The following is a 72,089-nucleotide window of genomic DNA, read 5'->3' as shown; positions in this document are numbered from 1 at the left end:
TCGAATCCGTTCCGACTAAAGTGGGAGAGACAGACACCCGCTAGCCACCTTATGCAACTAGTGCATGTTAGTCGGTGGAACCTGTCTCACGTAAGCGTACGTGTAAGGTCGGTCCGGGTCGCTTCATCCCACAATGCCGCCGAAACAAGATAAGACTAGTAGCGGCAAGAAGAATTGACAACATCGACGCCCACAACTACTTTGTGTTCTACTCGTGCATAGAAACTACGCATAGACCTAGCTCATCATGCCACTGTTGGGGAACGTAGCAGAAATTCAAAATTTTCTACGCATCACCAAGATCAATCTATGGAGTAATCTAGCAACGAGGGGAAGGGGAGTGCATCTACATACCATTGTAGATCGCGATGCGGAAGCGTTGCAAGAACGCGGATGAGGGAGTCGTACTCGTAGCGATTCAGATCGCGGTTGATTCCGATCTAAGCACCGAAGAACGGTGCCTCCGCGTTCAACACACGTGCAGCCTGGTGACGTCTCCCATGCCTTGATCCAGCAAGGAGAGAGGGAGAGGTTGGGGAAGACTCCATCCAGCAGCAGCACGACGGCGTGGTGGTGGTGGAGGAGCGTGGCAATCCCGCAGGGCTTCGCCAAGCACCGCGGGAGAGGAGGAGGAGGGAGAGGGGTAGGGCTGCACCGAAAGAGAGACGTTCTCGTGTATCTTGGGCAGCCCAAACCTCAACTATATATAGGGGGGGAGGGGGCTGCGCCCCCCTTAGGGTTTCCACCCCCAAGAGGAGGCGGCCAGCCCTAGATCCCATCAAGGGGGGCGGCCAAGGGGAGGAGAGGGGGGGGGGCGCCCCACTAGATGGGCCCTAAGGCCCATCTGGACCTAGGGTTTGCCCCCTCCCACTCTCCCATGCGCCTTGGGCCTTGGTGGGGGGGGCGCACCAGCCCACCTGGGGCTGGTCCCCTCCCACACTTGGCCCACGCAGCCTTCTGGGGCTGGTGGCCCCACTTGGTGGACCCCCGGGACCCTCCCGGTGGTCCGGGTACATTACCGATTTCACCCGAAACATTTCCGGTGACCAAAACAGGACTTCCCATATATAAATCTTTACATCCGGACCATTCCGGAACTCCTCGTGACATGCGGGATCTCATCCGGGACTCCGAACAACATTCGGTAACCACGTACATGCTTTCCCTATAACCGTAGCGTCATCGAACCTTAAGCGTGTAGACCCTACGGGTTCGGGAACCATGCAGATATGACCGAGATGTTCTCCGGTCAATAACCAACAGCGGGATCTGGATACCCATGTTGGCTCCCACATGTTCCACGATGATCTCATCGGATGAACCACGATGTCGGGGATTCAATCAATCCCGTATGCAATTCCCTTTGTCTATCGGTATGTTACTTGCCCGAGATTCGATCGTCGGTATCCCGATACCTTGTTCAATCTCGTTACCGGCAAGTCTCTTTACTCGTTCCGTAACTCACATCATCCCGTGATCAACTCCTTGGTCACATTGTGCACATTATGATGATGTCCTACCGAGTGGGCCCAGAGATACCTCTCCGTTTACACGGAGTGACAAATCCTAGTCTCGATTCGTGCCAACCCAACAGACACTTTCGGAGATACCCGTAGTGCACCTTTATAGCCACCCAGTTACGTTGTGACGTTTGGCACACCCAAAGCATTCCTACGGTATCCGGGAGTTGCACAATCTCATGGTCTAAGGAAATGATACTTGACATTAGAAAAGCTCTGAGCAAACAAACTACACGATCCTGTGCTAGGCTTAGGATTGGGTCTTGTCCATCACATCATTCTCCTAATGATGTGATCCCGTTATCAACGACATCCAATGTCCAGGGTCCGGAAACCGTAACCATCTATTGATCAACGAGCTAGTCAACTAGAGGCTTACTAGGGACATGGTGTTGTCTATGTATCCACACATGTATCTGAGTTTCCTATCAATACAATTCTAGCATGGATAATAAACGATTATCATGAACAAGGAAATATAATAATAACCAATTTATTATTGCCTCTAGGGCATATTTCTAACAGCCCTAACGCGGCAGTAGGTGGTACCGACGAAGGGGGGGGAACCTCCGGGAAAGTATTCCCGATGTTTCGCATTTTCGGACAGATGAAACGGAGGGGGAAAGTTGCGAGTTCGATATGTTAGGGATGTGTGGCGGACGAACGGGCTGCGTATCCGGATTCGTCTCGTCGTTCTGAGCAACTTTCATGTAGAAAGTATTTTCATCCGAGTTACAGATTATTTTATATGATTTTCTAAAGATTTAATCATTTTCTAAATTTTAATTAATTATTTAATTCAACTTTATCCAAAACAGTGTTGCGATGACATCAGCATGACATCATGCTGATGTTGGGAATCGTAGCATAATTTTAAAATTTTCCTACGTTCACCAAGATGCATCTATGGAGTATACTAGCAACGAGGGGAATGGAGTGCATCTACATACCCTTGTAGATCGCGAGCGGAAGCGTTCCAATGAACGTGGATGACGGAGTCGTACTCGCCGTGATCCAAATCACCGATGACCGAGTGCCGAACGGACGGCACCTCCGCGTTCAACACACGTACGGTGCAGCGACGTCTCCTCCTTCTTGATCCAGCAAGGGGGAAGGAGAGGTTGATGGAGATCCAGCAGCACGACGGCGTGGTGGTGGATGCAGCGGGTCTCCGGCAGGGCTTCGCCGAGCTTCTGCGAGAGAGAGAGAGGTGTAGCAGGGAGGAGGGAGGCGCCCAAGGCTGTGTGTTGCTGCCCTCCCTCCCCCCCCCTTTATATAGGCCCCTTGGGAGGGGGGGCCGGCCAAAACCCATCTAGGGTTGGGGGGCGGCGGCCAAGGGGGTGCCTTGCCCCCCAAGGCAAGTGGGAAGCCCCCCCACCCTAGGGTTCCCAACCCTAGGCGCATGGGGGGACGCCCATGGGGGGCGCCCAGCCCACTAGGGGCTGGTTCCCTTCCACTTTCATCCCATGGGGCCCTCCGGGATAGGTGGCCCCACCCGGTGGACCCCCGGGACCCTTCCGGTGGTCCCGGTACAATACCGGTAACCCCCGAAACTTTCCCGGTGGCCGAAACTGGACTTCCTATATATAATTCTTCACCTCCGTACCATTCCGGAACCTCACGTGACGTCCAGGATCTCATCCGGGACTCCGAACAACTTTCGGGTTTCCGCATACACATATCTCTACAACCCTAGCGTCACCGAACCTTAAGTGTGTAGACCCTACGGGTTCGGGAGACATGCAGACATGACCGAGACGCCTCTCCGGTCAATAACCAACAGCGAGATCTGGATACCCATGTTGGCTCCCACATGTTCCACGATGATCTCATCGGATGAACCACGGTGTCGAGGATTCAATCAATCCCGTATGCAATTCCCTTTGTCAATCGGTATGTTACTTGCCCGAGATTCGATCGTCGGTATCCCAATACCTTGTTCAATCTCGTTATCGGCAAGTCTCTTTACTCGTACCGCAATGCATGATCCCGTGGCTAACGCCTTAGTCACATTGAGCTCATTATGATGATGCATTACCGAGTGGGCCCAGAGATACCTCTCCGTCACACGGAGTGACAAATCCCAGTCTCGATCCGTGCCAACCCAACAGACACTTTCGGAGATACCCGTAGTGCACCTTTATAGTCACCCAGTTACGTTGTGACGTTTGGCACACCCAAAGCACTCCTACGGTATCCGGGAGTTGCACGATCTCATGGTCTAAGGAAAAGATACTTGACATTGGAAAAGCTCTAGCAAACGAAACTATACGATCTTTTATGCTATGCTTAGGATTGGGTCTTGTCCATCACATCATTCTCCTAATGATGTGATCCCGTTATCAATGACATCCAATGTCCATAGTCAGGAAACCATGACTATCTGTTGATCAACGAGCTAGTCGACTAGAGGCTTACTAGGGACACGTTGTGGTCTATGTATTCACACATGTATTACGATTTACGGACAATACAATTATAGCATGAATAATAGACTATTATCATGAACAAAGAAATATAATAATAACTATTTATTATTGCCTCTAGGGCATATTTCCAACAGTCTCCCACTTGCACTAGAGTCAATAATCTAGTTACATTGTGATGAATCGAACACCCATTGCGTCCTGGTGTTGATCATGTTTTGCCCTAGCGAGAGGTTTAGTCAACGGATCTGCTACATTCAGGTCCGTGTGTACTTTACAAATATCTATGTCTCCATTTTGAACACTTTCACGAATGGAGTTGAAGCGACGCTTGATATGCCTGGTCTTCCTGTGAAACCTGGGCTCCTTCGCAAGGGCAATAGCTCCAGTGTTGTCACAGAAGAGAGTCATCGGGCCCGACGCATTGGGAATCACCCCTAGGTCGGTAATGAACTCCTTCATCCAGACTGCTTCCTGTGCTGCCTCCGAGGCTGCCATGTACTCCGCTTCACATGTAGATCCCGCCACGACCCTTTGCTTGCAACTGCACCAGCTTACTGCTCCTCCATTCAAAATATACACGTATCCGGCCTGTGACTTCGAGTCATCCAGATCTGTGTCGAAGCTAGCGTCGACGTAACCCTTTACGACGAGCTCTTTGTCACCTCCATAAACGAGAAACATATCCTTAGTCCTCTTCAGGTACTTTAGGATATTCTTGACCGCTGTCCAGTGTTCCTTGCCGGGATTACTTTGGTACCTTCCTACCAAACTTACAGCAAGGTTTACATCAGGTCTGGTACACAGCATGGCATACATAATAGACCCTATGGCCGAGGCATAGGGGATGACACTCATCTCTTCTATATCTTCTGCCGTGGTCGGGCATTGAGCCGTGCTCAATTGCACACCTTGCAATACAGGCAAGAACCCCTTCTTGGACTGATGCATACTGAACTTCTTCAATATCTTGTCAAGGTATGTACTCTGTGAAAGACCAATGAGGCGTCTTGATCTATCTCTATAGATCTTGATGCCTAATATATAAGCAGCTTCTCCAAGGTCCTTCATTGAAAAACACTTATTCAAATAGGCCTTAATACTTTCCAAGAATTCTATATCATTTCCCATCAATAGTATGTCATCCACATATAATATGAGAAATGCTACAGAGCTCCCACTCACTTTCTTGTAAACACAGGCTTCTCCATAAGTCTGTGTAAACCCAAACGCTTTGATCATCTCATCAAAGCGAATGTTCCAACTCCCAGATGCTTGCACCAGCCCATAGATTGAGCTGTCGGGTGGTTGGTGCGACATATGCCAAGGGATGGCTTATCATTGTGGGAGCCAATAAGACGTCGCCGGTGCCTGGAAACGGGATGAGGTGAAGACATGCACGCCGGCGAATCTTACCCAGGTTCGGGGCTCTCCGAGGAGATAACACCCCTAGTCCTGCTCTGCGGGGTCTCCGCATGATCACTAGATCGATAAGGGGTAGCTACAATCGCTCCTAGAGCTGTTGGGATCAAGGGAGAAGAGGAACAGGGCTAGCTCTTGCTTCTCTCTATCTATGGTGTGTATGTGTGTGCTATGCTTGGAAGCCAAACACGCAGAGGTGCGAACCCTTTGCATGGGTGCTCCGGGGGGTTTATATAGGCCTACCCCCCGGGGGTGCAATGGTAATTCGACTGGGATCTGGTCCCAGCCGTCAGTGTCTACGCTCGCCGGCTTCTCCGTCGGCTGCTGGGTCCCGCTGGCTGGTGGGTCCCGCCGGCTGCCGGCTACCTGGTCGACAGGCCGGCCCCACCGCCTAGGGTTTTGTCGGCGGCTGCTTACTGTAGCCGCGCCTCTGATGATGAGGGCTTTGTCGAGGTGAGCATGGCTACAGTGGGCCGCCTCGGGGGCTATCACTGTAGCCTCACCCCGTCTTGTCTCCTTAATGGGGCTCCTGCTTCGAGGAAGGGAGTGGCCGGCTTCTGGAGGCCGGCTATACTCTTGGCCGACTAGGAAGAGCCGGGCCGCCTTCACGCCTCTCTCTGACTGAAGGGGCCCGCAGTCCTTGGGCCGTACAGGAGTGGATCGTGGATGACGTCGTAGCGGGCGTGGCTACAGTGCCGGGCCGCACGGGAGACATCCCCCCCGTACGGCCTCCTGTAGCCATGGCCGCCTCGGGCTTAGGGGGTCGTGGGCCGCACTGTGGCCATGCCCCGTGAAGTCGTCGTTATGTAGGAGTGGTTGTGATCTTGGCCGGCTTCTAGGAGTCGGCATCCTTCTTGGCCGGCTTCTTGGAGTCGGTGAGGCTGGGTCGCCTTCCGGGAGTCGGCTTTAGTGGTAGCCGGCCGGGGAAGGCGGCCCAAAGGCTTGGAGTGCTTGAAGGCCCAAAGGCCTGATAATTTTTCTGAAGAGCCACGGGTAGTCGATTAGGCTACCCGTGGTCATTTACCCCGACAGTAGTCCCCGAAGCTGATTGGGCTTCGAGGTGAAATGGGGTTCGAGAAGCTCGATCGGCTTCCTATCGTGACAAGCCGGCAGCTGGGAGCCGGCCTTGGTGCAGGCGCGCCGCCTTTAGTCGAACTCCTCTGGAGTCGGGGGGCGGGAACCCGTAGGCTCGTGCACCGGGCCGCGGGCCGGCCTCGGGCCGTGGCATGCCACGTGGCCGGAAAGCCTGCCAGCCCACGCGCGAGACGGGACGTCGCCGCAGGGAGGGGGCCCGCCACGTCCGCGCCCCGGCCCAGGCGCGGATCCTTTGTATCCCGAAAACCGCCCGCACGTTCCGTGCGGCAATTTCGGCTCGCACTTATGCGCAATAAACGCGGGGCGTGGGGAGAGTGGGCGCAGTTAATCCCACGTCTCCCCCCCACGTCCGGCCTCTTCGGCCGCGTGAGGCTATAAGTAGGGGGAGGTGGAGGGCGGCAGACCCTCGCACGCTCCTCCTACTCCCTTCGTCTTCTCGCCTTGCTCGTTCTTGCGACAGCGCCTCGCCGCCGCGCTCTTCCTCCGCACGCTCCTCCGCCGCCGTGCTAGCTTCCACTATGCCTCCCCACGTAGAGCAGCTTGGCGGGGATTGGGATGGCTCACACGTCCACAACGACCACATCGACTTCCTCCGTGACACCCGGCGTCTGCCCAGCGCGGATAAAGTGGTGGTCCGCCTTGCGCCGGAGAAGGAAATCAGGCCGGCGCCGCGGGATGGCGAGCGGGTGGTCTTCCGCTCGCACTTCCTGCGCGGTTTCGGCCTGCCAGTGAGCGCCTTCTTCCGCTCCTGGCTGGACTTCTATCAGCTCCAGCCGCACCACCTCACCCCCAACGCGGTGGTGCTGCTGTCGGCCTTCGTCACCCTGTGCGAGGGCTATCTCGGCGTCCTCCCCACCCTCGAGCTCTGGGGGGAGTTCTTCCAGTCGAAGCTGGGTACGCGCAGCAAGGGCGTGCCAGCCCACACTGGCGCCTTCATCGCGTCGCGGAGATCGGGCGCCGACAACCCCTTCCCCGTCATCACGCTGATCCAATCGGTGAAGAAGTGGCAGAAGTCATACTTCTACGTGCGGAACATCGCTCCACGGGGCGACTACATCAACCTGCCGGCTTACGTAGCCGGCCCACCGGCGGGGAGGCTGCCCCAGTGGTCCTTCCGGGCGGTGACGCTGTCACAGGGAGGAAACGCCGCCATCGCCCGTCTGCAGGTGATGGTCCAGTCGGAGGGCCTGACGGGGCCCGACCTCCTGGCCGCGTTCGTCACGCGCCGGGTCCTCCCGCTCCAGAGCCGGCCTCATCTGATCTGTCAGATGAGCGGCCAGCTCGATCCGAGCCGGATGTGCACCAAGGAGATGCCGCAGCCCGACGCCGCCGACATGGTGAACTACCTCGCCAACTGCCAGCTTTCCGACGACTGGCAATTCGGCAAGGAGCCATACAGCCGCGCCAATCCTCCGCCTACGGTACGCTCCCCTTCTCTTTTTCTCTTTCTCTCTCTCAGCTTTGTCGCCGAGTTCCTTTGGGCCGACTCTAACTCAGTCGGCTCGCTCTTTTTGACAGAATCCTCTGCTTCGGCCGGCCGGCGGAGCGGATGTGGAGCGCCGCTTCGTCCCCGACCGGACCGAGCACGACCAGGAGGACCCCGACCTGGGGGCGGTCCATATGGAGGACGCCGCCGAGCCGGCTGGCGGCCCAGCCGGCGGCGAAGCAGGCGGCTCCGGGTTTACCGCTACCTTCGAGGATTGGCCAGACGAGGACGAAGCCGAAGCCGTCCCGCCCCGCCAGCCGGCCTCCGGACGCGGCGCGGGCTCTTCCGGCGCGCAGCCTGCTCGGGGTAGAGGCCAGAAACGTCGCGCCACCCAGGGCATGTTCGGCAGCCGGACGAAGAAGCCTAGGGGTGGGGCGGCGGCCACCAGGCGGGAAGAGGCGGCCGCGAAGGCGGCTCGCTTCCGCAAAGTGGTGAAGCAGCCGCAGACGGTGTCAGCGTAAGTTCTCTCTTCGTACTGTCCTTCTTTATTTCCTTTGATGGTTCTTGAGTCTTCGTCTTCTTTTTCAATGGTCAGGGCTCCGCTATCACTTGAGAGGGCGGACGCCGGCTCCGTCATCGAGTCGCCAGGGGGCTCTGGGAGCACCACCCGCCGCGTAGATCCCCGCGCCGCCCTCCTGGAGGCGACAGAAAGGAACGCGCGGGAGGCGCGGGAGGAGCAGGAAGCGCGGGAGGCAGAGGCACGGAGGGCAGCTGCCGCCCAGGCGGCTCGGGAGGAGGAAGCGGCGAAGGCGCTCGCCGAGGCCGCAGCCAAGGCCCAGGCAGAGGCCGAGGCCGAAGCGGCGGCAGGGGAGGCCTTGATGGTCACCCCCCTGTGCACCATGGCACCCGGGGACGTGGATCCCTCGCCGGGGGGAGCCAGCGGTTCCCAGCCGGGGCTGGGAGGAAGCGGTGACGACGTCGTCATCTTGGGGGAGGCGCCGGGGCCGACTCCTCCGACTAGGACGACCCAAGGCCGCCAGCCTGAGCCTGCGCCCGCACAGTCGACGGGGGGCGAGCCGGCCGCGGGGGCTGAGGTGGCGGTCCGGGCTCCGCCAAGCCGGCGTGCGGGGAAGGCCGCGGCTGAACCGCAGAAGGCTGCGTCGGAGCCACAGCCGGCCGTGGGCTCCAGCTCGTCGGCCCAAGACGCGGAGGCGGCCAGCGCTACCTCGGGGTGGACGTCGGGTGGAGGGTCGGCCGTGGTGAACGTCGCCGCGCAAGACGTCCGGACCCGGCTGCAGAGCCAAGCCGCGGCGCTGAGGCAGTTCACCGACGAATTCCTCGCCACGCAGGCAGCCATCCGGGTTAGTATTCGTATTCTCATCTTGCTCTTTTTTGAACTTGATTTCTCTCGTGGGGGCGCGTCAGCGCACCCACTGGGTGTAGTCCCCGAGTTCCGAGTCGGCTGCTGAGCAGGCGGCTTGGAACTTCTTGGAGATTTTGTTTTTGCTGCTTTTGTTCTCACGTCGGTCTTCTGTCCGTCTTGCAGGACTACCACAATCTCCAAGCGGCCGCCTTCAACTCCCAGGCTCGGGAGTTGACTCAGAAGACCGCCGATCTCACGGAAAGCCGAGGTATGTGACTTGACCTTTTTCTCATGTGGGGGCGCGTCAGCGCACCCACTGGGTGTAGTCCGCGAGATTCGGGCTGACTGCTGAGCAGTCGGCTCGGATCTTCCTTGATCACTCCTTATTGTTCTTCTTTTTCTTCTATCTCTGCAGCGGCCAACGCCAGTCTGAGGGCGCAGCTGGGGGACTCCCAGACTGCTCTTCGTGCCAAGGACGCGGAGCTCGCCGCCTTGGCGCAGGAGCGCGACCGCCTGGTCAAGAAGCTGGCCAACCAGGAGGAAGGCCACAAGGCTGCGCTGAAAGCTGCGCAGGATCGCGAGGCCGCCCTTCAGGCCGAGTTCGAGACGGAGGCGGCCGGCTGGGCAGAGGTCAAGCAGACTCTGGTCTCTGGCTATGGCCAGATTGAGGACTTGGTTGACGGTAAGTCATCTACCACTTCGTCCTTTCTTGCCATCCGCCATTCGACTTGTTTTTCTGATTTTGGTGTTTTCTTTCCTTTTCTTCTTCGCACAGAGTACTTCCCCGGCTATTCCACTGCCGCCAACCAGGCCGTCGAAGCCCGTCGCCAGGCGAAGAGGCAAGCCGGCTTCGAGATCTCGCCAACCGCCGGCCGTTCGCTGGAGGAGCAGCTCCTGGCGATCCAGGCTCGCATCCAGCCGGCTCACAGGCTGCTCCGTCGGCTTCAGCGTGCCGGGTCGGCGGTCTTGGCCGCCCTCTGGCCCGGCCAAGTGGTCCCACGCACTCCCAGTCGGACCGCCGACTGGCTGGAGGTGGTCGTCGGCCGCTTCGAGGCTTGGAAGGCGTCAGCGGCTCGCTCCGGCGCCAGGCGGGCGCTGGAGTTCGTCAAGGCCTGGTATCCTGGCTTGAACCTGGACCAGCTGTCGACCTGGCGGCAGCAAGCCGACACGGAGCTGGAGCCGGCGCGGCCGGCCATCATTCGGCGAGCTTCGGCGATCGCCGACTACACCGACACCAACGTCTTCGCCCCCGAGGTGGACGACAATGGAGTCGCCCAGCCGGAAGATTGGTTCGGGCTGGACCCGGCGCATGGCGAGGACTCAGCGGAGGAGATCGACTCCAGCGACGAGGGCGAGGAGGAGGAGGAGGAGGAGGGTGAAGACGCCGAGCCGGCTGGTGGAGAAGCCGGCCAGCCTGACCGCGCCTCCAGCACTACGTCGCGTGCGAGTGCGTCTCCTGCCGCGGGAGGTGGTCAAGCCGGGACCAACTAGGCGGCCACTCCTTCAGCCGGTGAGCTGCCTTCACCGACCAGCTCGGCCTCCAAGTCGCGCCTTAGTCTTCTTTCTTTTGTTTTCCTGTCTTGTTGCTTTTGAACAATGTTTGGTTAAGTCTGCACAATTCCACCCACTGGGTGTATTGAAACTCAAGTCTGTTGCCAGCCTTTAGGCGGCTTTATGTATATAAGTTATGCAATCGGTTTTTCCTTGTACTTTCGCTTTTTGTCCTTCTGCTTTTTTCCTTTGCCGCCCTCCCTTGGTTGCCGCCTCCCTAGTCAAACAGTTGCTCTGCAATCTGTAGCCGGGGAGTGCCTGGCCGATTGGGGAGGGGGAAGTACTTTTAGCTCTGCTGGACTTAAGCTAAGTTTTTTAGGAAGCCGGCCAGCCGGCTGCTGTGACAGCCGGCAGGCATATATGGAAGCCGTCTTTTTGCTATATAGGTTAGTTGTTCCTTAGCCGTTTTTCGTGTGGGCGTCCTTTCTGTCTTCTCTCTTGCTAGTCGGACAGTCAGTTCTTTGAGCTGCGACTTTCAACAAGAGAGGACTTGGGAGCCGGCGCACTACTTTGCTGACTTCGGGAAGAACTTAGAATATAGCTCAAGGCGGCCAGTCCCCGGGCCGACTAGTCGGACCCGGTGCCGAACAAGAATTCAAAAATGTAATAATACATTCATGGATATGACACTCGTCATTCATAGATAAATAAAAGGCAGTCCCTGAGTACTGTTCGGTGGGCCTGTTGGTTTGTAACTTAATACAAAAGGGGTAGCGTGATACATACTGCTTTTCAGCTGTAAAATCGTCTTAGGAGATTTGCGTTCCATGGTCGCTCCGACTCCTTGCCGGAGTCGTCTCTCTTGCGTGCTCTTGGCTTTTGCGCGTCGATCAAGTAGTAGGAGTCGTTGCCGAGTGCCTTGCTGACGACGAAGGGGCCTTCCCAAGGGGCCGAGAGCTTGTGCTGGCCGGCTGTTCGCTGGATCAGCCGGAGCACAAGGTCGCCCTCTTGGAAGGATCTTGGCTTGACCTTGCGGTTGTAGTAGCGGCGCAGGCCTTGCTGGTAGATGGCGGACCGGCTGAGGGCCAACAGCCGGCCTTCTTCCAGTAGGTCGACGCCGTCTTCTCTTGCTTCTTTGGCTTCCTCCTCCGTGTACATGGTGATCCGAGGCGAGTCGAACTCGATGTATGTTGGGATGACAGCCTCGGCACCGTACACAAGGAAGAATGGAGTGAAGCCGGTTGACTTGTTGGGTGTAGTTCGCAGACTCCAGAGGACAGCCGGCAGCTCTTCGAGCCAGCAGCCGGCCGATCGCTCCAGTGGTACAACCAATCGGGGCTTGATGCCGGAGAGGATAAGTCCATTTGCTCGCTCGACCTGGCCGTTCGACTGCGGGTGGGCAACGGACGCTAAGTCCAATCGGACGCCCTGTATCGCGCAGAAACGTGCCAGTGCGCCTTTGGCGAAGTTCGTGCCGTTGTCGGTGATGATGCTGTGCGGCACGCCGTACGGAGTAGTGATGTCGGTGATGAATGTCACGGCAGTCGGCCCGTTCAGCTTCTTAATTGGCTTGGCTTCAATCCACTTTGTGAACTTGTCCACAGCAACGAGTAGATGTGTCAGGCCGCCGCGGGCTGTCTTGAAAGGGCCCACCATGTCCAGTCCCCAGAAGGCAAAAGGCCAGGTGAGGGGAATGGTCTTGAGGGCAGAAGCCGGCAGGTGTTGTTTGGAGCTGAAGACTTGACATCCTTTGCAGGTCTTGACTATTTCTTTAGCATCCTCCAAGGCAGTCGGCTAGAAGAAACCATGGCGGAAAGCCTTGGCCATGAGGGATCTTGAGGCGGCGTGATGGCCGCATTCGCCTTGGTGGATGTCTTTGAGGATTGCCACTCCTTTTTCTGGTTCGACGCAACGCTGGAAGACTCCAGTGACGCTGCGCTTCACAAGCTCCCTGTTGATTATTGTGTATGCTGCGGCTCGTCGTTGCACTAGTCTTGCTGCGATCTCGTCAGCCGGCAGCTCTCTGCTGACTAGGAACTTGAGGATGGGATGGGCCCATGAGGGAGCTGTGACTTCTTCTGCTGTTAATGTGGCCACCATGACTCGGGTGGGTGGGTTGGGTGTTGCGTTGGAGTCGGCCATCGCTTCTTGTGTCGTTGTAGTCCCCGGGCCGGCTGCTGCAGTCCCCGGGCTGGGTTCTGAAGTCACTGGGCCGGGTGCGACTACGTCAGTCCCCGGGGCAGTCGTCGAAGTCCCCGTGCCGCCTGCGCGATTTCTTGAGCCGGATCCGGCTGTTTCTGGCGCAGGCGGTACGAAGATGGAATCCGACTCTGGAGACGGCTTGATGGATGGCTTGAGGAGGCGCTGGAGGGAGACGCCAGTTGGTATGGCTTGTCGGGTGGAGCCGATCCGTGCTAGGGCATCTGCTTGGTCATTGTCGGCCCTTGGCACGTGAAGGAACTCGCACCCTTCGAAGTATCCACTCATCTGCTGGACGAGGAAACGGTAGCTTGCCATGTTTGCGTCCTTGGCGTCCCAGTCGCCAGATGATTGCTGGACCACCAAGTCCGAGTCGCCGTAGCACAGGATCCGGCGTATGCCGAGTTCTTTGGCTAGCCGGAGCCCATGTACGTGCGCCTCGTACTCGGCCACGTTGTTGGAGGCGGCGAAGTGGATCTGCAGCGTGTACTTGAGCTTGTCGCCTTTGGGAGAGGTGAGGATGATGCCGGCTCCCAAGCCGGTGCGCATCTTGGACCCGTCAAAGTGCATCCACCAATGGGTAGAGTCGGGAGCCGGCGGTAAGTACTGGGTCTCGGCCCAGTCGACGAGGAAGTCGGCCAATGCTTGCGACTTGATGGCGGTGCGGGGTTGATAGAAGATCGTGTAGGGCGCCAAGGCAATGGCCCATTTGGCCACCCGGCCGGATGCATCCCGGCTGCCTATGATCTCGGCGAGCGGGGCAGTGCACACGACCGTGATGGGGTGCTCTTGGAAGTAGGGCTTCAATTTCTTGGCAGCGAAGTACACCCCATAGCACATCTTCTGGTAGTGCGGGTAGTTTTGCTTCGAGCTAGACAGTACTTCGCTGAGATAGTAGACCGGCCTCTGGACCAGCTGGGCTCGGCCTTCCTCCGGGCGCTGGACCACAACAATAGTGCTGACGACTCGGCTTGTCGCGGCGATGTAGAGGAGCATGGGCTCCTTCTCAGTCGGCGCAGCCAGGACAGGCGGAGTGGTCAACATTTTCTTCAACTCATGGAAGGCTTGGTCGGCTTGATCATTCCACTCAAAGTGAGTGGACTTCTTCATGAGTCGGTACAGGGGGAGGGCCTTCTCTCCTAGTCGGCTGATGAAACGGTTCAGGGAGGCTAAGCAGCCAGTGAACTTCTGCACATCTCGCAGCTTGGTGGGAATCTCCATACTCTCGATGGTTTTGATCTTGACAGGGTTGCACTCAATGCCGCGCTCGGAGACCAGGAAGCCTAGCAGCTGGCCGGCTGGCACTCTGAACACGCACTTCTCGGGGTTGACCTTGATCTGGAATCGGCGCAAGTTGGCGAATGTTTCCTTCAGGTCTTCCAGCAAGGTACCGCGCTTCTCTGTCTTCACCACAATGTCGTCTACGTAGACGTGGGCATTTCTGCCGAGTTGTTTCAAGAGACATTTCTGCATGCAACGCTGAAAAGTGGCACCGGCGTTTCTCAAGCCGAATGTCATTGTCAGGTAGCAGAAAGCTCCAAAGGGTGTGATGAAGGCAGTCTTCAGGCGGTCAGCCGGGTCCAACTTGATCTGATGATATCCTGAGTATGCATCCAAAAAACATAACAGCTCGCATCCGGCTGTGGAGTCTATCACTTGGTCGATCCGTGGCAAAGCAAACGGATCCTTTGGGCAGGCCTTGTTCAAACTCGTGTAGTCTATACACATGCGCCACTTGTTATTCTTCTTCAAAACCAGAACTGGATTGGCAAGCCATTCTGGAAAGAACACTTCCATGATGAAGCCGGCTGCAAGGAGCCGGGCTATCTCTTCTCCCACGATTCTTCGCTTCTCTTCTGATAGTCGGCGGAGGGGTTGCCTGACCGGCTTCGCATCAGCTCGGACATGTAACTTGTGCTCGGCGAAATCCTTCGGGACACCCGGCATGTCCTTTGGGGACCATGCAAAGATGTCTCGATTCTCACGGAGGAAGTCGGCGAGCTCGCCTTCCTATTTGCTGTCCAAGTTCGCCCCAATCACGGCGAACCTCTCCGGGTGCTCCGGGTCTAGAGGTATCTTCTTCGTCTCTTTGGCAGGCTGGAAGGAGCCCTGCGCATCACGGTCCTTGGGTTTGGGGGACAAGGTCGGCTGCTTGCCGGCCATGGCCACAACCCGTTCCAACATCTTCTTCTCTTCTGCCACCACGAGGGACTCGGCCAGCCGGCTACTGGCCATGGCACACTCGATGGACTTCTTGTAGTCGCCGGCTACCGTGATGATCCCCTTTGAGCTTGGCATCTTCATCTTCAGGTAGGCATAGTGGGGCACAGCCATGAACTTGGCCAAAGCAGGTCGGCCAAGTAGTGCATGATAGGGGCTCTCCAAATCCACCACCTCGAACCATATTGCCTCTCGGCGAAAGTGATCTTTGTCCCCGAAGAGAACATCCATCTTGATCTTGCCGATTGGAGAGCAAGATAGGCCGGGTACGATACCATGGAAGACGGTGCGGCTCGGCATGAGCTGCTTTGCTTTGATGTTCAGCTTGTCCATGGTGTCGCGGTACAGTATGTTGATACTGCTTCCGCCGTCTATCAGGACGCGGGAAAATCTGGCGGCTCGCCTCTCCGTCGCAAGGGTGACGTCCAAGACCATAGCATAGGAGCCAGGCGAAGGCATCACCTCTGGGTGGTCGGCCTGGCTCCAGCTGATGGGCTTTTCCGACCAGTGCATGAACTCGGCGGTGCTAGAGGCGACTGCGTTTACTTCTTGGTGTTGCCGGCGTCGGCTGCGCTTGTCGTCGACTTGACTCGTGAAGACGACGTAGGCGTCGTGCGCTTCGGGGAACTCGTCTTGGATGGCGCCGACTGCCGGCCGGGCCGCCGGCCGCTGGGGAGCTGGAGGCGGCGGGCCGGGAGGCGGAGGCGGCACCATCCCTTCGCCCTTGGTGATGCGGGTGAGCCAGTGGCATTTCCGTGTTGTATGGTTGGACGGCTTCGCGCCGCTGTGGAACTTGCAGGGGGCATCGAGTGCTTGCTCGTAGGAGAAGGACGGCTGCCAGGGCGGCCGGCCTCCCTTCTTCTTGGGAGCGGGCCGCTCCTCGGGCTGCTCGTCTTCAACTGTGGCCACCTGCCGACTGGAGGAAGTCGGCCTGGGGCCCTTGCGCTTGTGGTCGTTCTGGTAGGGGCGCTGGTTTGGGTCGCCAGCCGGCGTCTTGGGAGCCGGAGCAACTACCTTCCCTGTGGCGTCCACTCGGAGCTCGGTCTTCATGGAGGAGTCGGTAGTGGCATACTTGTCGGCGGTGATCAGCAACTCATCGAGGGTAGCCGGCTCGTCGCAGAGGAGTCGGTGCTTGAGGAGGGTGCCCTCTCGGCACCCGGCAGTGAAGTACTCGATGGCCTGGACCTCGTGCACTCCCTCGCAGGAGTTGCGGAGCTCGGCCCATCGCGTGAGGTAGTCGCGGGTCGACTTGTTGGGCCCTTGGACGCAGAGGGAGAGCTGGCGAGGCTTGGGAGGCCGCTTGTAGGTGCTGGTGAAGTTGCGGACGAAAACCTCGGTGAAGTCCAGCCAGCTGTTGATGCTGTATGGCTTGAGGCTGTTGAGCCACGTGCGCGCCGTCCCTTGCAGCATCAAGGGGACGTACTTCACGGCGACGCGCCGATTGCCGTTGGCGATGCTGACGGCTGTGGAGTAGTCGATGAGCCAATCTTCCGGCTTCACCGAGCCGTTGTACTTGGGCGTGTCTTTGGGGAGCGAGAACCCTTTGGGGAAGGGCTCGTCGCGGATGCGGGGGCCAACGCATGGCGGGCCGACATCGTCTTCTTCTTCTAACGCCAAGGATCGAGCCAGGCGATCGATCCTGTGGCGGGCGTCATTCTCGCCGACTCCTTCTCGGCGGCCGAGTCGGTCGCCAAGAGTCGGATGGGCGACAGGCGGTAGAGTGAGGCGTCTTTCTCTTCGAGGCGGGGGAGGAGGCAGGTTTCCCTGGTGCTCTATCGCTCGAGGGCGGCCATCCGCGTCGCGCTCGATAGTAATGCGAGTCCGGCTGCGGCTGGCAGCCGGCTCCTTGTCTTTCTTCCGGTACGCACCGCTCGCAGTCGGCGAGCGGGACGTCGCAGCGTGCTCCCGGCGCGGGGGATGGCTATCAGCTCGGGCGCCGGCTTCACGCCGTTCTGCAGCCGCGTCGATCAGCTGCTGGATCCGTCTTGTCATGTAGGGGAGCTCATCGGCTCCCAGCCCATTGAGCTCCTCTGCAGCCGCCTGAGCGGCTCGCAGATTCTCGAGCGGGGTGGCGTAGACGGGGCGATCTGCGCCCAGCATGCTGGCAACGGCTGCGCCGCGCTTCTGGACGAAGCCGGCTCGGCTCGGGCCGCTAGGCGGCGGCGTCCCGAAGGCGGCGCGGTCGACTTCGCGCTGGTGGGCCTCGGTGAGGCGTCTCATCGAGGCTATCTTCTTGCTCTCCGCGATGAGGGCAAGGCGGCGTGCCTCTAGGGTCTCGGCGTCGGCGTCGGCCGGGAGGGGGACGGAGAGGTCGTGCATCGCCGCTTGCTGAGCGTCGCGGGCGTCCTCGCCCGAGTTGGAGACGTGGCTGATGACCAGCACTTCGGTGACAGCGCTGCTGCCGCTGTCAGCTCGAGGGAGGGGGTCGGAGGGGTAAGCGTCGAGCGACGCGGTGTCGGAGTCGATGAGCATCGGGTCGGTGGAGCCGACCGACTCCACATCCGCAGCAGGCTCGCTGGAGACGTGAAGTTGGTCGAGGAGGCTGACGAGGCGGCTCTCGGGGTAGTCGGTGCCTGCGTCGGACGCAGGCTCATCGGAGATGCGAGTCTCGCCGAGCAGATCGGCGAGGCGGCTCGCTGCACAGACGTCGTCGACGCCTTGCAGCGCGTCGGGGCAAACGCCATCGGGCGCAGCAGGCTGGCTGCGCTCGCGGGGAAAGAAGAGGGTTCCCGTCCAGAACAGGTCTCCGGACGACGGTGCACCTGGCCCCACGGTGGGCGCCAAATGTCGGGTGGTTGGTGCGACATATGCCAAGGGATGGCTTATCATTGTGGGAGCCAATAAGACGTCGCCGGTGCCTGGAAACGGGATGAGGCGAAGACATGCACGCCGGCGAATCTTACCCAGGTTCGGGGCTCTCCGAGGAGATAACACCCCTAGTCCTGCTCTGCGGGGTCTCCGCATGATCACTAGATCGATAAGGGGTAGCTACAATCGCTCCTAGAGCTGTTGGGATCAAGGGAGAAGAGGAACAGGCTAGCTCTTGCTTCTCTCTATCTATGGTGTGTATGTGTGTGCTATGCTTGGAAGCCAAACACGCAGAGGTGCGAACCCTTTGCATGGGTGCTCCGGGGGGTTTATATAGGCCTACCCCCCAGGGGTGCAATGGTAATCCGACTGGGATCTGGTCCCAGCCGTCAGTGTCTACGCTCGCCGGCTTCTCCGTCGGCTGCTGGGTCCCGCTGGCTGGTGGGTCCCGCCGGCTGCCGGCTACCTGGTCGACAGGCCGGCCCCACCGCCTAGGGTTTTGTCGGCGGCTGCTTACTGTAGCCGCGCCTCTGATGATGAGGGCTTTGTCGAGGTGAGCATGGCTACAGTGGGCCGCCTCGGGGGCTATCACTGTAGCCTCACCCCGTCTTGTCTCCTTAATGGGGCTCCTGCTTCGAGGAAGGGAGTGGCCGGCTTCTGGAGGCCGGCTATACTCTTGGCCGACTAGGAAGAGCCAGGCCGCCTTCACGCCTCTCTCTGACTGAAGGGGCCCGCAGTCCTTGGGCCGTACAGGAGTGGATCGTGGATGACGTCGTAGCGGGCGTGGCTACAGTGCCGGGCCGCACGGGAGACATCCCCCCCATACGGCCTCCTGTAGCCATGCCCGCCTCGGGCTTAGGGGGTCGTGGGCCGCACTGTGGCCATGCCCCGTCAAGTCGTCATTATGTAGGAGTGGTTGTGATCTTGGCCGGCTTCTAGGAGTCGGCATCCTTCTTGGCCGGCTTCTTGGAGTCGGTGAGGCTGGGTCGCCTTCCGGGAGTCGGCTTTAGTGGTAGCCGGCCGGGGAAGGCGGCCCAAAGGCTTGGAGTGCTTGAAGGCCCAAAGGCCTGATAATTTTTCTGAAGAGCCACGGGTAGTCGATTAGGCTACCCGTGGTCATTTACCCCGACATGAGCGCTGGAGCTTGCATACTTTGTTAGCATTCTTAGGATCGACAAAACCTTCCGGCTGCATCATATACAACTCTTCCTTAAGGAAGCCATTAAGGAATGCCGTTTTGACGTCCATTTGCCATATCTCATAATCATAGTATGCGGCAATTGCTAACATGATTCGGACAGACTTCAGCTTCGCTACGGGTGAGAAAGTCTCATCGTAGTCAACCCCTTGAACTTGTCGATAACCCTTAGCGACAAGTCGAGCCTTATAGATGGTCACATTACCATCCGCGTTTGTCTTCTTCTTAAAGATCCATTTGTTTTCTATGGCTCGCCGATCATCGGGCAAGTCAGTCAAAGTCCATACTTTGTTTTCATACATGGATTCTATCTCGGATTTCATGGCTTCTAGCCATTTGTCGGAATCCGGGCCCGCCATCACTTCTTCATAGTTCGAAGGTTCACCGTTGTCTAACAACATGATTTCCAGGACAGGGTTGCCGTACCACTCTGGTGCGGAACGTGTCCTTGTGGACCTACGAAGTTCAGTAACTTGATCTGAAGCTTCATGATCATCATCATTAACTTCCTCCCCAGTCGGTGTAGGCACCACAGGAATATTTTCCCGCGCTGCGCTACTTTCCGGTTTGGAAGGGGTGACTATCACCTCATCAAGTTCCACTTTCCTCCCACTCAATTCTTTCGAGAGAAACTCCTTCTCCAGAAAGGACCTGTTCTTGGCAACGAAGATCTTGCCTTCGGATCTGAGGTAGAAGGTATACCCAATAGTTTCCTTAGGGTATCCTATGAAGACGCATTTTTCCGACTTGGGTTTGAGCTTTTCAGGTTGAAGTTTCTTGACATAAGCATCGCATCCCCAAACTTTTAGAAACGACAGCTTAGGTTTCTACCCAAACCATAATTCATACGGTGTCATCTCAACGGATTTCGACGGAGCCCTATTTAAAGTGAATGCGGCAGTCTCTAAAGCATAACCCCAAAATGAGAGCGGTAAATCGGTAAGAGACATCATAGATCGCACCATATCCAATAGAGTGCGATTACGACGTTCGGACACACCATTTCTCTGAGGTGTTCCAGGCGGCGTGAGTTGTGAAACTATTCCACATTTCCTTAAGTGTGCACCAAACTCGTGACTTAAATATTCTCCACCACGATCTGATCGTAAGAATTTTATTCTCCTGTCACGTTGATTCTCAACCTCACTCTGAAATTCCTGGAACTTTTCAAAGGTTTCAGACTTGTGTTTCATTAGGTAGACATACCCATATCTACTTAAATCATCAGTGAGAGTGAGAACATAACGATATCCTCCGCGAGCCTCAACACTCATTGGACCGCACACATCGGTATGTATGATTTCCAATAAGTTGGTTGCTCGCTCCATTGTTCCGGAGAACGGAGTCTTGGTCATCTTACCCATGAGGCATGGTTCGCACGTGTCAAATGATTCGTAATCAAGAGACTCCAAAAGTCCATCTGCATGGAGCTTCTTCATGCGCTTGACACCAATGTGACTAAGGCGGCAGTGCCACAGATATGTGGGACTATCGTTATCAACTTTACATCTTTTGGTATTCACACTATGAACATGTGTAACATCACGTTCGAGATTCATCAAAAATAAACCATTGACCAGCGGGGCATGACCATAAAACATATCTCTCAAATAAATAGAACAACCATTATTCTCGGATTTAAATGAGTAGCCATCTCGAATTAAACGAGATCCAGATACAATGTTCATGCTCAAAGCTGGCACTAAATAACAATTATTGAGGTTTAAAACTAATCCCGTGGGTAGATGCAGAGGTAGCGTGCCGACGGCGATCACATCGACCTTGGAACCATTCCCGACGCGCATCGTCACCTCGTCCTTTGCCAGTCTCCGCTTATTCCGTAGTTCCTATTTTGAGTTACAAATATGAGCAACCGCACCGGTATCAAATACCCAGGAGCTACTACGAGTACTGGTAAGGTACACATCATGTATATCACATATACCTTTGGTGTTGCCTGCCTTCTTCTTGTCCGCTAAGTATTTGGGGCAGTTCCACTTCCAGTGACCACTTCCCTTGCAATAAAAGCACTCAGTTTCAGGCTTGGGTCCATTCTTCGACTTCTTCCCAGTAACTTGTTTACCGGGCGCGGCAACTCCCTTGCCGTCCTTCTTGAAGTTCTTCTTACCCTTGCCCTTCTTGAACTTAGTGGTTTTATTCACCATCAACACTTGATGTTCTTTTCTGATCTCTACCTCAGCTGATTTCAGCATTGAATATACCTCAGGAATGGTCTTTTCCATCCCCTGCATATTGAAGTTCATCACAAAGCTCTTGTAGCTTGGTGGAAGCGACTGGAGGATTCTGTCAATGACCGCGTCATCCGGGAGATTGACTCCCAGCTGAGACAAGCGGTTATGCAACCCAGACATTCTGAGTATGTGCTCACTAACAGAACTATTCTCCTCCATTTTACAGCTGAAGAACTTGTCGGAGACTTCATATCTCTCGACCCGGGCATGAGCTTGGAAAACCATTTTCAGCTCCTCGAACATCTCATATGCTCCATGTTTCTCAAAACGCTTTTGGAGACCCGGTTCTAAGCTGTAAAGCATGCCGCACTGAACGAGGGAGTAATCATCAGCACGCTGCTGCCAAGCGTTCATAACGTCTTGGTTCTCTGGGATTGGTGCTTCACCTAGCAGTGCTTCTAGGACATAATCTTTCTTGGCTGCTATGAGGATGATCCTCAGGTTCCGGACCCAGTCCGTATAGTTGCTGCCATCATCTTTCAGCTTGGTTTTCTCTAGGAACACGTTGAAATTGAGGACAACGTGGGCCATTTGATCTACAAGACATAGTGTAAAGATTTAGACTAAGTTCATGATAATTAAGTTCATCTAATCAAATTATTTAATGAACTCCCACTCGGATAGACATCCCTCTAGTCATCTAAGTGAAACATGATCCGAGTCAACTAGGCCGTGTCCGATCATCACGTGAGACGGACTAGTCAAGATCGGTGAACATCTCCATGTTGATCGTATCTTCTATACGACTCATGCTCGACCTTTCGGGCCTCCGTGTTCCGAGGCCATGTCTGTACATGCTAGGCTCGTCAAGTCAACCTAAGTGTATTGCGTGTGTTCCGAGGCCATGTCTGTACATGCTAGGCTCGTCAACACCCGTTGTATTCGAACGTTAGAATCTATCACACCCGATCATCACGTGGTGCTTCGAAACAACGAACCTTCGCAACGGTGCACAGTTAGGGTGAACACTTTCTTGAAATTATTATAAGGGATCATCTTACTTACTACCGTCGTTCTAAGCAAATAAGATGCAAAAACATGATAAACATCACATGCAATCAAATAGTGACATGATATGGCCAATATCATTATGCTCCTTTGATCTCCATCTTCGGGGCACCATGATCATCTTCGTCACCGGCATGACACCATGATCTCCATCATCATGATCTCCATCATTGTGTCTTCATGAAGTCGTCACGCCAACGATTACTCCTACTTCTATGGCTAACGCGTTTAGCAACAAAGTAAAGTAATTTACATGGCGTTATTCAATGACACGCAGGTCATACAAAATAATAAAGACAACTCCTATGGCTCCTGCCGGTTGTCATATTCATCGACATGCAAGTCGTGATTCCTATTACAAGAATATGATCAATCTCATACATCACATATATCATTCATCACATCTTCTGGCCATATCACATCACATAGCACTTGCTGCAAAAACAAGTTAGACGTCCTCTAATTGTTGTTGCAAGTTTTTACGTGGTTTGTAGGTTTCTAGCAAGAACGTTTCTTACCTACGTATGACCACAACGTGATTTGCCAATTTCTATTTACCCTTCATAAGGACCCTTTTCATCGAATCCGTTCCGACTAAAGTAGGAGAGACAGACACCCGCTAGCCACCTTATGCAACTAGTGCATGTCAGTCGGTGGAACCTGTCTCACGTATGCGTACGTGTAAGGTCGGTCCGGGCCGCTTCATCCTACAATGCCGCCGGAACAAGAAACGACTAGTAGCGGCAAGAAGAATTGGCAACATCAACGCCCACAACTTCTTTGTGTTCTACTCGTGCATAGTAACTACGCATAGGCCTGGCTCATGATGCCACTGTTGGGAATCGTAGCATAATTTTAAAATTTTCCTACATTCACCAAGATGCATCTATGGAGTATACTAGCAACGAGGGGAAGGGAGTGCATCTACATACCCTTGTAGATCGCGAGCGGAAGCGTTCCAATGAACGTGGATGACGGAGTCGTACTCGCCGTGATCCAAATCACCGATGACCGAGTGCCGAACGGACGGCACCTCCGCGTTCAACACACGTACGGTGCAGCGACGTCTCCTCCTTCTTGATCCAGCAAGGGGGAAGGAGAGGTTGATGGAGATCCAGCAGCACGACGGCGTGGTGGTGGATGCAGCAGGTCTCCGGCAGGGCTTCGCCGAGCTTCTGCGAGAGAGAGAGAGGTGTAGCAGGGAGGAGGGAGGCGCCCAAGGCTGTGTGTTGCTGCCCTCCCTCCCCCCCCTTTATATAGGCCCCCTTGGGAGGGGGGCCGGCCAAAACCCATCTAGGGTTGGGGGGCGGTGGCCAAGGGGGTGCCTTGCCCCCCAAGGCAAGTGGGAAGCCCCCCCACCCTAGGGTTCCCAACCCTAGGTGCATGGGGGGAGGCCCGTGGGGGGCGCCCAGCCCACTAGGGGCTGGTTCCCTTCCACTTTCAGCCCATGGGGCCCACCGGGATAGGTGGCCCCACCCGGTGGACCCCCGGGACCCTTCCGGTGGTCCCGGTACAATACCGGTAACCCCCGAAACTTTCCCGGTGGCCGAAACTGGACTTCCTATATATAATTCTTCACCTCCGGAACCTCTCGTGACGTCCGGGATCTCATCCGGGACTCCGAACAACTTTCTGGTTTCCGCATACATATATCTCTACAACCCTAGCGTCACCGAACCTTAAGTGTGTAGACCCTACGGGTTCGGGAGACATGCAGACATGACCGAGACGCCTCTCCGGTCAATAACCAACAGCGGGATCTGGATACCCATGTTGGCTCCCACATGTTCCACGATGATCTCATCGGATGAACCACGGTGTCGAGGATTCAATCAATCCCGTATGCAATTCCCTTTGTCAATCGGTATGTTACTTGCCCGAGGTTCGATCGTCGGTATCCCAATACCTTGTTCAATCTCGTTACCGGCAAGTCTCTTTACTCGTACCGCAATGCATGATCCCGTGACTAACGCCTTAGTCACATTGAGCTCATTATGATGATGCATTACCGAGTGGGCCCAGAGATACCTCTCCGTCACACGGAGTGACAAATCCCAGTCTCGATCCGTGCCAACCCAACAGACACTTTCGGAGATACCCGTAGTGCACCTTTATAGTCACCCAGTTACGTTGTGACGTTTGGCACACCCAAAGCACTCCTACGGTATCCGGGAGTTGCACGATCTCATGGTCTAAGGAAAAGATACTTGACATTGGAAAAGCTCTAGCAAACGAAACTATACGATCTTTTATGCTATGCTTAGGATTGGGTCTTGTCCATCACATCATTCTCCTAATGATGTGATCCCATTATCAATGACATCAAATGTCCATAGTCAGGAAACCATGACTATCTGTTGATCAACGAGCTAGTCAACTAGAGGCTTACTAGGGACACGTTGTGGTCTATGTATTCACACATGTATTACGATTTCCGGACAATACAATTATAGCATGAATAATAGACTATTATCATGAACAAAGAAATATAATAATAACTATTTATTATTGCCTCTAGGGCATATTTCCAACAGCTGACGTCAGCAGTCATCTGACACGTGGGTCCCACATGTCATAGACTGATTAGGGTAATTAGGGTTAACTAATTAATTAAATTAGATTAATCTAAATAGGGTTAATTAACTAATTAACTAACTAATTAATTAATTGTTTTTATTTTTATTTTATTTATTTATATATTATTATTCTTATTAATTCCCTTTTTTTCTTAATGAATGTTCTGGGGTGGGCCCCCCTGTCATTGGCCCTAGGGGCCAAAGCGGCGCCGGGCGTTAGCGGGCGTGACCCGAACTGGCGCATGCCCAGGTGCGAGCGGAGCCAACAGGGACTGGAGCAGGGGCGTTGGCCACGGCGAGGCCGGCCGGGATCTGCACCGGCGAGACGGCCGAGTGGCGGACAGCAGCGGAGGACGGGGGGTTCGCGCGAGGGGGCGGCCCGGGGAGCAACGCAGCAGAAGGGTGTCACGACCGGTTTTTCAATAAAATAATTATTGAGAGACCAATCCCTTTTACGGACCAGCGAGGAAGAATTCCTTCTCACTGGTAGACAATATCTTGGTCACAGAAGAAAAGTACCAGGAGTACTAAATATAATACAAGGTTGAGCAGAGACTGCCCAACAATTTATTACATGCATGCTGATAAAACAAGACGGCGGGTAGGGTGGTAAACTACTAACTCATGATGATAACGGTGGTGGAAATATCATCGCGAAGCGAGTGATATGATTCCAGAAGACTACAACTCTTCGAGCGTCGGAGTGAGGCTCGAGAAGACTTATTGCGGGTGGCGGAAGCGTATACAATACAAGTGACCAATATCCGGGATTGCGCAGGACTGACTGGGACTCCTCTAGGCATCGGACGCGCTATCAAACTCTTCATCCAAGAGATCGCCTTCGTCAACATCTAGCCAAATCAACAAGCCAGGTGAGTACTATGAAAGTACTCGCAAGACAGTTCGGACATAAGGTATAACAAATGCAAACATGAAGCACAAGAACAAGTTAACCAGTGCGATCAGACATAGAGATAATAAATACTGGGTGCCAAGCGAGGGTCTGAATGACGCCTCGAGCGGAAACTGCAGAATAGTAATACTGGTGCCAAACGAGTGTCTGAAGACTCCTCGAGCGGAAAATGCGGAATAATAATACAGGTGCCAAACGAGTGTCTGAAAGACTCCTCGAGCGGAAAAATGCGGAATAATAATGCGGGTGCCAAACGAGTGTCTGAAAGACTCCTCGAGCGGAAAAATGCGGAATAATAATGCGGGTGCCAAACGAGTGTCTGAAAGACTCCTCGAGAGGAAAATGCAGAATAATAATGCCACAGTCGGGCGTCGAGGCGACACCACATAAAGGGCTTGCAATAGAAAATAAAGACAGTGCATGCCACAGTCGGACGTCTGGGCGACATCACATAAAGGGCTTATATTTAAAGTAAGAAACAAGTACACGCCACAGTCGGACGTCTGCGCGATGTCACATAAAGGGCTTATATCACAGCTCAATAATACAATCGTTCGGGAACATAAATTATCACAAGCATGCGACAAATATAAAGTTAGTCCATCCACAGGAATAACAATAAAACTGGATTTACCACTTGAGCTTGTTCACCGGGGACAAGTTTTCCACACAGATAGATATGGATATAATGTTTACACTACTTGATCATGGATACGATGATTTGGAAAGAATTGACTCTGCAGAGTTTGTACTTAACCACAGCCAATGGATTTCAGTAGTCACGGCGACTAGTTCCGTCTACGGTGTTTTGGAAGAAACACGTCTAACCAGTACACACCCAATTCAACCATCCGAAGCCAGGGATCACCCTCGGCAACATTCAAGAAAAACCTTGAGACGGGGAGGCTACAACCTCGCGTAGCATGGGATCAAATTTCTATACGCGCGCTCTAAGGGGGTGCCCCCCCTCTCGGTCCCAACCGGAAACACCCATGCCCCCTGACCGGATGACTGGCTTTAATCCTGCGCCAAGGTACCACCATCCCGGCCTCTCTGTTTGGTGTGTACACGGAAAGAGGTTACCAACTTACTAAACCGCATCCTGGCAATGAGACATGTGGTAGCACGGAAAGGGGAAAGAACGGTAACGTGGCTCCAACCACGCTAACGTCGGAGGAAGTCGGATGACGCAAGGCTGTTATGCTACAACAGTACCACCTTGCTGCCCTTCATGTCACCACATGATTTGGCCATCTCTCATCAGAGATCATCGCAACTTTGGAACATGCGGGAAAAGAACGATAACGTGGCTCCAACCACGTTGACGTCGGAGAAAGTCGGATGACGCAAGGCTGGTATGCTACAACAGTACCACCTTGCTGCCCTTCATGTCACCACATGATTAGGCCATCTCTCATCAGAGATCATCGCGACTTTGGGACAACCGGGTCGTTGCCTTACAAGCAACGAGGTATTTACCGACACTCATATGCCACGCACAAACTCTCACGTGAACATGTAAAACACCTATCATATCAAATGTTCAAAACATGCTTGCCTGGTTCGGAGAAGTCAGAGTCTAGCTCGGCGAAGTTCGCGGCTCCTTCACCTCTTCCGGAACCTACGGCAATCACGAAACGGGTACTAACGTGAAAACCAACACTTGCACAGAAACTTTTCCAAATAATTTTCAAATAAATCTCATAAAAAACTAGACAAAATTTGAAGATTGTCAGAAAAAGAATCACTCAAAAATTCCTTTTTATTAAAAAGTTATAAAGGTTTCTGTCCAGGGACTTATCTGTAATGAAACAGAAAAGTTCCAGGGTTTTAACTGAGAAAACAGAAAACGCTTCGGTTGGGAATGCGCAAGCGCGAAGGAGAAAACGTATTTGCCCGAAGGCGCCAACAGAAAACGGTTCGGAGGAGAATAGAATAGAGGCTGACAGGCGGGGTCCACCTGTCAGGTTTAAAAAGCTCGCCGGCGCCCGAAGACTGCGGTGGACGCCGGCGTCGAACCACGGCGAGTTAGGAGAAACGGAGGGTACCAAGAGCTTCAGCGTCTTCTTCCGCGTCGGTGGGTGGTGGACTCGTCCAACGGGGAGCACCACGTCGACGGCGACACTATCTCCGGCGGACGGCGGCTCAGGTGAGGATGGGGAACTCCGGTGCAGGGCTGCAAACTACGAATTGAGGCGCGGGTCAGAACGAGGGATGCAAGGTGAAGCTACTGGCAAGAGAATGGAGGCGGAGGAGCGCACACGGGGGCGAATCGGGCTGGATCCCATGGCGGGTCGCGGCGGCCGGAGTCGAGGGAGGAGACCTCCTCGGGGCTCTACCAGTGGCTAGGCTTGCTCTAGGGGGAGTGCAGGGATGGTGGGTGCTCGAGTTGAAGCTCGGGGTCTCTATTTATAGGTAGATCGGCGGGGTGGCCGTGAACGGAGAATCTCCGGCGAGCGATTACGGCGGAGCAGTGGATTGGCAGGAGGTTTGAGTGGCCAGGTAGCATCAGTGGAGGTTACTGGAGTCGTTTCACAGCTAAACGGGGTCGGTCTTGGCGTAATGGCGTCGGTCCACGGTGAGGTGACCGCACGGGCTCAACGGCGGCAGAGAGCGCGCTCCGCGCCCTGCGGTTCACGACGAGAGCGGCAGCGCGTTCGGGGGAGTGGAAGGCCACGTGGCGAGCTCCGGTGGTTTGGGCGGCGCTGGGTGGCGTCGTCGGCGCCGTGTCTCCCGCTGGCGTCCAAAAACCCCCCGCCGCCGGTGTCGGTCACGGGGCGGCGCACCTTCTGCTGCTCGTCGCCGACGCCCGCAAGGCGCCAGGCGTTCGTGCGGTGCAGGAACAAGAGGGCGGGGACGAGGAGCAAGGCGACGCGGTGGTACTGGCGAGATCGACGTCCTTCTCTGAAGAAAACGACAGCAGGCCACTGCAGTGTTCTTTGAATTTTCTGAACTTGACATAGACAGTGCACTGCAGGTGTTCGACAGAAAGATTTTGCAATGAGGTGAATTTTTCTGGAGCTGTAACTTGGTGAGGTGACCACTCAATGCACCCAGAGGCTGCCTGATTTTACTTGGAATTTTTGGAGAAGGTTTTGAATGAATTTCACCAAATTTGACAAATCTGGTCCAAACTTGCAGCAGGTGTAGTTTGAAAATTTTGAACTGAAGACCAGTGGATCTTCATGGATCTGGGTTGAGGGTTCAAAGGACTAGGGAGGAGAGTTGGTTTGGTGGCAAAAATCAAAACAGAAAATGGAGTTCCTTTGTAACTCTCCAAGTGCTAGGAAAGAAGGCAGAAATTTATTTGAATAAGATTTAAATGGAAATAAATACATGGGGAGGTTCAACTTGCTGGATTAGGTGTAAAACATGATCCAAAGGTGAGGGAAGGGTTAGGAGAAAGGATTTGCACTAAGGCCAGGGCAAGAAGGAATTGTTGAAAGTGGCAAAGGATTATTCCAAAAGCCATAGTGCATTTGCAAAAGATTTTCAAAAGTTAATTTCCCAAGTGAAAAGTTTTTTGTCTTGAGTCCAAATGAAAAGCAAGAACCTCCAAGACCAAAGACAGATCTTGGTTGAATCCAAATAAAACTTTTGCCATAAAGGAAAATATTTGAGAGTGAGAGTTCTCTTGAAGAAAAATTTAAATCACTCCGCTCAAGTCAAATAAAATCATTTGAAAATCCAAATAAAAACTTGGGTGTCACAAAGGGGAAGACGAGTCGAGGCAGCATCAGGACGACGCCGAGGGGTGGTGCGGGCGAGCGGCGGCGTGCACGCGGTCAGGGCGGCGTCGAGCAGCAGGTGGCGGCGGCACGACGGAGCAGGGTGGTCGGGACCGTGGAGGATGCTGGCGGTGGGCGGCGCGGCGCAGCGGAGTAGCAGCGCGCGCGGTAGAGGCGGGACGCTGGTGCGCGGACGGGCGCGGTCGCTGCGCGGCGAGCGCGAGCGCGCGCGCAGAGGGGGAGTGGGGTGAGCAGCGACGGGAGCGGGGCCGCGGCGACGCACGGGGTTCCAGGGGCACGGGCTCGCGCGCCCGGGCGCGTGCATGCCGGTGGACAGAGGGGGTTAGGGAGGGGCAGCTCATGCTGTGGTGTAGGGGTCCGGGCAGCGGTGCTCGGGGTGGTGGTCGGAGACGACGACGAAGAAGGAAGCGGCCGGTGGGGATGAGGCGCCGGCGAGGTCGTGCTCCGGGCGGCGACGGACGGGGTGGCGACGGGCAAAGATGAGGTCGAGGCGGCGCGGGGCATTCCGGGCGGCGGCGACGATCAGCGTCGGGGGTCGGTGCCGATGCCCCTGATCCCGATCTGGATCGGGGGAGGAAGAGGTGACGGGGGGGAAGGGGATCGTGGGAAGTGGGGACTGGGTGGTTAGGGTTACGGGGTGTGGGAGGGTTAAGTGGTGGGGGTGGGCCGGCCCGTTCGGGCGGCTGGGGCCAGCTGGGCCACTTGGCCTAGCGCGGCGGGGAGGGGGGGTTCTTTTCCTTTTTTTGTTTGATTGTCTTCTGTTTTCTGTTTTTTTGTTTTCTTTTCTTTTATTTATTTTCCTTTACTGTTTTATTTTATTTCTTTAATAGTTATAGTTTTATAATAAGTTAAAGCCCACACCTAAATTGGAGTTGTAAAAAGTTTTTAGTTACTAAATAAACTAGTTTAATATTTGTTTATATTTAATAACACTTATATAATTGTTTTTGCTACTGTTTTATTCATCTCATAGTATTTAAATATTTTATAAAGGTGTGGTTTCTCCACCATAATTATCTGTGCAATATTTGGTTCACTCCGAACATTTTTGTTTCAATGTTTGAAAACTTTTGTTGTTTGCCATATTTTGAATTGATTTTTGAATCGGTTTTGTACTAACGAAGGATTAAAACAGTAACGGAGGTGACGTGGCATCATTAGCAGAGTTTTACTGTAGCTTGATTATCCGGGCGTCACAGTCAGTCTCCTGATTGGTTGATTGACACGGGTGCTAATGTGCATGTATGCGGTGATATTTCCATGTTTTCGTCTTATCAGACCGCAGGGACTTCAACCGTGCTGATGGGCAACGGTTCAAGTGCTTCTGTTCGTGGTGTTGGCACTGTCGATCTGAAGTTTCCTTTGGGGAAGATCGTGCAGCTGAAGAACGTGCATTATATCCCCTCCGTCAATAAAAATCTTGTTAGCGGATCTCTTCTGTGTAGAGATAGCTATAAGCTTGTCTTTGAGTCGAATAAATTTGTAATATCCAAGTATGGATCCTTTGTCGGTAAAGGCTATGAGTCAGGAGGCCTGTTTCGTTTATCCTTATCAGACGTTTGCAATAAAGTTGTTAATCATGTTTGCAACAATAGTGAATCAAATGTGTGTCATTCACGTCTTTGTCATGTTAACTTTGGTTGCATGTCGCGACTAGCAAAGTTGAACTTAATCCCTAGTTTCACCACTGTCAAGGGATCTAAGTGTCAAGTTTGTGTGCAAGCTAAGCAACCTCGTAAGTCTCACACGACTGCGGAAACGAGAAATCTTGCACCACTAGAGCTCATACATTCAGATTTATGTGAAATGAATGGTGTTTTGGATTACACAAACACATTTTTACATTATCTGAAGTTTTTTCGAAATGCATAATAATTTTTGAATGGCATAAAACATTTTTTCTGAATTACCTGATTTTTTTACATTATGTAAACATTTTAAAACTGTCATGAACATTTAGGGGCCACAATCTAGATGACTACATTAGAATGTCACATCTAGATGGGCCTACACAACAGAAAAATATAAACAGGACTTGACATGCTTACATTTTGCAAAATTTTGGAGAAAACATAACATGATAAACAACGATTGGTTACATATATTAGCCGTTCATTACCCCTTTATCCTTTTACGTGCAATAAGGTGAAGGCTCACTGAACAAACTTCCAAAGGAACAGACTTAGAAACTGGTGTACCAATATTTTGTCAAACTCGAACTGTTACCCACACATAAGACTTGAGTTGGCACAAACAGCATCCTCATGCAGAAATTCAGGCCTGAACAATAAAAGTAATTTTGCAGCACAAGAGGCAAGAGGCAGGGTGCTACTAATTAACTTACAGAGATCCTTTTGTTGGGAAACGTAGTAATAATTCAAAAATTTCCTACGTGTCACCAAGATCAATCTAGGAGATGCTAGCAACGAGAGAGATGGAGTGCATCTTCATACCCTTGAAGATCGCTAAGCGGAAGCGTTACAAGAACGCGGTTGATGGAGTCGTACTCGCGGCGATTCAAATCGCGGAAGATCCGATCTAGCGCCAAACGGACGGCGCCTCCGCGTTCAACACACGTACAGCCCGGGGACGTCTCCTCCTTCTTGATCCAGCAAGGGGAGAGGAGAAGTTGAGGGAGAACTCCGACAGCACGACGACGTGGTGATGGTGGAGCTCGTGGTTCTCCAGCAGAGCTTCGCCAAGCACTACGGAGGAGGAGGACATGTATGAGGAGGGAGGGGCTGCGCCAAGGAAGGGGGTGCGGCTGCCCTCTCTCTCCCTCACTATATATAGGAGGAAGGGGAGAGGGGGCCAGCCCCTCTAGATGGATCTAGAGGAGGGGCGGCGGCCAGGGGAAACCCTAGATGGGTTTGGGCGCCCCACCCCCTAGGAAACTTGCCCCCAAACCGAGAGGGGCGGCTGCCCTAGGGGTGGCGCCCCACCTCTCCAAGTTACGTGAGATGGGGTGGGAGGGACGCTCAGCCCCTTAGTGGGCTGATGTACTCCCTCCCCTTGGCCCATAAGGCCCCCCAACGCTTGCCGGGGCCTCCGAAACCCCTTTCGGACACGCTGGTCATCACCTGGTACCCCCGGAACAATTCCGGACTCCAATACCATTCGTCCAATATACCGATCTTCACCTCCGGACCATTCCGGAGCTCCTCGTCGTGTCCGGGATCTCATCCGAGACTCCAAACAACCTTCGGTAACCACATACTATTTCCCATAACAACTCTAGCATCACCGAACCTTAAGTGTGTAGACCCTACGGGTTCGGGAACCATGCAGACATGACCGAGACGTTCTCCGGCCAATAACCAATAGCGGTATCTGGATACCCATGTTGGCTCCCACATGTTCCACGATGATCTCATCGGATGAACCACGATGTCGGGGATTCAATCAATCCCGTATACAATTCCCTTTGTCTATCGGTATGTTACTTGCTCGAGATTCGATCGTGGTATCCCAATACCTCGTTCAATCTCGTTACCAGCAAGTCTCTTTACTCGTTCAGTAACGCATGATCCCGTGACTAACTCCTTAGTCACATTGAGCTCATTATGATGATGCATTACCAAGTGGGCCCAGAGATACCTCTCCGTCATACGGAGTGACAAATCCCAGTCTCGATTCGTGCCAACCCAATAGGCACTTTCGGAGATACCTGTAGTGTACCTTTATAGCCACCCAGTTACGTTGTGACGTTTGGTACACCCAAAGCATTCCTACGGTATCCGGGAGTTGCACAATCTCATGGTCTAAGGAAATGATACTTGACATTAGAAAAGCTCTTAGCAAACGAACTACACGATCTTGTGCTATGCTTAGGATTGGGTCTTGTCCATCACATCATTCTCCTAATGATGTGATCCCGTTATCAATGACATCCAATGTCCATGGTCAAGAAACCATAACCGTCTATTGATCAACGAGCTAGTCAACTAGAGGCTCACTAGGGACATGTTGTGCTCTATGCATTCACACATGTATTATGGTTTCCGGTCAATACAATTATAGCATGAACAATAGACAATTACCATGAACAAGGAAATATAATAATAACCATTTTATCATTGCCTCTTGGGCATATTTCCAACAGTCTCCCACTTGCACTAGAGTCAATAATCTAGTTCACATCACTATGTGATTGCAATGAATCCAACACCCATGGTGTTTTATCATATCTCGCTTGTGAGAGAGGTTATTAGTCAACGGGTCTGAACCTTTTAGATCCGTGTGTGCTTTACAAATCTCTATGTCATCTTGCAAATGCAGCTACCACGCGCTACTTGGAGCTATTCCAAATAACTGCTCTACTATACGAATCCAGTTTACTACTCAGAGTCATCCGGATTAGTGTCAAAGTTTGCATCAACGTAACCCTTTACGGCGAACTCTTTTACCACCTCCATAATCGAGAAAATTCCTTAGTCCACTAGTTACTAAGGATAAGTTCGACCGCTGTCATGTGATCCATTCCTGGATCACTCTTGTACCCCTTGACTAACTCATGGCAAGGCACACTTCAGGTGCGGCACACATCATAGCATACTGTAGAGCCTACGTCTAAAGCATAGGGGACGACCTTCGTCCTTTCTCTCTCTTCTGCCGTGGTCAGGTATTGAGTCTTACTCAATACTCACATCTTATAACACAGTCAAGAACTCCTTCTTTGCCGATCTATTTTGAACTCCTTCAAAATCTTGTCACGGTATGTATTCATTTGAAAGTATTATTAAGCGCTTTGATCTATCCTTATAGATCTTGATGCTCAATGTTCAAGTAGCTTAATGCAGGTTTTCCATTGAAAAACACTTTTCAAACAACCATATATGCTTTCCAGAAATTCTACATCATTTCCGATCAACAATATGTCAACAACATATACTCATCAGAAATTCTATAGTGCTCCCACTCACTTCTTTGAAAATACAAGTTTCTCATAAACTTTGTATAAACCCAAAATCTTTGATCATCTCATCAAAGCGCATATTCCAACTCCGAGATGCTTACTCCAGTCCTTAGAAGGATCGCTGGAGCTTTGCATACTTGTTAGCATCTTTCAGGATTGACAAAACCTTCTGGTTGTATCACATACAACCTTTCCTCAAGAAAATCGTCGAGGAAACAATGTTTTGACATCCTATCTGCAAGATTTCATAAATAATGCAGTAACTGCTAATATAATTCCAACAGACTCTTAGCATCGCTACGAGTGAGAAAGTCTCATCGTAGTCAACTCCTTGAACTTGTCGGAAAACATCTTAATGACAAGTCGAGCTTTCTTAATGGTGATACTTACCATCATTGTCCGTTTTCCCTTTTAAAATCCATCTGTACCCAACAGCCTTACGACCATCAAGTAGTTCTTCCAAAGTCTATACTCTGTTTTCATACATGGATCCTCTCGGATTTTATGGCCTCAAGCCATTCGTCGGAATCCAGGCCCACCATCGCTTCTCCATAGCTCATAGGTTCATCGTTGTCCAACAACATGACTTCCAAGACAGGATTACCGTACCACTATGAAGTAGTACGCATCCTTGTCGACCTACGAGGTTTGGTAGTGACTTGATCTAAAGTTTCATGATCACTATCATCAGCTTCCACTTCAATTGGTGTAGGCGCCACGGGAACAACTTCCTGTGCCCTGCTGCACACTAGTTGAAGTGACGGTTCAATAACCTCATCAAGTCTCCACCATCCTCCCACTCAATTCTTTCGAGAGAAACTTTTCCTCGAGAAAGGACCCGATTCTAGAAACAATCCCTTTTGCTTCCAGATCTGAGACAGGAGGCATACCCAACTGTTTTGGGTGTCCTATGAAGATGCATTTATCCGCTTTGGGTTCGAGCTTATTAGCCTGAAACCTTTTCACATAAGCATCGCAGCCCCAAACTCTTAAGAAACGACAGCTTAGGTTTCTCTAAACCATAGTTCATACGGTGTCGTCTCAAAGGAATTGTGTGGTGCCCTATTTAAAGTGAATGCGGTTGTCTCTAATGCCTAACCCATAAACGATAGTGGTAATTCGATAAGAGACATCATGGTATGCACTATATCCAATAGGGTGCAGTTATGATGTTCGGACACACCATCACACTATGGTGTTCCAGGCGGTATTAGTTGTGAAACAATTTCCACAATGTCTTAATTGTGTACCAAACTCGTAACTCAGATATTTATCTCTATGATCATATCATAGACATTTTATCCTCTTGTCACAATGATCTTCAACTTCACGCTGAAATTACTTGAACCTTTCAATATTTCAGACTTGTGTTTCATCAAGTAAATATACTTAGAATCTACTCAAATCATCTGTGAAGTAAGAGCATAACGATATTCACTGCGTGCCTCAGCACTCATTGGATTGCACACATCAAAATGTATTACTTCCAATAAGTTGCTCTCTTGTTCCATCTCACTGAAAACGAGGCCTTTTAGTCATCTTGCCCATGTGGTATGATTTGCATGTCTCAAGTGATTTAAAATCAAGTGAGTCCAAACGATCCATCTGTGTGGAGTTTCTTCATGCATATATACCAATAGACATGGTTCGCATGTCTCAATCTTTTCAAAAACGAGTGAGTCCAAAGATCCATCAAGATGGAGCTTCTTCATGCGTTTTATACCAATATGACTCAAATGGCAATGCCGCAAGTATGTTGTACTATCATTACTATCTTATATCTTTTGGCATGAACATGTGTATCACTACGATCGAGATTCAATAAACCATTCATTTTAGGTGCAAGACCATTGAAGGTATTATTCAAATAAATAGAGTAACCATTATTCTCCTTAAATGAATAACCGTATTGCGATAAACATAATCCAATCATGTCTATGCTCAACGCAAACATCAAATAACAATTATTTAGGTTTAACACCAATCTCGATGATAGAGGGAGCATGCGATGCTTGATCACATCAACGTTGGAAACACTTCCAACACATATCGTCATCTCACCTTTAGCTAGTCTTCGTTTATTCCGCAGCTTTTATTTCGAGTTACTAACACTTAGCAACCGAACCGGTATCTAATACCCCGGTGCTACTAGGAGTACTAGTAAAGTACACATTAATATAATGTATATTCAATATACTTCTGTCGACCTTGCCAGCCTTCTCATCTATGAAGTATCTAGGGTAGTTCTGCTTCAGTGACCGTTCCCCTCATTTCAGAAGCACTTAGTCTCGGGTTTGGGTTCAACCTTGGGTTTCTTCACTAGAGCAGCAACTGATTTGTCGTTTCATGAAGTATCCCTTCTTGCCCTTGCCCTTCTTGAAACTAGTGGTTTTACTAACCATCAACAATTGATGCTCCTACTTGATTTCTACTTTCGCGGTGTCAAACATCGCGAATAGCTCAAGGATCGTCATATCTATCCCTGATCTGTTATAGTTCATCACGAAGCTCTAGTAGCTTGGTGGCAGTGACTTTGGAGAACCATCACTATCTCATATGGAAGATTAACTCCCACTCTATTCAAGTGATTGTAGTACTCAGACAATCTCAGCACATGCTCAATGATTGAGCTTTTCTCCCTTAGTTTGCAGTCTTAAGAAACTTGTCAGAGGTCTCATACCTCTTGACATGGGCACTAGTCTGAAATCCCAATTTCAGTCTTTGGAACATCTCATATGTTCTGAGATGTTTCAAAACCGTCTTCGGGGCCTCAATTCTAAACCGTTAGCATTACGCACTGAACTATCACGTAGTCATCAAAACGTGTATGTCAGATGTTCACAACATCCACAGACGACGCTCGAGGTTCAGCACACCGAGCGGTGCATTAAGGACATAAGCCTTCTGCGCAGCAATGAGGATAATCCTCAGTTTACGGACCCAGTCCGCATAATTGCTACTATCAACTTTCAACTAAAATTTCTCTAGGAACATATCTTAAACAGTAGAACTAAAGCGTAAGCTACAACATAATTTGCAAAGACCTTTTGACTATGTTCATGATAATTAAGTTCATCTGATTATTTAATGAACTCCTACTCAGATAGACATCCCTCTAGTCATCTAAGTGATACATGATCCGAGTCAACTAGGCCGTGTCCGATCATCACGTGAGACGGACTAGTCATCATCGGTGAACATCTTCATGTTGATCGTATCTTCTATACGACTCATGTTCGACCTTTCGGTCTCCCGTGTTCCGAGGCCATGTCTGTACATGCTAGGCTCGTCAAGTCAACCTAAGTGTATTGCGTGTGTAAATCTGGCTTACACCCGTTGCATGCGAACGTTAGAACCTATCACACCCGATCATCACGTGGTGCTTCGGAACAACGAACCTTCGCAACGGTGCACAGTTAGGGGGAACACTTTCTTGAAATTTTAGCGAGGGATCATCTTATTTATGCTACCGTCGTTCTAAGCAAATAAAATGTAAAAACATGATAAACATCACATGCAATCAAATAGTGACATGATATGGCCAATATCATTTTGCTCCTTTTGATCTCCATCTTTGGGGCGCCATGATCATCATCGTCACCGGCATGACACCATGATCTCCATCATCATGATCTCCATCATCGTGTCTTCATGAAGTTGTCTCGCCAACTATTACTTCTACTACTATGACTAACGGTTAGCAATAAAGTAAAGTAATTACATGGCGTTTTTCATTGACACGCAGGTCATGCAATAAATTAAGACAACTCCTATGGCTCCTGCGGGTTGTCATACTCATCGACATGCAAGTCGTGATTCCTATTACAAGAACATGATCAATCTCATACATCACACATATATAATTTGTCACATCCTTTTGGCCATATCACATCACATAGCATACCCTGCAAAAACAAGTTAGACGTCCTCTAATTGTTGTTGCATGTTTTACGTGGCTGCTATGGGTTTCTAGCAAGAACGTTTCTTACCTACGCAAAAGCCACAACGATGATATGCCAATTTCTATTTACCCTTCATAAGGACCCTCTTCATCGAATCCGATCCGACTAAAGTGGGAGAGACAGACACCCGCTAGCCACCTTATGCACCAAGTGCATGTCAGTCGGTGGAACCTGTCTCACGTAAGTGTACGTGTAAGGTCGGTCCGGACCGCTTCATCCCACAATGCAGCCGAATCAAGATAAGACTAGTAACGGCAAGTAAATTGAACAAATCATCGCCCACAACTACTTTGTGTTCTACTCGCGCATAGAATCTACGCATAGACCTAGCTCATGATGCCGCTGTTGGGGAACCTAGTAATAATTCAAAAATTTCCTACGTGTCACCAAGATCAATCTAGGAGATGCTAGCAACGAGAGAGAGGGAGTGCATCTTCATACCCTTGAAGATCGCTAAGCGGAAGCGTTACAAGAACGCGGTTGATGGAGTTGTACTCGCGGCGATTCAAATCGCGGAAGATCCGATCTAGCGCCAAACGGACGGCGCCTCCGCGTTCAACACACGTACAGCCCGGGGACGTCTCCTCCTTCTTGATCCAGCAAGGGGAGAGGAGAACTTGAGGGAGAACTCCGACAGCACGACGGCGTGGTGATGGTGGAGCTCGTGGTTCTCTAGCAGAGCTTCGCCAAGCACTACGGAGGAGGAGGACATGTATGAGGAGGGAGGGGCTGCGCCAAGGAAGGGGGTGCGGCTGCCCTCTCTCTCCCTCACTATATATAGGGGGAAGGGGACAGGGGGCCGGCCCCTCTAGATGGATCTAGAGGAGGGGCGGCGGCCAGGGGAAACCCTAGATGGGTTTGGGCGCCCCCACCCCCTAGGAAACTTGCCCCCAAACCGGGAGGTGCGGCTGCCCTAGGGGTGGCGCCCCCACCTCTCCAGGTTACGTGAGATGGGGTGGGAGGGGCGCTCAGCCCCTTAGTGGGCTGATGTGCTCCCTCCCCTTGGCCCATAAGGCCCCCCAACGCTTGCCGGGGCCTCCGAAACCCCTTTCGGACACGCTGGTCATCACCTGGTACCCCCGGAACGATTCCGGACTCCACTACCCTTCGTCCAATATACCGATCTTCACCTCCGGAGCATTCCGGAGCTCCTCGTCGTGTCCGGGATCTCATCCGGGACTCCGAACAACCTTCGGTAACCACATACTATTTCCCATAACAACTCTAGCGTCACCAAACCTTAAGTGTGTAGGCCCTACGGGTTCGGGAACCATGCAGACATGACCGAGACGTTCTCCGGCCAATAACCAACAGCGGGATCTAGATACCCATGTTGGCTCCCACATGTTCCACGATGATCTCATCGGATGAACCACGATGTCGGGGATTCAATCAATCCCGTATACAATTCCCTTTGTCTATCGGTATGTTACTTGCTCGAGATTCGATCGTGGGTATCCCAATACCTCGTTCAATCTCGTTACCAGCAAGCCTCTTTACTCGTTCCGTAACGCATGATCCCGTGACTAACTCCTTAGTCACATTGAGCTCATTATGATGATGCATTACCGAGTGGGCCCAGAGATACCTCTCCGTCATACGGAGTGACAAATCCCAGTCTCGATTCGTGCCAACCCAACAGACACTTTCGGAGATACCTGTAGTGTACCTTTATAGCCACCCAGTTACGTTGTGACGTTTGGTACACCCAAAGTATTCCTACAGTATCCGGGAGTTGCACAATCTCATGGTCTAAGGAAATGATACTTGACATTAGAAAAGCTCTTAGCAAACGAACTACACGATCTTGTGCTATGCTTAGGATTGGATCTTGTCCATCACATCATTCTCCTAATGATGTGATCCCGTTATCAATGACATCCAATGTCCATGGTCAGGAAACCATAACCATCTATTGATCAACGAGCTAGTCAACTAGAGGCTCACTAGGGACATGTTGTGCTCTATGCATTCACACATGTATTACGGTTTCCGGTCAATACAATTATAGCATGAACAATAGACAATTATCATGAACAAGAAAATATAATAATAACCATTTTATCATTGCCTCTAAGGCATATTTCCAACACATTTCTGCTTCATAGTAGTACTTGAGGTCAAAAGGATCAGCAAACTCAAAATCAGAGGCTAGTTCATACTCCAAAAATTACAGTTGTTGCAAAATTTATTTTAAAATGCATAGAAATCAAAGAAATGACACAAATGGTCTCAAATGCATAGAAACACTTCGTCATCACATCACAACGAAAAACAAGTTAGCAAATGAACATATCTGATTGCATATATCTAATTTTCTCTGTTGCCTTTCATGGAAGAAGAACGGCGCGGCAAGGCGCGCGTTCCCATCTAGTTCACGTTGATGCGGCTATCCCATCAGGAAAGAGGTGCAAGTGCATCCATCAGTAGAGAGAAATGATCAAGGTAAATATTTGCCATGCTGTGAGGCCTTCTCTCAGGCCGCTGATTTATACGGAGTATTTGCAAAGGATCAAAGTGGCCACTGATTGCATGGCCACTGTTTAACATTTGAAGGAGGGATATCTTGGTCCCTCGAGCATGATCATCAGAGTTATAAAGCAGAGTCTGAGGTCCTTGGTGGCTGCTGATATTGTTCATGAGGAAGAGAAGCTAACTTTGCAGCACACGATCTTGCAAAAGCGGTGATACCACTAGCAGCTGGAAGGCATGTTTGGCTATCCACCATACCAGATATTATCCATGTAATTGACATTATTGAGGTTTGAATAAATTGTGGTGAAACTCCAAAAAAAAAAGTGTCCCAGCCCAACACGAACGTGTAAAAATTTACTTCTACTAAAGTCAATAATGTTGGAATTCCTTTGACACAAAAATGTCATTAAGTCCTTGAATTTCTCCAAAAAAAAGTCCACCAAAATCATGCAAAAATAAGGATTGCAAATTTTGGGGACAAAATGACAGGATACAAGGTGATGGCTCACTGAACAGACTACCAAAGGAACAGACTTAGAAAAGGAACAGAGTACTAAAGAAGACTTGACCTTGCACAAACAACATCATCATGCAGAAATTCAGGTCCGAATAGTAAAAGTAGTCTTGCAGCACAAGAGGCAAGAGCCAGGGTGCTACTAATTAACTTACAAGGATCTCTTCTGCTTCATAGTAGTACTTGAGATCAAAAGGATCAGCAAACTTAAAATCAGAAGCTAGCTGGTGGCAGTGAAGTGGACCTGACACCTTGTCGCATGGACTCTTGAAGAGCTGTAGCTTGCAAGCTTTACTCAACCATTTTGCACTGATCAGAGGCTTCAGTTTGGCACTGACATTACCCCCAGACGAGAAACATTCACTGGCCACCACGACAACCATCTGCTCCAGCGCCCGACCTCTCTCCGCAATGAACTTGAGGAAAACAACCTCGCTTCTCGACCCACAGAACTCATAGAAGAACACCTTCTTCATGCTCTGCACAACACATTTAATAGGGCCGCCCTCCTGCCAGAACTTGATGTTGACCTTGCCAGTAGAGTCTTCATCTACGGTGGACTGCAAATGAAATCGGCACATACATAGTTCAGAAAATATCATGCAGCAGCAGGCCAGCAATCATATGATTAAGCTGATTCATTTACATTACTGACTTTCTGACCATGCTAGATATAGGGGCACAAACTAGTATTGCAGAACTGTCAATGCAGCAAGTGTATCTAGTTAAGTTAACCAATTTTACATGGACATGGAGCGTCTCCAGGTTAGGGAAGCATCTGAGGAAGCCAGGCACTTTCTTGACTGCATTGCGGACACCAAACTGCACCTCCATGGCCAAAATCTGCACACTAGGGACAGTGTTCTCCTTGCTCCCAACCTGCAATGCACCCAGGAACAGAGAAACCAATTGAGATCATAAATTGGCATTATTAATTGACACTACACATGCAAATTAGATTAGGGTGGTGTTGCTAACCACCAACTGTTGCTCTCCTGGCTGAAGATATCCCAGCACACGCAGGTTAGGTGCACGCCCAATCTTGATCTTGGAAGAGAGGCATGAGGCAGTATCAGCGAGCTTGCTCTCGGGAAGACTATCCCGCTGGAAGAGCCTCTCCAGGCGAGGTGCATCCACCACGTCGATGTCCTCCAAGTAGGTAAAGCCCAGCTGAAGGCACCGCAGGCTTGGGCTGACGAGGCGGAGGCGCAGTCCGCTCTGGCTCCCCATGAGGACGAGGAACTCCAGAACGGGGCTTCTTTCAAGCATGAATGCCAGATCTCGGTCCTCCATGACAGTCATGCAGAGGCCAAGCTCCAGGAGGTTGGGGAATCTGGCGCCGCGCGGCACGGCGGCCGTGTCCGGCAGCCTCCAGACGCCGAGATAGAGGCGGGTGAGAGAGGCGCAGCGGAAGATCGAGGCGGGGAGGCGCAGGTCAATCGGCCAAGGGCGGTTGACAAAGACGAGCTCTTGGACTCCCTTGGCGAGGATGGTGTCGAGCCAGCGCGACATCTCGCCCCGGTGCTCCTCCATGGTGGTGCGGGTGAGGTGGAGGCAGCGGAAGGGCCCCGGGTGCGCCGCGAGGACGCGGGACACCGCGGCGGTGACGGCGCGGGGAGAGGGAGCGCCGATGATGAGCTGCCCGCGCGCGCCGCCGTCCGGAAGCAGGTGGCTGTCGGCGAGAGTGAGGGGCACCGAGTGCCAGAGGGGGCGCCAGCGCGAGGCGAGGGCGGCGGTGCGCGCGGCGTCCTTGGCGGGGAGGCGGGAGATGATATCGCGGAGGACCACATCGGGGAGGCGGCTGATGCGGTCGACGCCGTCGGGGACCCACGACGCGCCGGCGAGCGAGAGGGGTGCGGTGAGGGAGACGGGCGGGTCCGGGAGGTAGTGGTACACGAAGTAGAGCAGCAGGTTTGTGCCGACGTCCAGCGTCTCGGGGTCCGCGCCGTCGCGCTCCAAGCCGGCGAGCATGTCGCTCCTGCTGACGCCGATCATCGGGTCCATGGCCGCCGGTGGAGGGGAAAAGGGGGGCGACGGCGGCGAGGGTTTGGTCCGTGGTGGAGTGGGGACGAGAAATGGGGGGCGAGCTGCTTCCGAGGGTTCGCCTGGGCCAAATGTCGGAAGCAGCTAGCTTCTTGGCCCATGAAACAGCATCTGTCACCCACAATTGTGTATTTTTTTTTTCTGAAACAGAACCGGTTCAATTTGGATGACTTTTTCCATAATGAAATGATGATCCAGTTTGGCTCAAAATTTTTTTGATGAAGTTTTGATTTTGCAGTTTTCCATTACATCTCGTATTAGAGAAAACTGAGGCGCAATCAGCCAATGCATACACAAACAAGTGAAGTGGCATCCCTCTTAACCCTTATGTGTAAAATTTTCTGTTAAATACTCAGCCAACAAAGGATTTTCCTTTAAATTTTGCTTTTAAAAATGATGCCTACATGTGGTTCACATGTTTTGGGAGTTTTCTCTATGAATTGGAGGTACCATGAGGAGTAGGCGCGTCACCTTTACTACATCATTATGACTTGTCAAGTTTGCAAATACTAATGGTTTTACACCCGCCAAACCACCCATGTCACGCGATTGCTCGGCTAAATAGAGTCAGTGTGGAGAACACGCACATGCCGAAGGAAACAAGCCAAAGACATAAACTTAATCTCCAGGTCTAAAAGTTGAAGGGCTAAGGGCAACAACGGAGGCGCTGATCTTAGAGAAGATCACAAAACAAAGCAGTGGAGCCTGTGGCCTTAGCAAGAGGCATCCACTCCTGCAGAAGACCAACCATTTTTAACAAGCAATCAACAAGGCAGTTAGGAAACATATGTTCAATAGTAAATTTATTCCTAGTAGTCTAGAAAGCCCAAGATAAAGCAACAAAGGCGGGCAAAATAGCTGACGTAACTTAACCATACTACCTTGTAAGTAGGCATATAACCCCTCAAAATTATTCGGATTCTAGCTAAAGTTAGTCCACGATCAAACACAGCACTAGCCCAACTTAGCAAGGACACAACTAAAAAAAATATGTTCAGAATTACACACTCGCCAAAGACCCTTGCAACGAGAGGAGGAACAACCCTGCATTAATGAGAGAGAGAGAGAGAGAGAGAGAGAGAGTGTGTGTGTGTGTGTGTGTGAGAGAGAGAGAGAGAGAGAGACTTAACATAAAAGGAGCCAGAAGGAGTATGGCCAGGAGAGGCGGTCCAAGGTCATTGAGAGGGACAAAGAAATGTCAATGTGCTCCTGCATTTGGCCAGCTCTACAGGTGACAATGATCGCCTGAAACCGAGGTCCTAGTTCCTCTGAGATGGGGTTTGAGCGATCCGAGCAATACGAGAAAAGTATCGGGAAGGAGTGGCAAAGCGGGCCATCCCCATGCCACCAATTGAGCCAAAAACGCACCATAGAGCCACATCCAACAGAAAACTTAATCAAACCATGAAATTCTTCACGCACTTTAACCCGAGATTTTCAGAATTTCCATAACGACTCGTAAGAGATGGTCTCTATCAAAGGCAAGTATCTTGGCCACCACAAGTACATCACATGCAAGGGCAGACGAGAATAATTTTGGCCTAGGGAAAATGATGTAAATGGGAGAATTTTGGCATATATCGAGATGATGTTTATTTTTCAAAATTGAAGCAAAATTTAATGAAATTTCAGGAATTGAGTAGGGCGTGTGCCTCACTCAATTCAACATTTGTTTGTCCCTGTCCGTAAGTGGTCTTTTCCATTTTGTATGTGGAATGGACACACCGCATGGCCCTAACCCCGTTATGCGGGATGCCAAATGCTGAATTTTGTAGCCATATGCTCTACGCAATGTGCAGAACACATCACAAAATATAGACAACAAAATGACATTATTGCATTGCATTCATCATTACACAACTCATTTGTGACACAAACTAGGAACCTAATATCAACAACATTTCACATATAGAGTAATTGTCAATTTAACATCAACGAATTAACACAAAGGTGTTACATAAGACTGAAACTTTAAACTGAAGCTAACTTTTGTTGAATAACATTTGGGGTACTATATTCTCATAATATGTTGATCACCTAATAGCTTAGCTTGGCCATTGTGTAACCCATATTCACCTCACAAACTCAACAATCAGACCAAACCATGCGCGTGAATGCCCTAAGTAGCAAAACTTAACAAACAAAAACCATGTCTGTATAATTTTCTACGAACCTGATTAAGTATTTGGATTTAAAGAAGTTTGATTCAATAGAAAGCTAGAACATCTTATAATTCAGAATGGAGAAAGTAGTAGTATACTGGGGACTAGTAAGTTTCTTGTACATATAGATATATAACATATGAAAAAGTCTATATTTGGTCCCTCAACTAACTGAGAAGTGCGGGTTTGCTCCTTCAATTGAAACAAGACAAGTTGCACCCAGAACTTTCAAAACTAGACAACTTTCGTCCCTCGCCTAACTGAAAGTGGTATGTGCATTGAGTTGGCATGGTTTTGACAAATGTTCTGAGTTGACCACCACCTCATCATTTTCTCCCTCTCCTCTCTCTCTCTCTGTGTGTGTGTGTGTGTGTGTGGTAGGCATTCAATCGAGCACCTTGTGCACCACCGCATCCCCGTGCATATCGTCACCATTGGCAGGCCTCTTGCGGCGCAGCACCTTGGCGGCTACATATATACCACAACCATCTTCTGCACATACCTGGAGGAGCGCGCGTGTAGGTCTCCTCTTCTCATGCTCATAGTGGTAGAAGAGCTCATCTTATAAAGAGGTGCAAGTCTCTCTCAACTTCCGGGGTGGGACTAAACTTTAGTCTCACTCACACCACTCACATGTGTGCATGAATGGGCCAAGAGAATTTCAGAATTTTAGTTGGGCTTTGGGCCAAAGGCCTACTAGCAAATTCCAACAAGGAGCATGTGTCCAAGGTGGCAGAAGATTCAATCTACCTCCTCCCCTCGTGTTAGGGTTTTACCTCCTCTCGTCGCCGGCGGTGATGTAGAGATCTCCGTTACCTCCTCCGCTGTAACCTGGTCTTCCTCTCGAGCTGAACAAGGGGCAACTCTTTGGTTTGCTTCCCGGCCTTGGTGGGAGTCTAGGAGATAGGCAGAGGTAGGGTTTTGTTCTGATCTGGTCCGAGGGATCCATGGCAAGCTTAGGCGAATCTGCGGCGTCGGGCAGCTGGAGCAAGGGGAAGGGAAAGTTGGAGGACATGATGAAGGAACTAGGTCTCGAAGAGGATGATTTGGACGATGTGGTTTTTGAAGATGACGATGCGCCGGCAGAAGAGAATCTCCGCTGGATGACCTTGGCTAGGGTACACATGGACAAATCTTTCAGTAACTACTGGTTCTTTCGCACTATGCGTGCGGCATGGGATCTGGCTAGACCGGTCCAGATCAAAACCCTAGAGGAGAATCTGTTCATCATGCAATTTGGGTGTCTTGGAGATTGGGAAACGGTAACGCAGGGAGGCCCGTGGCACTTCAAGGGAAACCCAGTGATCATAGTGTAACGCCCCGAGACCGACGCTTCAGATGCCTTCCTTGTTTTGCGAGTCAGCCGTGTTATTTATTTGTTTGTTGCATTTCATCATCGCATCATTCGCATTGCATCGGCACTCTGTTGTCGTCATTGTTTTCAAACTTGCATCCCCTCGTAGTTGCCGCGTTCCCCTTGCCTTCTTTGACCGTTCCGAGACCAACCGTGTTTTTGATTCCCTCTTTGTCCTTGTCAACCTCTCTCAGACCCCTCGCGCGTGTCCGAAACTTCCCCGAACCCGACCCGCTATATCATCATCGTTGGATTCAGATCATCTCCAAACATCCCTCTAATATCTTCGGTCTATTATTTGATCTCTCTTAACCTTTTTATCTCGACCGTCCGATGCAAATCAGAGGGTCCAAACCTAGACTCACTTTGCTATATATAACTCAACCCCATACCTAATCTAGCCTAACCCTAAAACCTAGGAGGTTTGTCCCTCCCCGCCGCCGCTCCTCTCCCACCTCGGGATCCCCTCCCGATCCAAATCCTTCCTCGATTTTCCAATCGGGCCAACCACTCGTCGCCCCAATTCCATCGATCCATCCCCACCAACCAGTAGCCCCGTCGCGCCGGCCATGCTCCTCCGCGCTGGCCATTAGCAGCGCACCCCGGCACCCTGCTCCGGACCTCGACCTCGTCGCCCATGACCCCGCTCGACTCGCCGGAGAGCCGTCAGCCATGGAGACCACCGCGACAAGGCCAGCCCTCGTCGCCCTTCTCCTTTTTTTCCTCCGTCCTTCTTCCACCTCCCTAATCTCTCTGCTCCCTCTCTGCTGCCATGGACAGGGCTTCGACACCGCCGTCCTCGTGCTGCATCGACGTTGCTGTCGGATCCGCCTCGCCAAGTCCTCGCCCCCGCGCTGGTTCTGCGCCTTGCCGTGGTGCCGCCGCCGGTGAGTTGCTGTGGTTCGACAAGGCCTCCTCTCGGCCTCCCTGTTCCTTCCCCGAGTTGCTTCTCTCTGAATCTCTCTCCCTCGTTGAACAGAGGACGCGCAACCTTCTTCAGCTCCGCCCGCAAGCCGTTGCCGGACCCGCCTCCATCAGCCTCCGTTCGGCACGTCGCCGCCTCGCTGACTCACCTCTTCCCCGGCCAGTTCCCGCCGACCCCGTCGCCAGGACCCCCCTGTCGTCGTCTTCTCCATCGCCAGGACCCCCCTGCTGTTGTTTCTGTTCTTCAGAGACGAGAGCAGTAGCGGCTCGCTCGTCCCGAGCGCGTTGACCGCGCCCCCTCCTCCTCGTTCGATCCAGCCTGCCAGCAGCCAGATCCACCAAGCCCAGCCGCCAGCTCGCCCGCTTCGACCTGCCTCCTTCCCGCACCAACGGGCTCGGCCCATGGTGAGCAGTCCAGCCACGCCCAGCAGATCCAGCCCGCATATGTTTTTTTCCTGTGCGCTGCGATTTTCCTATTTGTTCAGAAAACTGCATATTTACAGTTTGCCCCCTGTTGTTCATGCATATAATAACTCAACAACCATGCACCGGATTAAAATGATTTAAACATGTAAAGTGCTTAGAATTTCATCTAGTTTCATAATATGCAACTTTCATCCATGTTTAAAATGTTTAAGTTGCTGTTTACATTTATTTTGCATAAATGCCATGCTAAATGATTTATTTCATAACTAAATAACAGTAGCTCCAAATTTAATAAACTTTATATGTAAATGGGGTAGAAAAATGCCTAGTTTAACATGGTGCATTTTATTTTACTGCTTAACAACATTAAAATATGGTTTAGGGCAGAACAGTACCAATTCCAAAATATGCATATGAGGATTTTCCGGAATTGTTGTTTGTTGTTTCCGGCCTCATTTAAACTTGCTTAAATAGATAGTTTCGTTATGCTTCACCTCTTGCCATGTTAATCAACATTTAATATTGTTGGGTACATAATCGAGAGAGAACTAAATAACTTAATGTGGTGTTTCGTCAATATGCAACTCGTTGCATATTGAGTTCCACTTAATTTGTAGTATTGTTTGTTGCACTTTGCCATGCCATGCATCTTTAAACTAGACATGCATCATCCTTGGTTGTGCATCATGCCATGTTTATGCTTGTGTGTTTACCATGTTGTTTGCTTCTTTCCGGTTGTGCTTCTCCTTGATAGTTCCGGTTACGTTGCGTTTGTGAGGATTCGTTCGACTACGTTGGTTCGTCTACTTCATGGACTCGTTCTTCTTCCTAGCGGGATTTCAGGCAAGATGGCCATACCCTCGAAATCACTTCTATCTTTGCTTGCTAGTTGTTCGCTCTATTGCTATGTCGCGCTACCTACCACTTGCTATATCATGCCTCCCATATTGCCATGTCAAACCTCTAACCCACCTTTCCTAGCAAATCGTTGTTTGGCTAAGTTACCGCTTTTGCTCAGCCCTTCTTATAGCGTTGCTAGTTGCAGGTGAAGTTGAAGTCGGTTCCATGTTGGAACATGGATATTTTGGCATATCACAATATCTCTTATTTAATTAATGCATCTATATATTTGGTAAAGGGCGGAAGGCTCGGCCTTATGCCTGGTGTTTGGTTCCACTCTTGCCGCCCTAGTTTCCGTCATACCGGTGTTATGTTCCTTGATTTTGCGTTCCTTACGCGGTTGGGTGATTTATGGGACCCCCTTGACAGTTCGCCTTGAATAAAACTCCTCCAGCAAGGCCCAACCTTGGTTTTTACATTTGCCTACCTAAGCCTTTTTCCCTTGGGTTTTCGCGAGCCCGAGGGTCATCTTTATTTTAACCCCCCGGGCCAGTGCTCCTCTGAGTGTTGGTCCAAACTAGAGCACCGTGCGGGACCGTCCCTTGGCAACTTGGATTACGTTGGTACCTGTACGCTTCGCTCATCCGGTGTGCCCCGAGAACGAGATATGTGCAGCTCCTATCAGGATTTGTCGGCACAGTCGGGTGGTCTTGCTGGTCTTGTTTTACCATTGTCGAAATGTCTTGTAACCGGGATTCCGAGCCTGATCGGGTCTTCCCGGGAGAAGGAATATCCTTCGTTGACCGTGAGAGCTTGTGATGGGCTAAGTTGGGACACCCCTGCAGGGTATTATCTTTCGAAAGCCGTGCCCGCGGTTATGTGGCAGATGGGAATTTGTTAATATCCGGTTGTAGAGAACTTGACACTTGACTTAATTAAAATACATCAACCGCGTGTGTAGTCGTGATGGTCTCTTTTCGGCGGAGTCCGGGAAGTGAACACGGTTTGGGTCATGTATGAACGTAAGTAGTTTCATGATCACTTCTTGATCACTTCTAGCTTCTCGACCGTTGCGTTGCTTCTTTCTCGCTCTTATTTGCGTATGTTAGCCACCATATATGCTTAGTGCTTGCTGCAGCTCCACCACATTACCCCCTTTCCTACCCATAAGCTTAAATAGTCTTGATCTCGCGGGTGTGAGATTGCTGAGTCCTCGTGACTCACAGATACTTCCAAACAGTTGCAGGTGCCGATGATACCAGTGCAGGTGACACAACCGGGCTCAAGTGGGAGTTCGACGAGGACCTTGGCCGTTACTATGTTTCGTTTCCTGATGATCAGTAGTGGTGCCCAGTTGGGACGATCGGGGATCTAGCATTTGGGGTTATCTTCTTTTCATTTGGGTTTGACCGTAGTCGGTCTATGTGTGTATTTTGAATGATGTATGATTTATTTAAGTATTGTGTGAAGTGGCGATTGTAAGCCAACCCTCTTTATCCCATTCTTGTTCATTACATGGGATTGTGTGAAGATGACCCTTCTTGCGACAAAACCTACAATGCGGTTATGTCTCTAAGTCGAGCCTCGACACGTGAGAGATATAGCCGCATCGTGGGCGTTACACATAGTCCCTTATGATGGGTTCACAAAGCCTTCCACCATCGAGCTATTCAAGTTTGAGATTTGGGCACGCATCATCGACTTGCCCCCAGCTTATCATGGGAAGGTGAAGGCGCTAGCATCAAAAGTTGGCGAGTTCGTCGACGCTGAACCCTCTTCCTTCGACTTTGAGGGTAATTTCTTCAGGGGCAGAGTTAGATTGGATGTGCGCAATCCTCTGAAGAAGGCTACCTCCCTCATCTGTGGAGGAGATCGAGAAATCTTCGCGGTGCGCTACGAGAGATTACCTGATTGGTGCCAAGTATGTAGGATGGTGGGCCACCAGTTCAAAGAACACGGGGACGGGGTGCACCCGCCATCAGCGTTGGTATACAAGAATCTCCGTGCTCCGGCCACCACCAGTTGGGCTACTAGGAGTAGAAACGATAAACAACAACAACAGTAGAGGAAGACAAACATACCAGCTAGTGGTGGTGGCAGACCCAGGAAACTGAGGCCGAGGATATAGTTGTGGATGATGCAGAATCAAACCGCAAGTGATCAGCAGATGCGGTGCTGGCTCAAAGCCCGGCGGGCGTGACCGGCATGGAACTTGTTCCCGTGGCTAAAGTGTTGGGAATCGTAGCATAATTTTAAAATTTTCCTACGCTCACCAAGATGCATCTATGGAGTATACTAGCAACGAGGGGAAAGGAGTGCATCTACATACCCTTGTAGATCGCGAGCGGAAGCGTTCCAATGAACGTGGATGACGGAGTCGTACTCGCCGTGATCCAAATCACCGATGACCGAGTGCCGAACGGACGGCACCTCCGCGTTCAACACACGTACGGTGCAGCGACGTCTCCTCCTTCTTGATCCAACAAGGGGGAAGGAGAGGTTGATGGAGATCCAGCAGCACGACGGCGTGGTGGTGGATGTAGCGGGATGCCGGCAGGGCTTCGCCGAGCTTCTACGAGAGAGAGAGGTGTAGCAGGGAAGGAGGGAGGCGCCCAAAGCTGTAGTATTGCTGCCCTCCTCCCCCCCCCCTTTATATAGGCCCCCTGGGAGGGGGGGGCGCCGGCCAAACCCATCTAGATGGGGGGGTGGCGGCCAAGGGGGTGCCTTGCCCCCCAAGGCAAGTGGGGCGCCCCCCCACCCTAGGGTTTCCAACCCTAGGCGCAGGGGGGAGGCCCATGGGGGCGCCCAGCCCACTAGGGGCTGGTTCCCTTCCCACTTCAGCCCACGGGGCCCTCCGGGATAGGTGGCCCCACCCGGTGGACCCCCGGGACCCTTCCGGTGGTCCCGGTACAATACCGGTAACCCCCGAAACTTTCCCGATGGCCGAAACTTGACTTCCTATATATAATTCTTTACCTCCGGACCATTCCGGAACTCCTCGTGACGTTCGGGATCTCATCCGGGACTCCGAACAACTTTCGGGTTTCCGCATACACATATCTCTACAACCCTAGCGTCACCGAACCTTAAGTGTGTAGACCCTACGGGTTCGGGAGACATGCAGACATGACCGAGACGCCTCTCCGGTCAATAACCAACAGCGGGGCCTGGATACCCATGTTGGCTCCCACATGTTCCACGATGATCTCATCGGATGAACCACGATGTCGAGGATTCAATCAATCCCGTATGCAATTCCCTTTGTCAATCGGTATGTTACTTGCCCGAGATTCGATCGTCGGTATCCCAATACCTTGTTCAATCTCGTTACCGGCAAGTCTCTTTACTCGTACCGCAATGCATGATCCCGTGACTAACGCCTTAGTCACATAGAGCTCATTATGATGATGCATTACCGAGTGGGCCCAGAGATACCTCTCCGTCACACGGAGTGACAAATCCCAGTCTCGATCCGTGCCAACCCAACAGACACTTTCGGAGATACCCGTAGTGCACCTTTATAGTCACCCAGTTACGTTGTGACGTTTGGCACACCCAAAGCACTCCTACGGTATCCGGGAGTTGCACGATCTCATGGTCTAAGGAAAAGATGCTTGACATTGGAAAAGCTCTAGCAAACGAAACTACACGATCTTTTATGCTATGCTTAGGATAGGGTCCTGTCCATCACATCATTCTCCTAATGATGTGATCCCGTTATCAATGACATCCAATGTCCATAGTCAGGAAACCATGACTATCTGTTGATCAACGAGCTAGTCAACTAGAGGCTTACTAGGGACACGTTGTGGTCTATGTATTCACACATGTATTACGATTTCCGGACAATACAATTATAGCATGAACAATAGACAATTACCATGAACAAAGAAATATAATAATAACCATTTATTATTGCCTCTAGGGCATATTTCTAACATAAAGGAGGTGCAGCGGCGGCGGTGGTGCCCCCTAGTCCACCACCGAAGCAGGATCCCAAGAGATCTAGAACTGCGCAGTTAGCGGAGAAGAACAAGGGGGATGGAGGAACGAAGGCTCATGGTGGTAAAATCAACATTGATGCGCGTGTGGCGGCCTTCCCCGGGGAGGACCGCCGGGCGCAATGAATCTCCTAAGCTGGAACTGTCGAGGAATAGGCAACGCCTTAATAGTTCAAGAGCTATGCGAAATTGCGAAAAAGTTTGCCCCTAGAGTTCAATGCATTGTTGAAACCCAGATTAATGGTGAGAGAGCAGAGAAACTTAAGAATACTCTAGGTTATGACAATTCTTTTGCTGTTAATTCTTCTGGTAGGAGTGGAGGTTTGGTTATGTTCTGGAATGATGAAATAAATATCGAGATTTTAGGTTACTCCAGGTATCACATAGATGCTAAAATCAGTATGCTTGGAGGTGATCCATGGAGACTCTCATGTTTCTATGGGGAGGCCCAAACACATTTGCGCCACAACACATGGGATACAATGAGGAATCTGGCTACACTACATGACATACCGTGGATATGTGTGGGTGATTTTAATGAAGTGTTGCGGCAGGACGAACATGACGGGATTGGTACGAGAAGTCAGTCCCAGATACAGGGCTTTAGGGAAGCAGTAGATGACTGTGGACTGCTTGACTTGGGCTTTACAGGCAGGATGTGGACATACGAAAAGAAAGTTACAGGAGGGTCTTACACGCGGGTCCGGCTTGACCGAGCCCTAGCAACGGCGAGCTGGTGTACACAGTTCCCTAATACCCTGGTGGAGCATCTCTCTGCAGCTACATTGGATCACTCACGGATACTAGTACAGCTGGTGCCGCGGGAGTTAAATGATCAAGTGAAGAAGCGTTTCCAGTACGAGATTATGTGGGACAACCATGATGAGATGAAGCCTAATGTTCAATCAGTATGGGAGGCCGAGGGCCACAATCTCACAGCAAGTGGAGTCCGGGCCAAGCTAGATGCACTAGCAAACAACCTGGGAGATTGGTCTAAGTCCACTTTTGGCAGCGTTCGTGGTGAGATCCGAAGGTTAAAAAAAGAACTTGATCGGCTGCGTAGTGTTTTGCCTAGGGTCGGTCCATCACATGCGGAGATAAAAATTAATGGTAGACTGATTGAATTATACCTGCGTGAAGAACTGATGTGGAGGCAGCGCTCTCGGGTAGAATGGCTCTCCGCCGGTGATCGGAACACTCATTTCTTTCACACGAGATCATCGATGAGTAGGAGAAAAAATCTTGTTAAGGCACTGCAACGGGCTGTCGGACAGCTTACGGAGGACATGACCGAAATACAACAAATGGCACTGGAATTTTACAAGAATCTATATACGTCTGAAGGGGTGCAGGGGGTTGCCGAGGTCTTGGAGCATGTACCGACGAAGGTGACACCAACCATGAACTCAGTCCTTTTGGCACCATATGAAGAGAAGGAGGTGAAAGTGGCGCTGTTCCAGATGTTTCCGACAAAGGCATGGGGTCCGGATGGTTTTCCGGCCCATTTCTTTCAGAGGCACTGGGATGTATGTGGCGAAGCGGTCACAAGGGCAGTGTTTGGCATTGTTCGTGGCGAGGATAGCCCGGCATGTGTTAATGATACTCTGCTAGTCTTAATCCCCAAGGTATCTAACCCAACTTTATTGGCTCAATTTCGCCCAATTAGCCTTTGTAATATTTTTTATAAGATAGCCTCGAAAGTACTTGCGAACCGCCTCAAGATTATTCAGTCGGAGATCATTTCAGAGGAGCAGTCGGCGTTTGTACCAGGACGGCTTACCACAGACAATATCATCTCTGCTTATGAGTGTTTGCATTTTATAAAGAGGAACCGATCAAAAAACAACAGTTTTTGTGCACTCAAGCTTGACATGATGAAGGCATATGACAGGGTGGAGTGGAACTACCTCCGGTCCATCATGGAGAAGTTAGGCTTTGCTCCTCAGTGGATCACAGTCATCATGAATATGGTGAGCTCAGTTTCGTTCTCAGTTATGTTTAATGGAAGAAAGTACGAGGAATTTAAACCTACTCGTGGCATTCGACAGGGAGATCCCATCTCTCCATATATTTTCTTGTTGGCAGCAGAGGGCCTTTCGTGCCTTTTGAAATCACAAAATCAATCATCCCAGCTCAGCGGCATTAAGGTGGCACCATCGGCGCCAGTGAACCATCTTTTATTCGCGGATGACAGCCCGCTGTTTTTCAGGGCAAGTATTAATGGAGTGGAGGAGGTATCAAACCTATTGGATTCATATTGCATGGCTTCTGGGCAGAGAATAAACCGAGACAAATCTTCAATATTCTTTAGCAAAGGTACTCCGGGTATAGTCCGAGATGCAGTGAGGGGGTTTCTCCATGTCCCCAATGAATCTCTCAGTGACAGGTACTTGGGGATGCCCACTGACGTGGGGCTTTCGAAGAATGGAACTTTCAAGTATTTGAGCGATCGGGTATGGGATAAAGTTAAAGGCTGGATGAGCAAATGTCTGTCGGCAGGCGGAAAGGAGGTCCTCATTAAATCGGTTGCCCACGCAATACCGGTATACTCTATGTCTTGTTTTAAGCTCCCAAGAGGTCTATGTGATCATATAAAATCGATTATCAGGAAGTTCTGGTGGGGGTGCAAGCAAGGAGAGAGAAAGCCGGCATGGGTTTCATGGGACGTGATGACAAGACCAAAGCACATGGGAGGACTCGGTTTCAGAGATCTTGAGCTCTTCAACCTAGCTTTGTTGGCAGACAAGCATGGGGAATCTTTATTGAGCCCTCATCTTTGAGTGCAAAAATTCTCAAAGCTAGTTACTTCCTAGAGACAACCCTACTAGAGGCCAAACTGGGATCCCGGCCATCTCAGATTTGGCGTGCCATACTCGAGGGAAGGGATGTATTAAAGCAAGGAATTATCAGGCGGATTGGGAATGGTCAAAATACGGACATTTGGGTGGACAACTGGATCCCTAAAGAAACCTCACCGAGGCCGATCACTTCGCTCGTCCAAAACCCTCCGACTAAAGTGGCCGAACTGCTGTCACCAGCGACAGGGGCATGGAACGAAGAGTTAGTCCGCTCGGTCTTCATCAAGTTTGATGCAGATGCTATTGTAAAAATCCATGTCTGTACACGGAATATCGAAGATTTTTGGGCTTGGTATCCTGATAAGAAAGGAAGATTCACAGTGAGTTCTGCATACAGATTTCTGGTTAGTACAAAGATGCAGCGGGAAGAATGGTTAGAGGGCAGAAGTGGAACATCTTCGGGAGAAGATGAGAAGGCTTGGACTGCTCTGTGGAAGATGACGATTCCTTCTAAGATAAAGGTTTTCTTATGGCGGTTGGGGCGTCATTCTCTGCCAACAACCGATGTATTGCATCACAGAAACATGGCGCAGCAGGATGTATGCCCATTGTGTGGCTGCCGGGACTCATGGAGACATGCATTAGTGTCATGCACCTTGGCTAGATGTGTATGGGCCTTATCGGATGAGGAAACAGTCTCAAAGATGGTACAACTTGATGATCCCAGTTCTAGGAATTGGATGTTTGAACTTTATGGATCTTTGGATCGCTCAAAGTTCACAAAAGATGGCGGTAACCTTATGGGCGCTGTGGTATGCGAGGCGGAAAGCAATATACGAATCAATCTTTGAGAGCCCTCAATACACTATATCTTTTGTGAACGATTTCATTGCAGAACTGGAGCATCTCCCAACAAGGGCGGTGTCCCCGGCTGGAGCGGGTGCCCTCAACGATCAAACTCAACGATGGCTCGCTCCGGCTGCGGGTGCAATCAAGGTGAATGCAGATGGAGCGTTGGCAAGAAACGGGAGAGGCGGGGCTGTTGCAGCTCTGTGCCGCGACCACAATGGCGTATATCTTGGCTCGTCGGCGGTGGTCTACCAGGGGATATCTGACCCGACGATTCTGGAAACTTACGCGTGCAGAGAAGCTCTAGCATTGGCAGAAGATCTCGCAGTTTAGGACGTCGTGGTGGCCTCTGATTGTCAAGGAGTAGTTAATGACATCAATCACGGGACAGGCGGTCCGAATGCAGCAATTACACATGAAATCATAGCTCGTAGCTCTATATTTTCCTCTTGTACGTTCCTGCATGAGCGCAGGAACTTTAATTTTGAGTCTTACAACCTCGTCAAATTTGCTTGTAAATTAGGTACCGATAGGCATGTTTGGTTGGGCAATCCTCATGACCCAAACTTTATACCTATGAACATTACTTTGAATCAATAAAATCGGCGAGGTTACTCAAAAAAAAACCGTGTCCGAGGTGGCATGGTGCGCGCCAATGGCACACTCCGGCAAGAAGATGGCGAGGCAGCCAGGTGGGACCGCCAAGCACCAACGTGGTCATCGTGTCGAACGTCAGCTTGCGGACTGAGGAGCACGTCTTGCTGGTCTGGTGGTCTTTGATCGCGCTCGACCTTGCGGCAGCAGCAATGGTGCCCAACGATGCTACTCCAGCGAGTGGGCGGAGCGGTCAGACGCGCTTCCGGCACCGGATCGAGAGTGCGCTGCTGAATCCGGCAAATCGGATCGACTCCATGGACGCCATGTCTCGTCCTGTATGCCCGGGGCCCACCAATCAATACAAATGCATGCATGCACAACTTTATTGCTGGTAGTTGGTCAAGCAGGTGTCAAAATTTTGTATTCAGGGTGCAAACTACATGTATGAGCTAAACTAGAAAAGACAGAGAACAAACATATACTTTCTGAATTTTGCAAACGTGGTACATGTGCGAATTATTCAGTACTCCCTCTGTCCCATAATATAAGAGCGTTTTTCACACTAGTGTAGTGTTAAGAGCGTTTTTCACACTAGTGTAGTGTCAAAAACGCTCACTAGACACTACACTAGTGTGAAAAACGCTCTTATATTATGGGACGGAGGGAGTAATTTCTAAACTTGGTACATGCACGCCGTGCTGCATCAACGTCATGCTACATTAAAGCGGTTGCTCTCTATCATGGTTATCATGGTGCGCCAGCTTCGACAAACACACATAAGTCTCTTCCGGGCGTGCGCCGGCGGCAGCAGCCGCCGCATCACCAACGACATGGCAAAAGTAATGTCCTTGTGCCGCTGCCCAGGGGAGACCATGCTTTCCTCGTACAATGCAGCATGCCCTAAGATTATGGTTTTATGGGCAACAAAACCAGTGGCATCCACGAGGTTTTCGATATCACGAGTCACTGGGTCATATGCGCAAAGCTTGAAGTGTGACGCGGAAAAGGTTGGAGGATGTGCTTCTGTGAAGAGGATGCGTCGGCCATTATCGATCGTGGTAACCGGGCTGATTCCGTACCAGTTGTACATGAACTTGTATGCCACTGGTGATACCGTGTCCAGGTCTATTTGACAATGGAAATCCCAGGTGCCAGCTTCATGCTGGCGCAGTAGCCACATGTGATAGCGTCGTGGCCACCGTTTGTGTATGTCTGCACAGAGGAGGCACAGGCATCCGTCAAGCTCCGTTAAATGGTGCTTTTGCATAACAAGGTCATTTTCCTCGCAGCTAAGCGGTGGCGGCGGTGGCGGCAATGCCATTGTCCCAAAAATTTCGTTATCGAGGGAGAAGAATAAGATGTTCTTTCGGGGCGGTAACTTTAGGTTCGGCTGGGCTAGCCAATAGACATGTCCATGCGCAAAGACGCTTCTATCATATTTGCTTGCCCAACCCGCCGGTTTCTCCTGAATGCCTCCCTTCGGCGGTCTCCAGAGCCCCGTGGAATTCACCACATAGACCTCGCATCCGGCAGATACGGGAAGCTTCTCCCCGGCATTACAACCGCGGTAGTAGAGTCGCACAACTTTGTGCTTCCTGGTGCACGAGTCATAGCCAAGCCCTAAGCTGGCATAGCGATGATAATTCGACTCCATGTGTACTCGGCTGCCCGTCGGCCGGCCTTCCGGGAGGGCTGCCATTTGACCGGTGGACGGGTTGCACACGTAGCAAATCTCCGAGCCGGTGGTAGCTTGGAGGATGACGAGTCCGCGGCATGGCTGTGTAACCAGGCGCGGGTCATGGTGGCGTGAGAAGTGGTCGGGCGCGAGATCACGCGGGATGTCCATGAGCGTTGCACCGCCGGGGTGCTCCGGCGACCACACTTGCATCTCGGGTCCATGGTACGGCGAGCCTTGTAGTTGTAGGAAGATGATCTTGGGGCAGCTGCGGCGGTTGGCCAGCCGGAAGTGGCGATCGGCGAAGCCCTCCGACGAGAGCGCCGCGGCCCATGCGCGGGAGAGGCTGCGGCACCTGTGCGCGGACTTCGCCGGTAGCCGCGCCAGGATGTCCTCTATGAGATGGTCCGGTAGCACAGGGCATGGCTCCGCCGCCATAGGTATGAAGTTTGCACGCATCAACAATTGAGACGTCGAGCAACGTGAAAGCGTCAAACCGATTATAGCGAAGAGTACGGACAGCACACGGGCTGATCTGTAAGTTGGAGTCTGACTTACGCAAGACAAGGAAGCCTATGCAGACTTCTATCCAACTCCTGCGAACATTAAATTACTAGCACATATGTCCGTGCGTTGAAACGGGACTAAAAATTAACGTGTCCACCTGTGTGGCAAGATAGCATCCAGATTCACCGGAGGAGACGCACATCAAGCTATAAAAGACATATCAATCAACCATTAATCACGCAACAACCCTTAAGACCGGTGCTAAGGATCAATTAGTTCTCCTTATAATCCTAACATCTACACTTAGTTAGCTTTACACCTTCACACATCCAACTTGTAGCAACACTGATTGACCTCACTACAACATGCATTCGGCAATGGCGGTCGTCCTTGGTGTGTCCATGTGGTCGTCTTTGCTACATTGTCCGTGTGATTTGTTGTCCTGGCAGCGTTTATGTAATCGGTTTTGCAGCATGCCGGTCCAACTTCCCAATAGAAAAACAATAGCGGCGACTGGTGTTCCATTGGCGTGCTTCCGAACGTAGCAAATGACTGACCTTCCAACGTTGTCTTATGCTTTGTGCGACAGCAGCGGGCCTAAAATTGTTGTGTGTGTCGTTTGCAGCAACAATGCTCGATCAAAAGCTGCATGTAGATTAACCTGGTATTTTTTTTTCTTTCAGAAAAGTAAAACCTGATAGCGACAAAAACACCGAGAAATAAAAGCATTCCCTTGCGCATTGAAAAGGTTAACAGGCCGCCCAAAAATCAAAGCTGAAGGCAGGTCGTTTGCTTCTTTTTTCGTTTTTGAGTAATTTGCTACCGAGACCCGATTGATCCCATGGAAAGAAGGCAGCAACATGTCCCGTGTTGCACACATCTCGGGGGTTGTTTTGTTAGCATGCATTAATATTCAATCGTCACTCACCAGCTATATATACCACTGCAACTAGGTATCTTATATCTTTTGTTAGTTAGATTCAGCCATATCATACACTGCATGGGACATGCAAGCACATCATGAGACAACAATCCAGCCATACTTCCCACATTTCTGTTTAGAGCCAACATTAATTCTTTTGTCCGGCTCTATTCCCATAATTTCATTTAATTAGAGCCCATCTTAATTCCTTCACTCCCGCAACTTACCCTTCATTGGGCTTGATGATTACTCGACAACTCTTCCGCGTATATAAACTGGTGGATTTTCGTGGATCGAAGTGAGGTGGGATAAATATTCAAACAAACCCTCTCTATATAACAAAATGACCGTGCTTTTAAAATTTTCAAAAATGTTCGTGTTTTCATATTTGTAAATAAATTAAAAAATATTTTGGATTTTCATAAAATGTTCGTGTTTTTGAAAGTTTGTTCGGAATGGTCTTGTTCTGATTTTTCACAACTTTTAAAACATGTTCAGAATTTCAGAAAATGTTCCTGTTTTCAGAAATTGTTCACAAATTAAATAAATGTTCATGTTTTTATTTTCAGGAATTTAAAATAATGTTCCCGTTTCCAAATTTGTTCGAAAATGTTTTTAAAAACATGTTTTCAAAAAAAATTGGAGTTTTTTCTTAAATTGGATTTTTTTTGTTCGAAATTTTAACAAATTTTCAGAGTTTTTCTGGAATTTCACAAAAATAAATCCGTTTCCACAAATTGTTCAAATTTTTTAGAAAAATGTTCATGTTTTCCTTTTTGCAGGAGTTTCATTTTTTGTGTTTTCCAGTTTTTCTCGAGAGTTTAAAAATGTTTGCGTTTTCACATTTTGTTTTGGAATTTAAAAAATATTCCTATTTGAAAAAAAAATCATGATTTTCGGAAAATGTTTCATTTAAAAAAAAATATTTTTACAAATTTTTAAAGTGTTTTCGTTTCACAAAACATTCTGGTATTATTTTAAAAAATAATTGCGTTCGAAATTTTAAAAATATTCGTATCTGCTGTGGAGATTGGTTCTTAATGCTTTGCACTATCTTGTAACCAGTAAAGCTTGGTAGGTCAGCTGGTTGTTGCGTGATGTTGGAGTATGACATCCAGGGTTTGATCCCCCCTCAGGACATCTTTTTTTGAAGCTACAGTTTGTCATCGCAGCCTATCAATATCTTCATGGGCCGGCCCAGTTGTTCGAGAAAATCACGGACGTACATAAAAAATTAACCCAGCGTCCAAGAAAAATAACCAGTGGTCCCACCGTAAACGAAAAAAATGGAGAAACAATCCTCCCTTTAATATTAGGTAAAGATAAAGATAAAGATAAAGACTAGCAAACATGCCCCGTGCATTGCACCCGGTGAAAAAAATCACCTCTCATACACACACCCGTTGACATCAACAAATTCTTTGAATTTTTTCGCAATGTTGCACGACAAACAACATGATAATTCATGTTGCGCAAAAGCATAGAAGTGAGATGATTTTTGAAGTATACTCAAGGAGTTTTCTATCTATTAGACAACAAAAATATCTACCTAGTTGCCGCTATCTCTTTACACCTTTGTTGTCATTTATCCTTAGTGATGCCCGACAAATATTGCATTAGGATGAAAACAGAGAAGTACTCCCTCCGTCTCGTAATATAAAAGCACCACCCTCCTCGTCTGAGGTGGAACTGGAGAAGGTGAAACTTCAGTTCTCGTGGCTCATGAATGGACATGGAGAATGGGCGCCGGCGATCATTTAGTTTATGTTTAGAATAGAACAATGTTCGAAATTATACCTTCAGAGTCGGATGAGCTCCGCTTTTAGTTGAAGTATGCCCGTTATGTAATGAAATTCATCATGTTTATATGAAATCCGCCTTGTTTGTATGAATCTCTTCCGGTTAATATAAAAATCCGCCTGGTTTGCATGAATTTCGTCCGGTTGGTTCAATAAGTTGTTGAAATATATGCAGGTAGACTTGGATGACTTCCTCCCGCATCCGTTTCCGCACACTGGTCCCTCTGTCCACGGACAGATGAGGGAGAAATTGGCGGGTCGATGTTGGAGATGCCCTAAAACCATGAAACAATCTTTCGACCCTATTTGTGATCACAACTCGTGAGGCAGCTCTTGGAGCACAAGAGTGAAGAGTCTGCTCGAGAAAAGGAAGGACATATGTGCTCCTGAGCTTATATTTTGCGAAAAGGATTAAATCTATTATAAAGATTCATCGAAAGTACAAATCACCTCAAACTTAATAAAAATTACATCGAGGTGCATGGACACCGAACAACCAATGCCACCGCGGCGCCGCTAGAACGAGTAGCTGACGTGCCGCTATCACTGCTCCAATACCAGAGTCGACTTGTCCTTATTGATGACAGTTAGGAAGTCTTCGTGCACGTGCCACTAAGAATCAGCGCCCCGGAGTCGCATTCATCGCCATTGAATCATTGAATCGATCTGAAAAACCTGACATCAAATATCACCATTGCGTACGCATGACGAGAAACCCTAATCTTGCTGCCCAAGGAACTGGCAGGAATCTATGCAGAAGCTTCGTCTAATCTGTCTCAACAGGCGAACTTGAGGAGGATTAGAGCCCTGAAGACTGATTCAAAAAAGAAGCGCCGCCATCCGTCCAAATGCCACATGCGAGGATTAAAACCCTGTCTGTCTACTAGCCAGATCCGAGGCACAATGAGGATGAGAAGCACAACCTTTTGAGGGAGCAGAAAAGATGCCCACAACCACAGGAGAAGATGGCAATACTATGTGACGTACACGAAGATTTCAGAGTTATATGTTAGACATGATTAGTGTTGAACCACTAAAAGATTTATGCCCCATTAAAAAGCAAGGGCAATTACCTAATTATTACATGTTAAAAAGATTGTAGTAAGTGGGGATCAACAAAGATAAGAATGTTTTTAAGGAAATGGACATAAGTTTGACTTTGTTTATGAAAAATGTAGGTAGTAAAATATCTACAAAACACGTAAATATACTATCGATATATATTTTTATGTCAGGTTTAATCAAACTAATTATGTGTCATTATGTAGAGAAAATGACATACGAGCAGCTTTTCTTGAAAGCAGTGAGATCCAGCTAGGAACACCAATAGTGTCACGTATATCAACAAATATACAAACCAAACTGCATCGATAATCCACTTCCGAGGCCAGGCTTATCTGCACCCGCGTCGAAACAAAAAATCAAAACAAATACTAAAAGAATTCAAAAAATTCCAATTTCTTTTGCATGGTAGATAATTTGATGCATGAGGTCCGCTCCAATTTTCAAATCAGTTGGATATCCGAGCAGCTCTCGATAAAAAAGACAAATTCAAGGTCTGTAAAAAAGTTTATTGTTCTGACCTGATCTGTTTTTTTGCTGAGAGCTACTCATACTTCCAAATGCTCTGAAAATTGGACTAGACCTCATACAATAAATTTTCTACCATGCAAAAAAATTAGAATTTTTTATGATTTTTTTCTGACCGGGTGCAGATGAGTCTGGGCACTGAAACGCTGCACTCCATACAACAGCTCCACTATCAGAACAAACTATGCTTACGAAGGCACCGAATAGGAACTCATACAAAAGAAAACCATCCTAGCATCAGTGGCGGAGCTACAATGGTAAATTTGGGCGGGCCGGTACAAAGGGAGCCCACTATTTTTTTCAAAATGGCCCAGTCTAATCTCAAGACTCCACTGTCTTTGATCTGGGCTGGGCGAGCCATGGCCCATCCAGCCTTGCTGTAACTCAGCCAGTGCCTAGCATCATAAATTCAAAATTTGATCAATCCTCCACAAAAAAAAAAAATACAATATGACGAGGATGGAGGCTCAAGACTGTATATGTAGATACATCATACCATATAAATAGAAACTTGGTCAAACATTTAAAAGTTGAATTAGGATTATTATTTTTGCGAGAAAACTTCCGGTTTTTTCATCTTCAATCATGGCGGTACAACGGAACCAGAAATAACAAACATTACATTTAGATCCGTGGATCACCTAGCGACGACTACAAGCACTAAAACAAGCCGAAGGCGCGCCTTCTTCATCGCCCCCCCCCCCCCCCCCCTCGCCAAGCCGGATATACCTTGTTGTAGTAGACTGTCGAAAAGTCGTCGTGCTAAGGCCCCGTAGGACTAGTGCACCAAAACAGGAACCACCACCGATGAAGTGTAGCATAGTTCGAAAGGAATCAACCTGGATACAAACGAACGTAGACGAGCGACGACTAGATCCGAGCAGATCCATCAAAGAAAAATCCACCGGTGACATATCTCCACACACCCATCAACGATACTAGACGCACAACCGGCACGGGGCTAGGCAGGAGAACATTATTCTATCTTTAGGGAGCTGTTGCCGTCTCGCCTTTCTGAGCAGGACACAAACCCTAAGAAAACTCAAAGTAATGTCTAAAACCAGAGCCCTCCTGTCGGCAAGGGCTGGGATCCACTGCGCTCCCATGATCCTAAGGCCATCGGAGACGAGGCAGACCGGCGGCGGCGCCGACGGGAGACAAAGGAACCCTAACTTTTCTTGGAACAGGAGGTGGCGGCTGTGGCCACACGCCTCAATGTCTCATATATATATCTTTATGCCTGGCGCACAATTTGATATAGAAGGATATGCAACTTCTTTGTTTCATGAGCTGATGTCCAAATTTGTATTCAAAGTGAAAACTACATGTATGAGCTAAACTATAAAAGGCAGAGAACAAATATAGTATTATTTTTATTTTGCAAAACTTTGTACATGCACGAATTATTCAGTAATTACTAAACTCGATACATGTACGTTGTGGTACAGCACAGAGGTTGCTCTCTATCATGGTCCACCAGCTCCGGCAAACACACATAAATGTCTTCAGGGCGTGCGTCGGCAATCATCGCATCACGAACGACACGGCCAAAATGATGTCATTTGCCGCTGCTGCCAGGGGAGTCCATGCTTTCCTGGTACAATGCAGCATGCCTTAAAGAGCAACTCTAGCAGGCCTTGCATCCCGTCTCGACCCGTAAAATAACCACAAAAATGCGGGCCGGAGCGGAAAAATCTGTCCGATCAGACCCCGTATTCCATCCCGGCCCGCAACAAAATTTGGGGGGCACGGTAAAATCCCGCCCCTAACCTAGGAATACGCAGGTTTCCCCCTCGCGGCTGTGGTGCCCTGCATCACAGAGAAGCAGTTGGCGGGAGGGACATTTCAGCCCGCGCACCTTACCCCCTCCTTCCGCCGCCGACCGCCCTTGCTTCCACCCGGCCGCCGCCGCTGATTCCGGCCAAATCTGCAGGCGGAATCGCTCCGCGGGGCCGCCCCACACCCTCCCGCGCCGAGACGCTGCACCAACCCCCCCCCCCCCCCTCGATCCGGCGAGAAGAGCCGCCCTCGTCGCTGCCGCCGCCGGGGATCGACCACCGTCGAGCCCGCCTCCTCGTCGCCGCCCGGGATCGCTCGCCCGCGTCTACCACCGGTTAGTGCGTATTTTTGTGATTTTTGCTAGCGGTATAGTTGATTGACGCGCCGGTACGCATCTAGATGGAGTTGAGCCCGTGCGAGAAGTTCTTGCTCTCCGATTCGTCCGATTCGAACGACTCGGATGTTGAGACCATGCTTGCGAACTTTCGGCAGCAGACATTGGTCATGGCACTTACCGTGAAGGAGCACGAAGACGAGAACCGGAAGAGGAGGCGAGGATCGACCGTGGGGCGTCTTTGCATTCCTCGGAATCGTCATCTTGGGAACGAGATGTCGATGCAAGACTACTTCGCGGATAACCCTACATATCCACCACACCTCTTCCGGAGAAGGTACCGAATGCGCCGATCCCTCTTTGTCAAAATTGTTCAAGCTTGCGTGGCAAATTGCCGGTATTTTACTCAAAAAAGAAATGTTGCGGGCTTAAAGGGATTTAGTGCATATCAAAAAAACTCCGCGGCAATGCGGGTGATTGCGTATGGTGTTCCGGTTGACTATGCCGATGAGTACCTTTGCATTGGTGAAGATACTACAATTGAGTATGTGCGTAGATTTGCAAAGGTGATCATCCGTGTCTTTGGTCCTGAGTATGTTCGGGCACCCAACGAAGATGACACAAAGAAATTGATGTCATCTAATGAGAGGAGAGGTTAGCCTGGCATGCTAGGTAGCATTGATTGTATGCATTGGACTTGGAAAAATTGCCCCAAGGCATGGCAAGGAATGTATTGTGGCAAGTCTCGTGATGCAACAATTGTGCTAGAGGCCGTAGCATCCGAGAATTTATGGATTTGGCATTGCTTTTTTGGTATGCCGGGCATTCTCAATGATATCAATGTGTTGCAACGGTCTTATTTGTTTGCTAGGCTTGCTAGTGGTGATGCTCCTACTTGCAACTATACTATCAATGGGCATGAATACACAAAGGGATACTATCTTGCAGATGGTATATACCCTCCTTGTTGCACATTTGTCAAGAGCATCAAATAACCCAAAACTAAAAAACAATGTGAATTTGTAAGGATGCAAGAGGCAGCCCGAAAAGACATTGAAAGAGCATTCGGTGTTTTGCAATTTAGGTTTGCCATTGTCCATGGTCCTGTTGGTTTTTGGGATAAGAAAACCTTAAAAAATATCATGACATGTTGTGTCAGCCTGCACAATATGATTCTTGAAGATGAGAGAGGAATGAACTTGAAATTCTTCTACGACAATGTGGGTAGCCTTGCCAAACCAGCTAGAGACCCTAACCGCATTAGAGCTTTTCTTCAGACATACAAGGAGATTGAAAATGCAAACACACACTTTCAACTTTAGGAGGATTTTATTGAGCACCATTGGCAAAGGGCTGGACAGTGACTCATTTTTGTATTCATTTGTATTTGTATTCATGACAAGTTTTGTATTGCATTATTTAAGTTTGCTACGGTGATTTGAATAATTATTTGTAATGTGGATGATTATTGTATTATGTTTGATTTGAATAATTTAGTTTTGCTTTCGATTTTTGTATTATGTTGGATTTGATATTTGCGGGCCGATGAGATGCGGGATGCAGCGGCGCAAAGAGCAGACCCCGCAAAGCCGACGCGAATATGCTTTTTTACGGGTCCGTTTGAGGGGTCTGCATCTGTGGCCGTCCGGGCTAGCCCGCAAAGGCCATTTTGCGCCAACTGCAAACGCGTTTTGCGGGCCGGCGGGATGCGGGGTCTGCTAGAGTTGCTCTAAGGTCATGGTTTTATGGGCAACAGAACTAGTAGCATCCATGAGATTCTCAATATCACGAATCACGGGGTCATATGCGCAAAGCTTGAAGCTCGGCGTGTGAGAAGGTGGATCGCGTGGTTGTATGAAGATGATGCGTCGACCATTATCGATCGTGGCAACCGGCACGGTTCCGTGCCCGCTGTACATGAACTTGCAGGCCTCGGGCGACACCCTTGCCAGGTCAATTTCACAATGCAAATCCCATGTGCCGGTTTCATACCCACGTAGTAGCCATATGTGTGATAGCGCCGTGGCGATTTGTTGTACACATGTGTGCAAAAGAGGCATAGGTGTCCACCAAGCTCCGTTAAATGATGTCTAACTAGAAGATTCTTCTCCGTGCTAACCGGCGGTGGTGCCACGGTCCCAAATTTCTCGCTACAGAGGGAAAAGGATACGATGAACATCTCCTCTGGCGACGGTAAGAACCTGAGCTTCCGGTGGGCTAGCCAATACATATAGCCAAGCGCAAAGACGCTTTTTTGGGCATTGTCTACCCAACCTGTGGGTTTCTCTTGGACGCCTCGCTCCGACGGTCTCCAGAGCCCGGTGGACTTCACCACGTAGACCTCGCATCCAGCGGATAAGGGAAAGTCCTTCCCGGCTTTGCAGCCACGGTAGTAGATGCGCGCCACTTTGTGCTTCCTGGTGCACGAGTCATAGCCAAGCCCTAGGCTCGCATAGCTCTGATCCAACTCCATGTCTCCTGGGCTGCCCGTTGGCCGGCCTTTCGGGAGGGCTGCTAGTCGGCCGGTGGACGGGTTGCACACGTAGTAAACCCCCGAGGCGGTGCCGGTGACTTGGAGGACAACAAGGCCGCGGCATGGCTGGGTAAGGAGGCGCGGGACGCTGTGGTGTATAGTACTGTTGTGTGAGGAGCTGTTTCGCACGAGATCACGCGGGATGTCCATGAGCGTTGCGCCGCCAGGGTGCTCCCGCGACCACATGTGCGTCTTGGGCCCATGGTACGCCGAGTCTTGCAGGAAGAGGATCTTGGGGCAGCTGCGGCGGTTGGCCAGCTGGAGGTAGCGGTTGGCGAAGGCGTCCGACGAGAGCGCGGGAGAGGCAGCGTCACTTGTGCACGAACTTCGCCGGCAGCCGCCCCAGGATGTCCTCTATCAGATGGTCCGGTAGCACAGGGCATGGCTTCGAACTTTCCGAGATCAACCTACGTGAAAGCGTCAGATCGATGCGTTTACATATTGATATGCAGACAGCACACGGGCTAGTCTACAACTCGGATTCTGACTTGCGCGAGACAAGGAAACCTTAACCGACTTCTAGTCGACCTCCCTACTTTCCACTTATTAGTTCAGCGTACGCACGCACGGCACGACGTAGCTAGCAGGTGCGCCATGGCAACAGCAGGGTGGTCGTCACGGGCGGCGGCGACGGCGACGGAGACTCGGGTCGGTGCCTGCGGCGAGGTGACCATCACGATGAAGGAGCCCGACCATCACAGCCCGTGCTCCGTGCGCGTACACGGCCAGGTGATCGTGTCCCACGAGCCGCTCAGGATTGGGGACATCAGACCGAGGAGGGGCCGGTTCCAGCCCGAGCAGGACCTCCACCTCGAGGACTTGGACCACCGGGTGGAGGTCGCCGACCCTGCACTCTTCCGGAGCTACGTGGCCTGCCGCGACCTCATCCACCGCGTGCTCGCCGACGCGCCAATGACCGGCGAGTACGACCTCGCCGCCGACAACTGGGAGGACTTCCTGCCCCATGGCATCGCCACCACCATCGTCGCAACCGTCCGCCGTGATGTCGAAGATGGTTGTGGAGTCGTCCCGGTCTACGCCTTCGACGTGGAGCTGATCCTCTCGGTCAGGCTGATCCACAGCGAGCCCAAGGCGCTGCTGCTGGCGTGCAAAGAGGCCGATGCCGAAGTTGCCGCACATGGCGAGCTCGGAGAGCGGTGTGCTATTTGTATGTCTGACGAGGGGACGAACGATGAGGAGACCGTGAGGCTGCCGTGCTCCCACGTTTTCCACGGCCGGTGCATCGGGCCGTGGTTCCACCGCGTGTCCACGTGCCCGACTTGCCGGACTGATGTTATGGACTGCTTCAGAGTTGTCGGATCGCCGTCGACCACGTAGATGAACCACTTTAATCGCAGAACTCTCTGAATTTCTTTGAGTTCAAAGTTAAAACTCGGCCTCTGCGATGCACACAGCCGAAACAATACACTACATGGCTTTCTGAGATGCAACTCAATACAACTATCCGTGTGTATGTGCAAACTGTATGTCGATTTTATTTGGTATTGAGCAACCATTTTATTTGCACCCCTACCCAATTCGTGAAAATTATGTTGTAAAATGTTTGTAATCTGTGAGAAAAATATACAAATCTTATGAGTTATGAATTTATACCCCAAAAACGCCCACTCACGTCAACTTGTCCACCCATGCCTGCAATGTATTTCTGGTGGACAATGTGCTCACCTTTGATGGAGACCATCTCTCACGAATTGTTATGTAATCACAAGAGAAACGCAGCACAATAGCGGTTTCATTAGCGAAAAACAACATTTTACAAACCGTGGCGAAAAATCACCGCACCTAAAAATTGATAGTGGCAATAAATACTGAGCATTTTATTATCGTGTTTTGATCATGGCAAACCGCCCACGTGCCGACATAGGTGACGCAGCGCGTTAACGGCCGGTCGGACCGGCTTAGTCGGACTGTTTCCCTTTCGGGAAACAACAGCCGACGTACCTCACTCTCTTGGTCCATCACTCCTCGCTCTCTCACCTCTCGTGCTCGGTTACTCATCAGCGCCGACGCCGCCCCCCTTGCTGCCGGCATATAGTGTCTTCGCGGAAAGGCAAAGAGGAGAGAAGCGAAGACGACCTAGGGTATACCGACATGGACATGAATTTTTTGGTAAGTGTTTTCACGGTTTGGATTAGGATTTGGGGATTTTTGATTTTTGATCTGATTTGAGCCTCGTTGGAAGGTTTTGTTCGTTAATCAAGATCTTGTCAATGCAGGAAAACCCCGAGACCATTGTTGATGCTTCTTTCTGTGGCACAGTGGCTGATTCGTCCATCAGATGCAAACTTCACCAGTCCAAGGCCAAGAAATTTGTGGCATTTGATGGTATAGACTCGGGGAGTAGATTTTATGGGTGTGGTAAGAAGGTAATTTGTCCTTGGCTTCGTGTTTAAGTTTAGCACTTTGCTCTCTAACTGAATCCTAGTTGGATTTGGTTGTTATGTAGTTGTGATTGATTTTAGAGTCTAGTGATCTATGTACTCACCAGTTAACTAGCTAATGGAATTTAGATTTTAACTGAGTCTTGTAGTTTTTTTCTAGTTAACGAATTTAGCTTTTAACTAAATCTTGTAGTTATTGACTAGTTAACTAGTTGTCTGAATTTAGCTTTTAACTGAATCTTGAAGTTATTGACTAGTTAATTGAATTTAATTTTTAACTAAATCTTGTAGTTGTTGACTAGTTAACTAGTTAAGTGAATTTAAGTTTTCGTTGAATCTTGTAGTTGTTGATTACTTACCTACTTAAGTGAATTTAGCCTTTAACTGAATCTTGTAGTTGAGTAAATTTAGTAAACTTGATATAGTTAACTAGTAAACTGATTTTAGTTGTTGACTGAATTCAATTAAACTAGTTACTTGAAATTAGTTGTTGTTGACTAGTTAACTTGTTAATTGAATTTAGGTTTAAACTGGATTAAATTTAAATAGTAAACTAAATTTAGTGCTTGATTGAATTTAATTAAACTAGATAACTGAAATTAGTTGTTGTTGACTAGTTAACTGAATTTAGGTTTAAACTAAATTCAATTAAACTACTAAACTGAATTTAGTTGTTGAGCAAATTCAATTAAACTTGTTATCAGAATTTACTTGTTGTTGAATGATTCAATTACACTAGTTAACTATATTTAGTTGTTGTTGACTACTTAACTGAATTTAGTTGTTGACTAAATTCAGTTGAACTTGTGAACTGAATTTAACTGTTGTTAGCTGAATTCTACATTATTTGCAGGGAGGTATTGACTATGGAGGTGTTGAGTGGTTTGATGGGCCTTGGCCTGTCATACTACAGAGGTGTCTGACAATACTTTGGGACATGTTTCATGAGCAAACTCCTGAACATGTGATGAATAGACACAACAAGAAAAAGACACATTCGTGACATTACGCCCGAATAAAAA

The 72,089-nt window shown here is 50.3% G+C and overlaps 1 protein-coding gene across 1 annotated transcript; it reads right to left on the bottom strand.

Annotated features, from left to right (window-relative positions):
- Positions 1–41,402: 41,402 nt before the first annotated feature.
- Positions 41,403–43,624, bottom strand: LOC109732855 (F-box/FBD/LRR-repeat protein At1g13570-like). The gene is made up of 3 exons (XM_020292057.4): positions 42,511–43,624; positions 42,277–42,411; positions 41,403–42,092 (listed from the first exon to the last, which is right to left on the bottom strand). Exons 1-3 carry the CDS (start codon positions 43,534–43,536, stop codon positions 41,679–41,681), a joined length of 1,575 nt encoding a protein of 524 aa, XP_020147646.1. The 5' UTR covers positions 43,537–43,624; the 3' UTR covers positions 41,403–41,678.
- Between the last annotated feature and the right edge of the window lie 28,465 nt (positions 43,625–72,089).

The sequence above is a fragment of the Aegilops tauschii genome, chromosome 3 (genome assembly GCF_002575655.3).
Source record: "Aegilops tauschii subsp. strangulata cultivar AL8/78 chromosome 3, Aet v6.0, whole genome shotgun sequence".
In the NCBI taxonomy this organism is placed as follows: domain Eukaryota; kingdom Viridiplantae; phylum Streptophyta; class Magnoliopsida; order Poales; family Poaceae; genus Aegilops; species Aegilops tauschii.
Note: the sequence above shows the minus strand (reverse complement) of the source record. Positions and strands in the feature narration are given on the sequence as shown.

Coding starts and splice junctions, on each gene's coding strand:
- LOC109732855 (XM_020292057.4), bottom strand. CDS start 43,536: ATGGACCCGATGATCGGCGTCAGCAGGAGCGACATGCTCGCCGGCTTG. Junction 42,412..42,510: donor CAGGAGAGCAACAGTTGGTG/GTTAGCAACACC, acceptor GGTGCATTGCAG/GTTGGGAGCAAGGAGAACAC. Junction 42,093..42,276: donor TGGAGACGCTCCATGTCCAT/GTAAAATTGGTT, acceptor TTTCATTTGCAG/TCCACCGTAGATGAAGACTC.